The 72,089-nt window shown below is 35.0% G+C and overlaps 3 protein-coding genes and 1 long non-coding RNA gene across 6 annotated transcripts; 1 reads left to right on the top strand and 3 right to left on the bottom strand.

The window, feature by feature from the left end:
- Positions 1–6,437: 6,437 nt before the first annotated feature.
- LOC133781938 (transcription factor bHLH143-like) lies at positions 6,438–10,638 on the top strand. The gene is made up of 4 exons (XM_062221047.1): positions 6,438–6,592; positions 7,427–8,118; positions 8,226–8,376; positions 8,458–10,638. Exon 4 carries the CDS (start codon positions 8,474–8,476, stop codon positions 9,545–9,547), a length of 1,074 nt encoding a protein of 357 aa, XP_062077031.1. The 5' UTR covers positions 6,438–6,592; positions 7,427–8,118; positions 8,226–8,376; positions 8,458–8,473; the 3' UTR covers positions 9,548–10,638.
- Positions 10,639–17,715: 7,077 nt separating this feature from the next.
- Positions 17,716–19,410, bottom strand: LOC133781937 (uncharacterized). Of its 2 annotated transcripts, none has more exons than XM_062221045.1 (5): positions 19,156–19,410; positions 18,958–19,039; positions 18,668–18,858; positions 18,413–18,485; positions 17,716–17,996 (listed from the first exon to the last, which is right to left on the bottom strand). In XM_062221045.1, the coding sequence occupies exons 1-5, from the start codon at positions 19,291–19,293 to the stop codon at positions 17,842–17,844; spliced, it is 639 nt and encodes a 212-aa protein (XP_062077029.1). In that variant the 5' UTR covers positions 19,294–19,410; the 3' UTR covers positions 17,716–17,841. The 2 variants fall into 2 exon arrangements, with proteins under 2 accessions (XP_062077029.1, XP_062077030.1); XM_062221046.1 differs by having other exon boundaries at positions 18,958–19,036; positions 19,156–19,408.
- Positions 19,411–37,917: 18,507 nt separating this feature from the next.
- Positions 37,918–39,344, bottom strand: LOC133783914 (uncharacterized). Its single transcript, XR_009871019.1, has 2 exons — positions 39,125–39,344; positions 37,918–38,346 (listed from the first exon to the last, which is right to left on the bottom strand). It is a non-coding gene; the product is annotated as an uncharacterized LOC133783914 (long non-coding RNA).
- Positions 39,345–39,811: 467 nt separating this feature from the next.
- Positions 39,812–45,053, bottom strand: LOC133783913 (uncharacterized). 2 transcript variants are annotated; one of them, XM_062223506.1, is made up of 3 exons: positions 44,739–45,053; positions 43,107–44,238; positions 39,812–39,976 (listed from the first exon to the last, which is right to left on the bottom strand). In XM_062223506.1, exons 2-3 carry the CDS (start codon positions 44,192–44,194, stop codon positions 39,970–39,972), a joined length of 1,095 nt encoding a protein of 364 aa, XP_062079490.1. In that variant the 5' UTR covers positions 44,195–44,238; positions 44,739–45,053; the 3' UTR covers positions 39,812–39,969. The 2 variants fall into 2 exon arrangements, with proteins under 2 accessions (XP_062079490.1, XP_062079491.1); XM_062223507.1 differs by having other exon boundaries at positions 43,107–44,235.
- Positions 45,054–72,089: the final 27,036 nt, after the last annotated feature.

The raw sequence follows: 72,089 nt of genomic DNA, 5'->3' as shown, positions 1-72,089 counted from the left end.
AATTAAAAAGTTGACAAATAAATATAAAATTGTGTGTTGGTAACTCTATTTTTATTTATTATTTTTAAATATTCTAATTAAAATTAATTAAAATTTGAAACTATAATATTTTCACTTTCAATTTTTTTTAAACGGTTTTCAAATTTTTGTTTCTTCTCTTATTCAAATCAACACCACATTTAGTATTGTTAAACAAAAAATAAAAATAAAAGTTATCAAACACATTTATTATTTTTGTTTTTAAAAACAAAAAACAAAAATAATTACCAAACATATTTTTATTTTTAAAAAATAAAGAAACAAAAATAAAAATAATATTTCAATTTTTATGTTTAAAAAATTTAAAAACAAAATTTTTACCAAACACAACAAAAGTTACAAAAAATATAAAATTTTGAGAACAACAAAAGGTGGTTTATAGTTGTTCTCAATTTTTTTTGTCATTTTTTTTCACATAACATTTTTAATTATTATTATCTCACATTATTTTCTCTCTCATTAATTTATCTCTCCTTACTTTCTCTCTCATAATTTTTGATCTCCTTATTTTCTCCCTCATCACTTATTATTTCATTATTTTCTCCTTCATCATTTCTTATATCTTCATTTTCTCTCTCCTCATTTTTTCTAACTCGCTATTTTCTCTCTCTTTTTTTTTTCTCGGATCAATTTATCTCTTTTCAATTTTTCTTCATCAAAATTTATCAACTTACTTTCTCTCTTCTTATTTTTCATCACTTTTTCTTTCACAATACTTTATCTCATTATTTATTACAAACTTTTAAAATATTTTTCTCTTTGTAAATATATTAATTAATTTTTTATTTAATATTTTTTTAAAAAAAATAAAACTAAAAAATTATTTTTAGAAAACATTAACCAAACACCTGTTGATTTTTGAAAACTACAAAAACTATTTTCTGTTCTCATTTCTGAAAACAAAAAACAGAGAATAATGCCAAATATGCCCTTAGAAACTCAATAATCAAAATAACTTAGTTATCAATGAGAAGACTCCTCAAAAAGTTGTTACATATTTCAAACATATGGACTTGAGAGTTACAAACATAAAGAAAATAACATAAACCAAACATGTAAGATCACGGTTGAAAAAAAATCTCTATGGATAAGAGACATAAGAAAACTAATGCCTATACAACAAATGTAGGACTTGTTGAAAAAAATAACCTTAATTGAGTATAAATCACAAAAAGAAAAAAAAAACCACAATAGAATAAAGATAACCTCACCTAGGATGGGGAAAGCAAAGAAAAAGAGAAGGCTAGAGTTTATAGATTTGACAGTATTCCACAATCTCACTACAAGTTTTTAAAAAGAAATAATACGTATGATTAAATTTAATCTAATATGAAAAATATGATTATCTATAGATTTGATGCATTTTCTATATTGAAAGCGACTAATTCTATGTACACCCTATTAAAAAATATAAATTTATTATAAATATACATAAAAATTATTATTTTGAATATATATTTAATATTTATTAATCCTAGACTAAAGAATTAAGAAAAGATGTATGGTAGAATAAAAAAAATCAATTTTTTTACATAAAAAAACTTAAACATATAAATTAATCCAAAACCTAACTTAATATAACAAAATTATTACAAAGGAAATATCATATTAAAAGTGGGTGTTATAATTTATTTCATTATATGAGTGTTAAACTGATTTTGTTGCTAATATAAATAGTAACTGATCGATTTAATTTAAGGTTGATTATGTCATAAAATATGTGATATACTCAGTCTAACAAACATCATACAATCAAATATAAGAATAAGTTTAAACTTTTCAGTGAATTTTAGAAAGCACAAATTATTTATATGTGGAATTTTATATTATTATATTTACATTAATAAAATTAAACATTTTTTTTAATGTAAAGTGTAGGGTTGACGTTAAATTTTGACAAGAATATTTTTATCTTTCATGGTTTTAATTTTAACTCAAGGGTTAATTTACTTGCACACCATTTAATAAATTTGAGAGCATTTTTAATGAGTGTTGTACAATAGCTAAAACTTTAAAAATTTGAAGAAAGAAGGTGTTTCATCCTTCCATTAAATGAGCTAAATCAATGTTTTATTTTTCTTCAACACATTTCCATCTCTACATGGTTTACCTATACTTGAAACAATTTTATATATTTTTCTATTTTTTTTTTAAATTCATTACATATTACAAATGATGTATAATCAATCTACAATTCGTAACCTGACACAATCAACCAAGAACACCCATGGAGGGAAGGAGTGACAAATCGAAACACCCACAGAAGGAAGGAGTGACAAACCTCTTCGTGAGGGGGAGTAGACTCCACAGTGGCACCACCACTTTGGGAGACCAATACCACCACTTTGGGGGACAAATACCTCTATATATACATATTTACAAATTTTTGGCTTAGGTTCAGATTGGAACCCCCAACCTTTTAGTACAAAGCAAGAGGCTTCCACTGCTAGGTCAAACCAGATGATATATTTTTTTTATTCCTTGATTTTTGTTTCTTCTCTAAATCAATTGTTATTTACGTCGTTCAGTTTTTCTGATCACTGATCAAGATGAGTCGAGCTGGGAACTCGTTCAGTTTCTCTGATCACTTACGTCGTTTCATTTTTTTATATTATTTTAATTAATAAAAATATAATATTTAAATAATATATAGAAAATATAGAATAACAAATATATAGTATAATGTAAAATTTTTGAATAGTGGAGCACCCATTGCAAGTGGTTGAATGAATTTAGAATTAAAAAAAATGTATTATTGGATGGTTTCATTTAGCTAAATGGAATGGGAGGTTCTTGTTATCATAACGTCACTCTATTACATCACTGTATTAATTTTTTTGACCTTTTCATTATATAAAAAATGGACACGTAAAAGCAATTTATTATTATTATAATGAATTGATATGAATTATTGATGCTACTATTATGGTCTAAGTAACAAAACAATTATAAAATTTAAAGATTTTTTTTATTATATATATACAAATGAATAATAACAAATCCTTGAATTTAGTCTAAATGAAAGGGGTACTTTTGTTATTATTATTATTCTTATTTGCAACTACCACTATGATTTAACATATACTTTTTTTAAAGTAATGTTTAGTAGCATTCTTAAGATATCACACAACCATAATTGTACAACTAGAGGATTCAAATTTTCAAATGTCATGTCACCCTTGATAGTGCATGAATCTCCTGTATTTATTTGTAACAAATGTGATGCAGCATAATTAAGTAACAATGACATTTTATATTCACATACCATGATTTTTGTTCTAATGATTTTGAGCCTAAAAAAAATAATTGACAAAACTAATAAATATTAAATTGTTGGAAGTCTGAAAAAGGCTTTTGTTTTTTATTTGTCAAAATATTTACAAATAAAAGTGCGTATAAAAAAGTTTGAATTTTTTAATAGGAGAATGAGAGCCAATTTAAAAAAGTTTTAGATATAGATTAAAGTCTTTAACATGATCTCAAATAGGAATTGGAATTCATGAAAATAAATGTTGTTTCTTTTAAAGGGTGTCTCGAATATACATTTGGCAATTGATAACATTGAATTGAAAACTATCAAATTTTATTTTTATATAATTTTGGCTCTTTGTTTTTTTAAATGCTAGGTTGGACCTCATATTTCAAATAATTATAAATAGAATTTTCTATTTTGTAAATAGTAAAAATTGATTCATTTTTCAATTTGTATTGGAATTCAGTTAGGATAGTTTGTTATAATCAGTTAGTAAGTTAATTAGTTTAAACTCTATTTTGTTATGTATTAGAATGCATATTACTTAGTTGTAACTAGGGGTGTTCATAAAACCGCTCACATCGCATCACAATTTGCGGTTTAGAACCTTTCGCGGTGCGGTTGCGGTTTGTATTTTTGCCAAATCGCGTGGTGCAGTGTGGTTTGCAGTTTTAAATTTTATAAATGCGGTTCAAACCACACCGTACCGCATTATTATATATATTAACTTTTTTATATTATTTTTTTTCAATTTTACTACATTATGCATAAATATTTATATAATATAATATAATATACACAATATCTAGAAAGAAATATAATGTTTCATAGGATGCTAACACATATTCTACTTCAATCTAAAGATATTTCTCCTTAATTAAAATAATATTTACTTTTATATTACATTTTTTATTTGTTATTAGTTTGTTATATTTTTATTGTTTTACTTAAAGTTTATTAGCTTGTTGTATATTTAATTATTTTGTTAAACACTCTATGGTTATGAGATTTCTTATGAATCTTTCTTAATTATAATATTTAATTGTTAAATTATTTGGCGATAGATATAAACCGTCAAAACCGTACTGCACCACACCACATTTTTGTGGTGCAGTTTATGTGGTTTGAGGTCTATACGGTGCGAGTTGCGGTTTTAAAAATTATTCAAACCGCATATGCGGTGCGATCCAAAAAATTAAAGAAAAACCACACCAACCGTACCACGAACACCCATAGTTGTAACTACTAACCTAGTCTCTACTAGTAACTCAGCCTATATAAATGCACTCTCTGTATCATTTTTTGATTAAGTGAAATGATAATCTTTTCTTTCATTCACAAACACTAATAATTTGTTCTATCTTTCCCTTCACGAATTTAGTTCGTCGTGGAAGATTAGCAACAAAATTTTAGACTATTTTTTAGTTTATTGTTAACTATATATTTTTTTTCTGAGGATAAAAAATGATCAATAGTGTCCTCATGTTCCTAGTCTAACTCCATTTAAAAAATATATTGGAACCAAAGGTAAAATGAAAAAGAAAATGCTTCAATACTTTCCTAACAGTTATTTTGGGAGTCTACTAAGCACCATATGTCACTTCAACTTAAGAAAAGTAACACATACCACAAAGAAATATAATAATTTCAACCTTGTTGTAGTTAGTGGAAATCGTTTCCTAGATGATTCGCATGGGCGTTTTGGTAAGTTATCTTTTGTCATTATCTCACCACCATTAGTGGTTATTGTTAACCAAACTTGAGGTAAGAGTTCCATTTTTGTTCTACCAATAAAAAATATTTGGTTCTTTTTGTAATTGTTTGAAATTGAGTCTCTAATTTAGTATATAAACAACAATAGAGATACCCAAAACGATATAAATATGATTTTAATTTTATTTATGAAAATTATCATACATGTACAGAAAAATAACTTTATATATGAACATGACCATTTTTTATTTTCTAGAAATCATTGAAACCAATATAAACTATTAAAGAATTTAGTCATTTACTTAATTAAAGCTAAAAATTGGCCAATCCAACTTTCAAATTTTAGTTTATACCATAATATTAATTTAGTTATCTATAAATTTGATATTACATTTATAAAGATGTGACTATTGATAATTTTTTTACCTCACCTTTTTATTTTATTTATGTTTTTTCAATCTAATTTATGTTCTTTTTGAATATTAATAAATAATGGTGTGGATTGGAAAATAAAAGTACATAAAAGTACCCATTTGATATTAGCTCGATGTGTAAAATAATAATCATTGTAGGTCAGTAAGAGTACCAACTTGATCTAATGGAAGTTCTTATTCTCAAAAAAAAAAAAAAACTATATATAAATTCGATTAATTATCAAATAATATTACAAGTTATACTTTGATCCAAGCTATAGTTTCTAGATATTACATTTTTGAGAGATAATTTTGTCAAAAAATAAAATAATAAAGATGAGGAGAGAGAGAGAGAGAGAGACATGCATTTTATATATCTTTGAGTGAGATATTTAAAAAAAAAAAAATCAATGTTCGGTATCTTTAGGCATATACGGTATAGTTTCTTATTACAAAAAAGTTAAATTTTTTATAAAATGAAAATAGAATAATAAGTGTATTTTTTATGTTTAATTTTGACTAAAAAAATAGAATAACTTAAGATTGAAAAAACAAAATAGATTTTGTTGTAATAAAATAAAAATACAATTTCGATGAATAATATACAAAATTGAACACGCCCCTCTTGTCGGTATTACCAAAAATGTAACCATGGTTTATATATATGCCTAACTCCAGTTCCAGTTCTGATTAAATTGCAATTGTTTTGTTGGTCGTCTCATCACTCATCAAAACCACAGTCAAAAAGTCAAAATTCATATTTAAATACTTTCACCGTAATTTTTATTTTTTTGGGGATTAAATTGAAAAAATAAATAAAAAACTTTCCAAATTCCAACGACACAGTTGACTAAAAGATTTAATTAAAAAAAAAATATATTTATTCACGTTTCACATAAGAGTGTTAAAAATCTAATAAAATAATTTGTTACCAGACGCATGCTCAAGGGCAAAATGGTCATATAAAAAAAAGTCTATATAGCCTTGTCTGCCCCTATCGAACTCATTTCTTTACATATCTTCTTCTTTACACACTCAATATCTCTCTCTCTCTCTCTCTCTCTCTCTCTCTCTCATCTCAACTCTCATACTGTTCATATCTCTGCTGCGCCTGATCTCTCTCTCTCTCTCTCTATCTCTCTCATTTGATCCGTTCCAGCTTTTGTATTGTCCTGTAAGTCTTTCATCTTATGTATTTTCTTTTCATTTTTGTGGATTTTTTTGAGTAATATTGTGTTTGGTTCTTGTGAAAGGAGGAGAAAGTTTAATGGAAAAATTGGGTCTTTTACTTTGACTGTTTTTGGATCTGATGTTCTTGGAGTTTTTTTATTATTCATGCTCTTGGTATATGAATTTGATTTGTTTGTTTCTTGAGAAAATTGTGCTGCTGGTTTATTTTATTAGTGGTTAAAATAATTACGAGGTTTAGCTTAAGTAGTGTGGTGGTGGTCCTAGTTTTCTCTATTCGTACAAACCAAAAACGAGAAATTTAATCTGAGTGAGATCTTTTTTTTATATATATATAAGTTAAAAATTTATTTTCTTTCCTTTTCACCTAAAAGCAAACTTACTATAAAGCAGGAAATATATTCACTTTCTTCTTCTTTGAAAAGAGAAGAAAATGAATTTTGTTCTTGGTTTTGGTTTATTGATGTATATTGCTTTGTGGGTTCAGTTTTTTCAAGAGCAAAACTGTTTAAAATGAACAAAGTAGAGCCTAAAGATGTTTTCAGGAATATTTACCCGACAAGATTGTTCTCTATGTATAAATTTCTGAATTAGAGAACAAAAAGCTGGCTTTTTCAGTTTAATGTTTTAAGACTGAAATAAGCTTAAGTCAGATGTAGTGTACGATATAATACTTTTGTTATATATTTGCTTATTCCATGTTCTTGCAAGAATGGAGCATTGCTGTCCTTGTCGCGGTTTTCAGTTGTTGAGTTTGCATTACCTTTTTTCATTTGGTCTTTTAATGTTCTAAATGTGATCTTTTTTAAATCATTTGCAGGATATTAGTTAAATATAAATAGAAGATCAGTCATTGGTGGTGGCATATCAAATATTGCAGTGAAGTAGAACAACATGCTTTGGTTGAGTTTGTCAGTTGATGTGTATCGTAAAGTTGTGCGCCTGAACTTATATTGCAGAGTTATTCTGTAATTTAATCCTTTAACAGGACCTTCATTTTCACATTAGTCGGGCTGTCCCTTATTCTACCTTCCATGGGATCGGAACACGTTTTTGTATTTGCTCCTGATATTTATAGGATTATCTAAATATCTGATAGTTCAAACCTTCCTTTTTATAAAAGCTTTCTGTTAGTTTTGCTCTCCTTTGATTTTAGTCCAGTCATTAGTGCAAGTCCTATCTGTGTTTAATCTTAGTATCCCGCTCTCTAGCTTGGTCTGATAAATCTTTGTTCGTTGTTTGACACTTGCTTCCAATCGTTCCTCATACTCAATTAAGCATTTTCTGCTCCTTTTCAAACTTTTTGTAGCTGTTCGTTATCCTCCTTCCTTAGATTTGGCCAATTAAATCGCCTAGATTTAGTGGTTTTCGTAAGGTTCAAGAGTAGTTATGGTGTGCCAAGCAGCAAGCCAAACAAGATTTCGGGCATTGAAACATTTGAATGGAATTGCAGGAAGACCAACGATTATAGTTAGAGTAATTGCATGCTTTCAACCTTTGCAGGATTGCCAGGTTTGTACAACACACCTGTTTCAAGTTGATTTCTCTGTTAATATTGCCTATTTGATGTATATTTGAGAAGTTTTTGTTAACTTCATCTGTTTGCTGCTATTCTCCAGGCCGAATACTTTCGTCATTTACTTAAACCTGTTACGTAAATTGGTTCCAAATTTAAGTCATTGTACCAAGCTGGAAGTTAGAGTTTTTAATTTTCATTTCTTTGTTTCGTAAAGACACAATTTCATACTGAAAGAAAATCCATATCAATAGGTATTCTTCTAACTTGATCCTTTAAACATCTATTTGATTTAGTTCATGTATAAATGATTAGCTTTCTCTTTATCTCTATAGGTGATTGTTTGGTTGGATGGTTAAGGCCAAAGGTTCGTGGCCTTCTTCACATAACTCATCTCAGCAACTGCCTGATTTGATTTGTATGAGCACGTTGCTGGAACCTAGGCAACAGGAATGTTTGCCGTCACGTACAAATCAATGCACGTGCAACTTCTCCACACCGGTGGCATTGCCAGGGTCTGCAGATCCTCATTTGCAGAATTCGAAGACTGAGCAGAAAGATGAAGGTCACGGCCATGGGTCACGTCAATGTTTGCCCTTGGACTTTCCTGCCTTACTTCCTACCCCAAATCTGTGTACCAATTATGGTCTCAGTAGAATGGTTATGCCCAATGCAAAATATTCAGGGCCATGTCAAAAGGGGTTTCTTATTTTCGATCAGTCTGAGAATCAAACAAGGCTCTTTTATAACTACGGTTGCCCTCCTATCCATAATCCAAGTCTTGGCACTGCAAGACTCACGTCTAACTATGACGATTTGGACAAGTTGGGACATGCTGCCCAAATGGATAGAAATGATCCTGCTAAGAACATCTTACATGAAGCTTCTGGCGAAAACGAAGAGAGTGAGATGCATGAAGACACAGAAGAAATCAATGCTTTACTCTACTCTGATGACTATGAGGAGGATGAGAGTGACACAGGTGAATGTGGTGAGGATGATGATGAAGTGACTAGTCCTGATCACTCTCCTATGCAACTTAAAAAGGATTATGTGAAGCGAGGACCAATTGAGGAAGATGTTGCTAGTTCTGATGGTTCAAGGAAAAGGCAGAAAGTCCTTGATGGTGGTTATAATAAATCATCTCCATCGTACACTGCCAGTTCAATAAACTTGGATGGATCTCATGGATATGACAATGATGCAAAATCAAGCTATGCTGATGGCCAGACTGGAGTAGAGGGATCCGAGTGTACTTTGGGAAACATGAGGTCCAAAAAGGATAAGGTTCGTGAAGTGTTGAGAGTTCTTGAGAGCATAATTCCTGGAGTAAAAGGCAAGGACCCATTGTTGGTCATTGATGAAGCTATAGACTACTTGAGGATAGCCAAGCTTAAAGCCGAAACTCTAGGAGTGAGATTCTAATAAGTTATGTGTGTTGGTTCCCTCCTTCCATTTTAGTAATACTTGATAATATTAAAGAGTAGAAGAAAGCAAAGGTGAATTGAAAAAGGTGGGTAGCCCAAGAATTCTTTGCTTGAATGATTGATGAATTTGAAACGACTTGGAGTAGCTTTGTTCCCCTGGTGGGGTCCTCCCTATCTTTTCCTTTCTCTATTTATCTCTACAGAGCTGTATATAATGGGCCAATAAAGGAGGCAAGTATTGGGATTATATTGCACGCTGAGGGTGATACAAAAAATGGGGTTTTGCTTGTTGACCAGAAATGATTATCTTTTAGCTTTTGGGCGTATTAAAGATAAACAAAAAGTCACACAAAGGTTTAAACGCATGGGAATGGTAGTGGTGGGCTGCTGTGCTGTAAAATAAGGCTTCCCTTTTTTCTCTTAATTGTTGAGAACCCCTATGGATGAAGTGCATGCGCGTTAGGTAACTCTGGTCCCACCTTCACTTCTTTCCCTTTCCTTTTTTTCCCTCTTTGAATTTATGTTCTTGTCCTTTCTCTCTCTTTGCCCCTCCACGCCTGTAATGTTGGTAGAGAAAAAAAAAAAAGATCTTTAAAAGTATTCAGAAAGTTTCTGGTGCGTGGGATTGAAAGGAGGGTCCTAGGACGGTGAGAGCTTAAGTGTTTGATGATGAATCTTGTGGGGTCCTCTTCTCTTTGATTAAAATAATGATAACAATGTAATAAAGTCTAGTTTGTTTGTACTTTTACACGTGTGGGAGGGAAGGGTTAAAAAGGTCTTTTGCAGGTGTACAGTAACTTATAGTGTGGTTTGCTTCACTGGAAGACTGTTGAGCTTGTGACCAGTGAGTGAAGAAGACTTTTGTATTTGTTTTTGTGCTGAAATGCTATTATAGATGTGTCAGTTTTCTATGTGTGCAAATAATTGGGGTTGTGAAAATGGGTTGCTGTTGTGGTTCTTGGGTGTTGAGTAGAGTAATGTGAATGTGATATTTGTTTGGCTCTTCTGTTGTTTTGATCTTTGTTTCGATTGTATCCATTGTATGTTTGTATGTGTTTATTTCATGGGATGAAAACTTTTCATGCTTGAGATTCTCTGTTTTTATTTTTATTTTTTTTAGCTGTCTCGTGACTTTGATGTATGGTGTGTACAGTGTTGGTGGGTACTGATGAATCTGGTCTATGACACTATAAACACACCTGATTTTATTTTTTATTTTTTTTTATTTAGTACCAATAATTGAGAAAAAGAAAGGAAAAATAATATGGCAATGGATTAGTCAAATCATAGAAGACTAAAACATGAATAACGCGTCTATGTAGCTTGGTTGCCGTCTTTGAAAAATATAACTACAATAAAATATACTACACTGACTCCTTCAAAAGTCCCAAGTTTCATTCGGTTTTGCCATACTATAATATGTGAAAATATGTATATAGTGTATGTAGAATGCCCAAATTATTCATAAAAAAATTAAAAATTTGTAATTTAAAGGACTTTATTTTTTGGGAAAAGAACTAAAAGCACTTAATTGCCAATTTTTTTAGGGACTAAATTGCAACTCAAGGGACTTGTATGCTAAAAGTTAAAAGTATTATAATTATATGTATATTTGCAATATGATATTTACAATGGTTAGAAAGCTCGAAGTAATTATATTGTGATAATTTTCATGATGTCTTTGAATAAGGAAATTGTTTTATTAATTCAACTGTTTCACAATATTATTTGTAATCAAGTTGGGATATTAATTAAATAACTACGTAATGCTTAAATAGTTGAATTGAGGAGGTGTAGTTGTAGAGTTAAAAGAAGTGAATGAGCACTACTCAACAGCGTTAACAAGGAAGGATTTTGCTTTAAAAGTAATAATTATGTTTGTTTGTAGCAGAGTAGTAGCTGTGGTTGTGGATTCGATTTATGATTTTGATGGGCCTTTGTGTTACCTAATTGGGGTTCATTATCATTAGCTTTTAGCCTTTTCAGCACTAGTTGCAGTGTATTAAATCTCAAATCTTATTATGCACAACAATTTTCTTTTCCATTAAACTCCATTTCAACATTCAAGTTGCATGTGCATTTTTTTTAAAATTATTATTATCAAAGATTCTACTAACTAAATAATCATGTAAGAAAAATACTGCAATTGGGTTTCTATGCAAGGAAAACTATTTCAACTAGTGAAAAATTGGAAAATTAAATTAAAATAGATAGTGGGATGTACACTTTTAACAACGCACTGCACTAATTTGGTTACTTAAAATGTCATTGCATAACTATCATTAGTAGTAATTCACTACACTAGTTCGGTTGCTAAAATAAGATTACAAAATCTCTAATAACCTATAAGTTTTGTTTTTGTTGCTAAATGACATTTTAAAAAAAATCATTAATTACTCATTGCAATGCTTCCGTTACTAAAGTGACACTAATATGTAGCACTCCCACAACTTTTTTTTTCCCTCAAAATAATCCATTTACATTGTAATTACATTTACATTTTTTTTTGGATTGCATAAGTTTCTCTCAAACTAATTAAACTACCAAAAATAGACTCTTTTATTATTTTGCGTTAAATATATTGAACCAAGGAAATGATAATGCATGCTGAGGAATAAATAAAAATTTTGCCCCCTAATTATTACCCTCATAGAGTTGTGCCACTCAAATTATTTAACAGTGCAAAAATCTCCTCAAACAAATCAAACTGCCAAAAATGGATCCTAATTTTATTTAATTTTCATCCTCCCTTCCTTATATTTCTCTTTAAAAATCATATCTTCCATTCTTCCTTCCTTTTAATTCTTCTAAGAGCTCATGATTCCAATGCCATTCCCCAACAATTAAATAGTGGAAGAAGATATGAAAATATGTTGAAGGCATCAATAATATAGAGGATGACTTCAATGTGATCTCATATATTTAAGTGACCAAACAAATTATGAGATTTTTTTTCATTCCTTTCCATCCAAAGAAAGCCCTGCCTTAGAATAAATACTAAAAATTTATGTAAACTGCTAATAATTCTAACATAATAATAATAATCTATCATATACAAAATGATAATTGCGACAAAACTACATAAATAGTTACAAGTTATGCAGTCAAATATCTATATAAAAAATTTGACAGCAAAACTACTTAACTAGTGGATTTTCTTATACTTAACTCCTTGCTGTTAAGTCAATTGTTAAAACTAACGCAACAGCCTCTAATTCATCCAAAATATTTTTAATTTTTAAATATTTTAAAATTAATTAAAAATTCATGAAGAAAATAAAAAAATAACATATTTAAATTCATAAAAAATCAAAACAAGTATTTTAAAAACTAAAAAAATAGCAATAATTTAATGAAAAATCTAAATAAAAATCATAAAAATTTCATTTTTAATCAACATGACAAATTTAGATTGTATTTAGATTTTAATCAAAATCAAAATGAAACTTTTATGACTTTATTTAGATTTTTTATTAAATTAATATTTTTTTTAGTTTTTAAAATATTTGTGTTAATTTTTTGGAATTTAAAATATTTTATTTATTTTTCTTAATTTTTAAATATTTAAAAACTAAACTTTTAGGAATTAAAATATATATTTTTTAATTTATTTTTCCTAAATTTCAATTAATTTTAAAATATTTAAAAATTAAATTTATTTTGGAGGAATTGGAGGCTGCCACATGTCTCATAGGAGTTAGCTTTAACAGTTAACTTAATGGTAATGAGTTAATTGCAAGAAAATCCACGCTTAAGTAGTTTTGCTGTCAAAATTTTTATATAGGTATTAAAGTGCAAGATTTGTAACTACTTGAGTAGTTTTGCCGTTTTTCCCCTTCTTATATCATAGATTAGTATTATGTTAGAATTATTAACAACTTATAGTTAGGGTGTCACTTTAACCCTTATTGATAGGGTATTTTTTTATTTTCGGCCCTTGGAGAAATTATAACTTTAATTTTTTTTATATGACGATGTACATTATAGTTATAACAGAGATTCCACTAGTTTTCAAGGCATCTCGAATAATATACTGTACCAAAATCAGGGTTCAAATAGTCTATTTTATATGCATATAAAAAGGAAATGCACAAGTGCAACTGACTATTTCAACTCTGATTTTGGTACCGTAAATTATTTAGAATTTTCTGAAAACTATTGAAATGTCTACTATAACTACATTGTACACCATTATATACAAAATAATTTGGGTTATAGTTTTTCTACGTATAAATTATAGCTGGTTGGGGTTAAAGTGACACCCTTATTCTAGAGTTCCTAAAAATGTGTATGTGCTTGCTTATTATTTAGAGGAAATTACATGCAATACTTAGTTTTAGTTAGTTCCTTCTATTTTAATTCAAAATTTTAAAATTGTTAATTAATACTCATTTTTTTAATAACAATACTTATTTTACCATTTCTAGATTTTGAAATGTAAACCACAATCATTTAAAATATAAAACAACAATCCTTTGAAATATAAATCACCAAGCTTTGATGTAGAAAAAAAATTGAATATGACAACACAGTTGTTAGACAGAATAATTTTAGTTTTGTTCTAAATAATTAGTTTGGTAAAAACTATGACAAAAAAAATTGATTAAGGGGTATTTGAACCATTTTACAAAATACAGATCGAAATAGATAATAAGACAAAACACAACCTAAAAAATGTATGAATAGTTTTTGCAACTACAAGATACTCAATTAGTCACAAATAGGTTTGTAACTATGAGTTACATAAAAAGTGGGTGATGGTTATCAATCGTGATACAGAACAAAACAAAATTGCATAATGTTTTCAACATTTTTTTTTCAATTCACTTAAAAAGTCTTAGTAGTTTTGAAATAAAATTAAATTCACAATAGATTATGATTATTTTTTTTAGATTTTTCTAATGTTGAATGAGAATTCTGCTGCTATAACTCTTCCATTATTTAATTCTGAAATAAAATTCATTATATTTTATTTCTAAAAATTTACACATATATCTAAAACTATAAAAAAAAGTAATGGAAGAATTATATCTATAAATTTTTAAAAATAAAATGGAATGGACTAATAATACATATATATATATACTAAATACAAGTAACATGCAATATGCACGTTTGCTTAGTTTTATTTATAGAATTTATTAATTATTTTTATGAAATATATATTAATATCATATAAATTTTAAAATAAATACCATATTTTAATTAAATAATTTATTTATTTTTGTTTAAGCTTATGTTTGTTCTAGTTTTTAAATTTGGAACTGACAACAAGAGATTATATATTATATGTTTAATGTAATATTAAATATTATACGTGGATTGTAAATTTAAGTTTCTTGCTAGTTTAAAAAAAATAATTTGTTCTAATTCATAGTAGATTATATGTTTAATATGATATTATTTTAATAAGTGAGTTTAAGTTTAATTAAATTTTATTTAAGTTATAAAACGTATGATTTTATTATTTTTAAATAATAATTATTGTAAAATATCTAAAAATATCATATTTTAATTTGTTTAATTATTTATTATTTTTAAATAATTATCATTGTAAAACATCTAAAAAATATCCTATTTTGATTTGTTTAATTATTTATTATTTTTAAATAATTATTTGTTTAATTATTTTTAAATAATTATTATTTTAAATAATAATAATTATTATTTATTATTTTTAAATATCTCAAAAATATCATATATATATTTTTAATTATTTATTTTATTTTATTTAAGTTTAAGGGTTTACAAACTACCGTTAAATATAAGAATATTCCGTTAAAGTTAACATTAAAAAAATAAAAAACCGTTAAAACCAAGAATTTTCGTTATCTACGCACTTATTATATAGAAGAGATATATTTTAAGAATCGAGTGCTATTTTTGTAATTTATTTTGTAAGAAAAAATATGAGATTTTTACAGAAAATACTTAATTTTGCTTAAAAATAACATTTTTACGGTCAATTTTTTTTCTTTTCAATTTTACGATTTTAAGGAAAATTTTACATTATTATGGTTTTACCTTTTTTTTTTGTATTGTTTTCAAGTTGTTTTTATGTGTATTTTGAGTTGATGTTTAGTTGCTCTAATACATATTGTTTTTTAGTTTATTTTGAGTTGATGCAGTGTGTTGTTTTTAAGTTGCTTTCAAGTTGTTTTTTGGTTGCTTTTCAACAGTTTTTCTGAAATTGTATTTTTGCAATTATGGAACTTTGAAAGTTGTATATTTTAAAACTTGAGTAGGTATTTTTTTGATAAAAGATAGGAAGAATAAAAAGTAAAAAAAAAACAAAAAAATATGTATTTAAGAAAAAATTCCAAAAAACATGATAAAATAGGTAGAAATTTGTAGTTCGGCCCATTTAAATCATTGGGCTTTTTCTTTGGGATAATTACATATACTACGGTAATATAAAAAAAATTTGTTTTATACGGTACTTTTAATAAATTACAAAAATACGGTTTTCCCCACTCATAAATTACAAAAATACGGCTCTTCCCACCCACTTGTGTATATATATATTTACCTTTGTTTTATTTTTTTGTCTTAATTTTTAATAAGAATTTAAGCCTATCAATTAATATAATAATAAAAGTAATAATAATTGTAGTTACCACCTTCAATAAAATAAAGTAGATTAATTTATTTTTATTTAAAATAAATATATTTATTAATATTAAAGTTAATATTTATACAATTACTCAAAAAATAAATAAATACATATACAAATTACAATATGCTGTTAATTAAAATTAATATTAATAACTATATGTTATAATATATAGTTAAAAATAATCACAATATTATTATTCTTTATAAAAATATTATATATATATTTTAAATCATAGCTAGTCAAGTCTCAACACTCAATGTTAAACCAAAATCATAATCTAATCCAAGTTTCAAGTTTTGTTACAAAAATATATTTAAAGTTAAAAAATTAGTTTTGTAAATCTTTGTAATAATCTTGTTAAATAAATTTATAAATATTTATGTAAATGTGAGTTACAAAAATAAATTTTTTAGTTGTGAAATTAGTTTTGTAAATTGTTGTTACAAAAATGTAAAACTTGTTCTTAAAAAAATATTGTATTTCACCACTATATTTAATAAAGTGTTTTATAAATAATGAATATCTTAAATTTATATTTTTAAGTTGTATAGCATAAATATGATGGTTCATGTAATTTTTTGGTACAATATTGTAACAATATGAAAAAGTATAATAATTTTATGTATATTTTGTTTATGATTTCTTAACTATAAAATATTTTCGTAAATATTAGTTACAAAAATATCTTTCATAGTTGTAAAACTAGACTTGTAAACTATTGTTACAAAAATAAAAATTTTAGTTACGAATTTGTTTGTAAGTTTTATCTACAAAAAAAATAAATCTACAATTCTATAATTAATTTTGTAAATATTATTTACAAACACGTAACAGATATTTACAAGTTCGTAATATATATTTACTAGTTTGTAAATGTTGATCACAAGAAATTGTATTTTACAGCTTTTATTTATGATTTTGCCACTCCGTATTTACAATTTTGCCATTCCGTGTTTTTATCCAAAAATTCCGTATTTTTGTAATGTAACATATTTTTCAGATTTTTTTTAACTTTTAGTGCATTTTTGTAGATTTCCCTTTTTCTTTAAAACAATTTGGGGCATTTTACGTTTTTTTACTATACAAACATCTCACATTTATCAAAATTCATTGCATTCTTATAAAAATAAGTTCAACAATCAAATGTAAATATTAATAAATTGAAAAGATTTTTTTATCTCAAAATAATTAAAAACAAAAGTTCAATTATAAATCAAGTTTGGGGGAATAAAAGAAATTTTAAAATAAAAAATAGTTTTTTTTTTGTAATACTTTTCAACTAGAAACTATTAAAATGGTTACAGGATGTACTTTTCACTATATAATAGAAGATTAAAGAAAATTTATAGTTTGTTATAACAAGATATATATAAATGTATAATTATAGGATTTTGTTTTGATGCCTTAAGATATACACGATTTTTGTCAAAATATAACAAAATGCATGGTGTATAGTTCTATGAATATTACCCTTTTTTTCCTTCTTTTTTTTTTTTTTTTGAAGAGTAAAAAAAAAACACTTATTTTGTAGTATATTTGGTCCTCAAACATTTACAGAAAGAGGTGAGATTTTGTCATCTTTATTATATGAAAAAATAAAATGTGACAAGGTGTAAATGTTAACCAAAATTTAGTTTTTGGTTGATCCAATTTACATATGAATATGGTTTAGTTGATCAATCATTCCAGACAGGAATGATTCCTTGTGCTGCCAAACGCTTTTCAACCCAGAAAACCACATGCCTTGCTGTTATCTTCTTCTCATCAATCAGAAATGGCTCAACTGTGCTCGCATCCCATCCATAAGAGGACAGAGAAAAGCCTTTTGGACCTGTGCCCCCCAATCCCCATTCCCCAAATTAACTAGACTGATTAGTGTTTTGGGTGTTTTTTTTTTAAATTATATAAAAATATAAATGTTTAAAGGGTTTGTACATTTTTATCCTATATTTTCTAAAATAGTTCAAATAAATCCCTAAATTTGATTTTGATCAAAAATTTTTGAACTAAAATCACAAAATAATTCATCAAACTAACAACTCAGAACAAAAATACAGTCATTTTGCCTAATAACTGTGATGTTATATTCAATTTTTTGTTTATTAAAATCAGGTTTAAGGGTCTATTTGAACCATTTTATAAAATACAAGGTCCAAAAAATAATTTGTCAAAACACGGAATCCAAACAAATAATGAAAAAAAACACGCTATCTGAAAAAAAGTATAAACCCATGATTAAATTGTTACCTGTTAGGACCCCATTAGGGAAAAATGCCCAAAACGAATAGGGATTGCCGTTCTTTGCAAAGGAGCCTTCCAACTGTGTAGATATTATGTACATTTGTTTTCAATTGAATTCATCAAACTCACACTTGTGAAATTTTACTTGTACAACAAGTTTATCATGATTAGTAGTAGTATAATATGATAAGATTAGGTAACATTTTTCTAATCGAACTAATTATGTGCATTATGTATATATATATATATATATATATGTACCTTATTGTCTTGGAAAGAAAGCTCAAGATCAGTAACATCATCTTGAGCCTCAAGAATGGATTTCAGTGAGGGGATTACTTCTTCTTCCATCATCTCCGGCAGCGCTTTTGCCGGAGCTTTAGCTTTCGGCTTGGCTGGAGCTGCTTTTTTAACTGGCTTAGCTTCCTTATTATCTTCTTCATTAGCAGTCACTGAAGATAAAAAGATGAAAGTGTATATATATTGAAAATTTACAGCTATATATGTTCATAATGTAATGGAAATTTATTAACAAAATGCTAATTAATCACCTGTGGAAGTAGAAGATTCTTGTACGGCAAAACAGGCAGTACTAGTACTTGTGCGAATTGTTAATTGTTTACATACCATCTGCTAAAAAAAACAGTAGTCAAAATTTATAAACTTGAACAAATTTAATTACACATAGTTAAGAATAGAGCATGTGATTCTGAAAAAATAAATAAAAAAGAAGATAAAGATGTACATACCAAGTGGATTGATGGTGAGGTTATTAGAGAAGAGGGTTTGGCATTTTGATTTAAATAAGAGGAAGATGAAGAAGATGATGATGGAAAGCTTGAAACTCCAATTGCAGAACCTCCATGGCCTCTAAGCATCATTGCCATGTTTAATTGTTTTTGTCCAAACTACAAATTACTAAACTGCTACTTCTACTTAATTATCAATTGTATGTTTCTTGAAGAAATAATGAAAAAAAACAGAGCAAGAAACACTGAAGCAATATGGACCAATTAGTGGGAAAACTATATATCTTTCTCATAGCCACAAGTTGTTTGAATTAATGTATGCCACTCGTTGCTTTTTTGTTATAATATTTACAAAAACTAGTTAGGGATAGATAGTACAAAATAAATGGGAAAAAAGATAACTTTGGAAGTGAATGTTTGTCATCATCGCTATAATACGGACCTTTAACATCCCAAGAATTAAGATATATGTGTTTGGCTTCATTTTTAATTTTAATTGAACAAAATTAAAAGAATAATTTTATTAGTTAGTTCTGTAGACAGATAGTTTACTTTAAAACATTTTTTATCACAAGAAAAAATAATGTTGTTGTGCCCTAAACTTCACACGAGTTCACTGCCCAACTCGTGTACAGCTGGCAGTTGAATACGTGGAAAGATACCCAAGTAAAATATAGTTATTTACCATGTGAACAGCTCGAGACTCATAATGGTCAGACCCAATATTAGGCGTCCTAGATTGACTGTGAGCTCAGAGTCAGATAGCTGTCAAGCACGAGCTCGGGTGAGATATTAAGCTCATGAAGACTTAGATATAACACATACTGAAGGATCCCAAGAGACTCGGGAATTCTTTATACGCTTATTAATGACCAGACTGTATCATATCTATATCATTTATTACCCGAGATAGCAGGAGCGTGTTTATTCTGTTACCAAATCATATCCCAATATAAATGGGAATAATCTGTATTAATTATATACCATATATAATTACGTGTTTTATTTACACGGTGACCCAAAAACCTGTCCATGGAATTCTCCTATAAATACTGGGAATATTGGACAGGGAAGGGGGACCATATTCTGAGATACCGAAACTCAGCCAAAATAGAGAGAGAAACAATAATAATATCGACTTGTGGACTAGGTGAATTTTAACCACGTAAAAATTCTGTGCTTTTGAGTGAGTTCTTATTATTTTCATTGCGGTTTACTATCAAGCACTAATCTACCCATTTTATTTCTTAATATACTGTTGGTGAAAAACGCGTCAACATTTTAGTGCTTGCATTGAGAGTAAATTAGTGCTTCACAAGTTCCAGTCAACTTTCATCATGGTGGTCACTCGCTCAATGCACGATAATGAGATGGAACAACCTGGTGGGCAGGAGGCCCATCATACTGCTGTTCACAATGAAAGGGGTCCGGATGTTTAGCAACGTCCAAGAAAACAATCGGCAGGTCAGGGTGATACTGGGAGTTCAGCGTCGTTACCACCAAATCCTAATCTAGGCTATCTTACTGCCGTCGAGATGGAAAACATGTAGCTGATGAGCCATCTCGCTAGGGCAAGCAGGCAGATTGATGAGATCTTAGCTCGGTTACCCCCTCTTGCAACCGACGTTAATGTTGGAAAGAGGTAAAGTGGGTCTCATAAGTCCCACATGAATAACCAGTCTAAACTGAGTGGATCTGTCAGGACCGCCACTCCGAGTTCTGTACCTTCAGGGCGAAATCACCAGAATGTTCGGGCCACTGACCATCACAGGGGTCATCAGCATGTCAGTCGATCAGTAAGGGCTTTGACCCCAAGGTCGATGCCTTCTTCACAGATTCCCAGGAATGCCCATGACAACCCATGAGGAGGGGCTGAGACAGGCTCACAAAGGCACAATGCTACAAAAAATCCCTCAGTGCCACGATCGGAGCGCCAGGCACAGAGAACTAGGGACACTGGAGTAGAACAAAGGCGGACTAACTTAGTCCGTCCTGATGGAACAAGGATAGCCTCGCCAATAAGACATCCTTCGTCACCTGTAAGACATCCAACACCACCTCATCCTCAACGAGATATTCCAGTTCATGGGGACAATAAGAGAAATCCTCCCCCATCCGCACATACTTCCGTCCCACGAACGCGTATTGAGAATCCAGGCCCTCGATCCCAACTGCGAGTTGTAAGCTTTGCAAATGGAAGTTATTGGACGGAGAGCCATCGTAGCGGCAGGTCCGAGAGCGACCTAAGAAATCATTTGAGTTTAGTGCAAAGTCCTCAGTATGACCCACAACCAAACTTGCGAGATCATCTGAACTCGCAAAGAAGGTATCCCGCTTGGGATGAAGATATTAGCTATACTCGACATGAGGGAGGTCCGTCCATACTACGCGACAACGGGAATCCCCCACCTAACCAAGCTCGAGCTTGGAGGGACAATAACCCGTCAAACGCGTATAATAGGATGGGAGCTGTTGAACAACCCCCAACTAACCTAGGGAATAGGGACCAAACCCTCGAGAGATTAGCTCTAATGGAAGAGCAAATGAAAAGACTCTTGTCTGAGAAGAAAAAAGACGATTGCGACTCAGATGAGGAGCTTGAACCTTTTGCTCCAAATATTGCAGCAGCAACATATCCTGTAGGTTTTAGGATGCTGCACATGTCGAAGTTTGATGGAGAGGGAGATCCGTCCAATCACATCGGAATGTTTAACACCATGATGATGACCCACAATGTCGGGCTTGACGTAAGGTGTATCTTGTTCCTTTCAACTCTGGTCAGCCCTGCCAAGAAGTGGTTTAAACAATATAAGAGGCATTCCATATGCTAGTGGAAGAAATTTTCCTCCAATTTCAAAAAAGCATTCTGAGCTTCACAGGCGGCTCAGGTTGAGGCTGATTCATTGACCAACATAAAGCAGCAACCTGGCGAGACACTGAAGGCATATTTGAGCAGATTTGCCAATGTTGCTGCACGAGCTAGGGATGCTGATGACAACTCCAAGCTCATGGCGATGAGGATGGGAATCCTCATCGGGGGCGACCTATGGCAGGAACTTCAAAGAAAAAGAGTTAAAAGCGTAGACAAATTCTTGGCCCGAGCTCAAGAATGGATAAACCTGGAGGAGACACGAGCTTCTGTCGCAGGAACCAGCCAGACCCCTATCCAACCTGTTGGAGCGGTAATGGATGTTGCAGCTACAGCTTAAACCGTTACCCAGAATAACCAAGGGGGGAACAACAAAAGGAAGGGGAATGGTGAGGGCGACCAGATCGGGACGAAGAAAAACAAGTCCAGTGAGAATTTCAAACCTATCTATGTGAAAGACTCAAAACATGTATGTTTTAAAAATTTATAACTCGCAAGCGCACGAATCGTATATGAAATATAGTGTTCGTGCAAGCACGAGATCGAACCCAAATGAGTTGTCTAAAATAAAAAAGAAAACTATTTTAAATCAAAATTAATAAATTCTAACCTAGTTCCAAAGTGTTATCCAAAAAACAGGCATGGATAACATGGCAGACATTTAATACATGTGGCTGACATCTGGCAGAATTCTTGCTCAACCATCGACTAGAAAGATATCTATGGCGCAACGCTCAATCTTTATATACGACCAGCCTGGTCGTATACTCGCTATATTTGGAGAAAATCTTAGGCAGTTATAACCATACCCGAAATTATCTCCCATGATTTCCTGAGTATCTGATTATTTAGGAAAGAATATCTGTAATAAATTGATGTAATCTTCCTTGAGCCTATAAATAGAGAAAGATAGCTCAGGGAAGAGGACTTTTTTTGCTTTCTGATTATCTGAGATTAGAGTTTTACAAGTGTATTAGAGCTATCACTTTCGATATATTCTTTTGTTCTTTAGAGGTTTGTGAATCTCATTGAACCCTAGTTCTTTGATCACTCCTTTGAATCCTATATCAATAATAGTTTAAGTGGACGTAGGTCATTACCGGACTTTGGGGCCGAACCACTATAAATTCCTGTGTATTTTATTATTTTTGTCATCATATTCATTTCAACGTATTTGTCCACATCAAGCATATTTGACTCCGTGTCAGTTGACCAAATTCTTGGTCAACATTCTGGTGCTTTCATTGAGAGCTTGATACAGTATCGTTGAAATATCAATGACAAAAACTACCAAGAAGACTGGACAGGCGGCTAGCGCTGCACCATCTCACCCGCCTCCTCCTCCTCCAAACGTGACTGAGGATGAGCCACATTTGGAATTCGATGAGGAAGAAATGGATTCCGAGACGCTGAGGAATACCCTGGGGGTATTGCAGGATGAACTGGCCAATCTGAGGGCCAGCTAGGAAAGTGCTGCCGAGACTATGGCACGGTAGCAACAAGAAATTGAACGACAGCGCCTGGAACTGAGTGAGAGGCAGGCAGAGATGGACCACCGTCAGAGGGAGGCCATGGCAGCCCTCGAAGCAGCCTTACAGCTGGCTAGGAATCAGGCTGCACCTGCATCGCAGCCTAATCAACCTACAAATGGGCCACCCCAAAGGGGTCCTAATCCTAGCCCGCCTATCCAGCCCTTAAGCCCCCAAAGGCCCGAGCAGCCACCGATGCCTCAAGACGATGTCCCGCTGAGGGACCCTGAGGCACAATCTCAATCCCAGGCTGTTCGCGGTAATCCCCCGTAACCAAGGCAGAATAGGGCCGGGCAGCCACCCCGCAGTCCTAGACGCCATAGGGGCGACGAGCCAAACCCTCCGAGCAGAGGACAACGTCCTCCTGGCAACAGAAGGAACTCAGAGACAGGCTCTGCGGTCCGGGCCCCCCCACGGCATGATAATGCACGAGGACCTACCGACCAACGTAGGCCACCCTCTAACGCTCGGGAGGTTCCAGCCCGGGAAGGCAATCGAGGGAACAGCCGATCCCATCATAGCCAATCAAGGTTCAGAGATGGCCATGATTATAACAAGGCCGACTCAGGCAGAGGAAACGCCGGTCGGAGAAATGAGGAAAGAGGTGGGGGCAGAAGCCTACCACCTAGGGATGACCAACCCGAAAGACAGGATGCTGGAGGGCAGCCCAGAAAAAATAACGTCTTTAACCGGCTCGGATCTAGCGAGCAGCGGAGGAGAGACGAGGATTTAAGAGACGTACTCAACGATCGCCGGGAACGACACGACGAGTACGTTCCCCCAGCACCAGAGGACCCGACGATTCCTGGCGCCGTGCAGGCCCAGATAGATGCTCTCAACCAGGCAGTGCAGCAGCTGGTCGGGGGAAGAACATCTTATATCGACCATGATAGGAGAAAGGGCACTCTTTTCGTCTAGAGGATAGCTATGGCAGAAATTCCTAGCAAGTTTAAGATGCCTACGCTTCCGAACTTTGATGGGTATGGTGACCCGGTATCTCACGTCAACAAGTTTGAGATACAAATGGACATTAAGAAAGTGTCCGAAGATGCTCGGTGCAGGATCTTCCCTGCAACACTTTCTGATGCCGCACAAGAGTTGTTTTTCAAATTCCCTCCTGCAAGTATAGTTTCCTGGGAAATTTTCGTGAAGGCATTTTACGGACAGTTCTATGCAGGTCGTGTGCACCCGACTGAGGCAAATCAACTGGTCGAAATATGCCAGCAGGATGGAGAGCCACTGAAAGATTACGTCCAGCGTTTTATGCGAGCAGCTGCTGGAGCGAAAACAGTGGGAGATGAGGTCAAGATGATGGCCATAACTGCAGGAGTTAAGCGCTGCATGCCCCTCTGGGACAGCCTCAGAAAGCATGGGGTCAGGACTACCCAGGAATTTTTGGATCGAGCTGATCGATATATCAAGCTCGAGGATGCCATCGCCAATGAAGGAAAGCCCCCAGGCAAAGATAAGGGGACTGCCGAGCCCGCCAAGGCTGCCAATGGGTCGAAACCCAACGGAAATGGCAAAGGCAACGGGAACGGAAATGGCAATGGCAAAAAGTGGGGGAAACGGCCGCACAATGAGCCTTCCACCTCCGACAATAAACGAGCCAAGGGTAATCGTTATGAACCTCGGTTCACTAACTACACTGCCCTTATCGAGTCTCGGGGAGAGGTGTATCAGGCCACGAGTTCCAGTGTGCCTTATAAGAAACCTGCCCCCATTCGAAAGGATATTTCGAGAAGAGACACTACCAAGTTCTGTCGTTATCATAATGACTATGGACATGATACAGATGAATGCAACCAACTGAAGGACGAAATCAAGTTCCTTATTACACAAGGACACTTGACAAGATAAATACGGGCCTTGGGAAATTCCCAACGAGAAGCTCTTGGTGGCAACGAGCATGCGCCCACACGCGTTGATGCGCCCACACACTAACGCTCGCCACCTTTGCAGCCTGACCCCATAGCTGACACTTTACTCACCATCTGTGGAGGCCCGCACCTCGCGGGAAGCAGTGGAAAGGCGAGGGAACGATATGCTTGGACCCTACGTCATGACCAGGACATCGAGATGATGACTGTGGAGGATAGGGCATCGAAGAAGGCTCGGTCAGAGGAGGGTGAGATAACCTTCTCTGATAGCGATGCCCAGCATGTCCGGTTCCCACATTCCGATCCGCTGGTCATGGACGTTCAAATCACCAACATGATGGTGAAAAGGGTACTAGTTGATACAGGAAGTTCAGTGAACATCCTGTACAAATCTTCGCTGGAACGCATGAAGTTGTTCGTTAAGGACTTGGAGCCCTGCAACCAGACGATTTACGGCTTCTCTGGCGAGGGACTCGCCCCAGCAGGGTCAATCAGACTTCCAGTGACAACAGGTACAACGCCTACTTCCAGGACATTACTCGCTACTTTTATAGTAGTCGATTATCCTTCGGCGTACAATGCAGTCATTAGAAGGCCCATACTGGTTGATCTTCGGGCCGTCACCTCAGTATGGCACTTGGCCATGAAATTCCCGACAGACGCAGGGGTAGGACGTGTGTTGGGAAATCAGAGGGAAGCCAGGGAGTGCTACAGCGCCTCAGTCACAAAGGCGAAGAAGGGAACGTCAAAGAGCACTCCCCCAGATAGGTTGCAGATGGCTATTGATACACAAGCCCAATCCGGTGATGGAGTCACCAAATAGGGTGTTGCCCAAAGTGAGGACGGGGATTTAGATCCTCGCTTTGGGGATTTTGAGGAAAATGTTGGACCCGTTGAGGACTTGGAAGAGGTCCAACTTGACGAAAAAGACCCGACCAGAGTTGTGAAGGTCAGGAAAAACCTAGAAGTATCCACGAAGTATGCACTGGTGGAATTTTTGAGAAAGAACCAGGAAGTCTTTGCCTGGTCGCACAAAGACATAGCTGGGAGAGATCCTGCAGTTATCAGCCATGTCCTGAACGTAGACAAGAAATTTCCACCCGTGCAACAAAAAAGAAGGCTGCTCGATAAGGATACGTCGAAGGCCTTAAAAGAGGAAGTTGAAAGACTGAAGGAGAATGGGTTTATTCGGGTGGCGTTTTATCCATCGTGGGTCTCTAATCCAGTACTGGTTCCCAAGCCTACCGGCAAATGGCGAACCTATGTGGATTTCACAGACCTCAATAAAGCCTGCCCAAAGGATTGCTTCCCACTCCCAAGAATCGACCAGCTGGTCGATGCAACTGCAGGACATGAGATCCTCTCCTTCATGGATGCATACTCAGGATACAATCAGATTAGTATGCATCCCCCTGACGAGGATCACACCAGCTTTCGGACCGATACGAGGTTATACTGCTATAAAGTAATGCCCTTCGGACTGAAAAATGCAGGTGCGACTTACCAGCAATTGGTTAACAACATGTTTAAGGAGTTGATCGGAGTAAACATGGAGGTGTACGTGGACGACATGCTGGTAAAGTCGAAAAAAGAAGAAAGACATGTGAAGGATTTACAAGAGTGTTTCGATGTGTTGAACAAGTACCAGATGAAACTAAATCCTCTCAAATGCTCCTTCGGAGTTGGATCAGGGAAATTTTTGGGGTTCATCGTTAATTCAAGAGGAATCGAGGCCAACCCCGACAAGATAAAATCCCTGATCAACATGAAATCTCCAGAGAAGATCAAGGATGTACAAAGTTTAACTGGAAGAATTGCCGCCCTAAGTAGATTCATTTCCAAGTCGACGGATAAATGCGTCCCTTTCTTCAATCTACTTAGAGGTAACAAGAAGTTCGAGTGGACAGGAGACTGCGAGCAAGCTTTCCAGGCCTTAAAAGCCCATATGGCACAACCTCCTATTTTATCAAAGCCTATCGAAGGAGAAACTTTGTTCGACTACCTGGCGATTACTGAAGTTGCTGTTAGTGCGGTACTAGTACGAGAGGAAGAAGGCGTACAAAAAGCGGTTTATTATATAAGCAAGAGGCTAATCGGAGCAGACCTGAGGTATCCTCCCATCGAGAGGTTAGCCTATTGTTTAATATTGGCCTCAAGAAAACTACGTCCTTACTTCCAAGCCCATCCCATTGTAGTCTTAACTGACCAACCCCTTCGGCAAGTCCTCCAAAAACCAGAGGCGGCTGGGCGTTTATTAAAATGGGCAGTCGAACTAGGGCAGTTCGATATTACATAGTCACTGCGAGAAGCAGTAAAAGAACAAGTCTTGGCTGATCTTATTGCAGAGTTCACTGAGCTCCCAGACAACGAGCAGTGCGAAAAGCCTAGTGCGCCTGAGCCCCAAGATGAAGCTACTTCGTGGAAGTTATGCACGGATGGATCTTCTAACGAATCTCACGCAAGAGTGGGGGTGATTTTGATAACGCCAGAAGGGCATCGATTTCACTGCGCCATTAGGTTCGACTTCACAGCGTCAAATAATGAAGCCGAATACGAAGCACTCCTCGCTGGATTAAGATTGGCAAAAGACATGAGTATAAAGGTGCTGGATATTTACAGTGATTCACAGCTGGTAGTGAATCAAGTTCTAGGGGAATATCAATCACGATGCCTCAAAATGGTGGCCTACTTGAATAAAACTAGAGATCTGTTGGCTCAGTTCAAGAAGTATACCCTCCAGAAAATACCTCAGGATCAGAATTCGAACGCAGATGCCTTAGCCAAACTCGCAAGCGCGAAAGATGCTGACACTTTGAATATTGTGCTAGCAGATAGATTGTGCGAGCCAAGCATACGGGCAGATGGAACCAATATGGAAATCCGGATGGGGGACACATGGATGGCGCCTTACTTGGAATATCTTAAAAATGGTGTACTACCGGCAGATAGAAATAAAGCCAGAACCCTCCAGAGGCAGGCTGCTAGGTACATACTGGTCGATGGTGTTCATAACAGAAAAGGATATTCCATGCCACTGCTCAGATGTAATACACCAGAAAAAGCTAAAGAGCTGATGAGGGAAGTGCATGAAGGCTTCTGCGGGGATCACGCTGGGGGGCAAATTTTGGCGAAAAAGATTCTAAGGCAGGGCTATTTCTGGCCAACTATGAACATAGACTCAATGGAGTTTGTGCAAAAATGCGATAAGTGTCAAAGATTTTCCAAGATCTCGCGCGCAGCTCCCAACGAGTTAAAGCAAATGCAGAGTCCTTGGCCTTTTGCTGTATGGGGAATAGACTTGATTGGATCCCTGCCAACGGGAAAAGGTGGAGTAAAGTACGCAGTCGTGGCGGTCGACTACTTCACCAAATGGGCCGAAGCTGAGCCGCTCGCTACCCTAACGACCAAGAAAGTTCTTGACTTCCTCATCAAAAACATTGTTTGCCGATATGGTTTGCCTCAAAAAATTGTCTCAGACAACGGCACCCAGGCTGAGCCGACCACGAAGCTGGGCAGGGAGCCTTCGGGCGGGTTGTCCAAGGCCTCCTTGTTAGCAGCCCTAGAAGAGGGCTGTGGATTAACAAGTGTGGGAGTCGTCTGCTTGGTGGGGGGCGGAGGTGGTGAGTTCTCCTTGGAGAGGGCGGTGGCTGGAGCATCGTCTGTTCGAGCCTTCTTCGAGGGGGTCTTGATCCTTTCCCCTCGAGCCCTCTTGCTATCCTTCTTTGGGACAGAAGACGCGGCGACAGCCTGATAGTGCTCAAAGACGTCCTCAGAATCCATACCTGCACAGAAGGAAACAACTCAAGCAGTAAGAATAAATGGTCATGCAAGATACAAGGATAAATGTAAAAGGATTATAAGTAAAGTACCCGCGCTACAACTATTGGTCGTAACATTATTTACTGAACTACCTAGTTCCTGGAAGAAATCTGAATTTAAGGAGGGAGCATTCCTAAAGTTGCCATCCCCATCAAATAGATGAGAGGGAATTGGAAAATGATTTAAAAGCGAGATTGTTATACCATTTTCATCCGACGAATCGTCAGAAAGTTCGGTAGGCTTGGCAACCTTTTGTTTTCCTTTGCCCTCGGGGGCCAAGGGTTTCTCTACACGATGAGGGACGACAGGTTCCATGATCTTAACCTCAGTTGGTCTCCTCCGCGGAGGAGACGCTTGGGGTTGCTGCTCGGGTTCCACTTCGGCTTGGGCATCCCCCGCCGGAGGTTCGCTCGTCGCTGGTTGAGGATTCCAGAGGCCGACCAGCCTAAGGTTAGCCTCAGTAACTAAATTTTTGACATTCTTCAGCATTCAGCATGTTGGCTAAGAGTGCCGCCCTTGACTCCATCCCTGGAGTTGGGGTTGGGCGTAACCATGGGCCTGGAACACAGTGGAATGTCAAGACATTGTGACAGAAAAACACTAAGCGAAGAAGCTACTGTTGTGAGAATCTTTACCTCCTCGGGTGAAAGCCAGATTGTCTGCAGCTAAGTCAGGAGTAAGGAAATATTCCTGATGATACCTCCCCACATTAGAGATATGAGTAATGTCGGACAAGAAAGTGCGCCCAGTTTCTTTGTGGCAAAAATGGAAAAACCCCGTGCCATCTTGGTTGGGGTTGGACTTAAGGTCAAAGAGAAAGTTGACCTCGTGGGGAGTAGGCTCTAGCCATTTCTTGAGTTTGTAAAGGATATAGAGTGCGACCAGTATTCTATACCCATTCGGGGTGATTTGAAAGGGGGCAACTCCAAAGTAATTTGCCACCCCCTGAAAGAAGGGATGAAGAGGCAAGGTGGCACGTGCCTCGATGTGAAACCGTGACCAGGCGCTGTAGGCTCCGCTTGGCAGGTTGGCCCGCTGGTCAATAGAAGGTCTGACTAAGGTCACCCCCATCAGGTTGTATTTGCTTAAGTAGTTGGTGATCATCCGCAGTGTCACCTTACTCTGGGGAACAACGTGCCACTCAACATCCGGCTGATCAACATGTCGAGGACGGGCACGCCTTTGAACATTGGTGTCAGGAGCATACTCACCTCGACCACTGGTCGAGGGGGCATCAGCAGTAGGCTGGCCTAAGGAATTAGGGGTTTTCCTTTTTTGAGCTTTTGTTTTTGTTCGAGCCATTCTCTGGGTTGGGACTGGAGGAAGGTTTGGGCTAGGGCGAGAAAAAGGGATATCCGGCATCAGAGTAGATGGGTTTTCTTCACCTTCAAGCAGTTGAGCTAGGAGGTCGTCTTCAATGGGTCTTTCTCCCCCCCCCCCCCCCCCCCCCCAAGGGTCTTGCATATGAATTGCAAACAGACAATGGAGGAGATAAGACACATAGTCTGCGAAGTAACGTGGGAGATTGGGATAACGTTGCTTGCGTCTATTGACCAGCAACATCCTACCCCTACACTAAGTTTGGTGCTAGTAGTTTGAAAAACGGATCAAAAAGGAAATAAGATGTTTTCTGAAAGGGAACTTTCTCAACTCCTAAAGGGAGGGAAAAAACCCAGTTTTTTCAACTAGCTTAAAAGATTGAATTTTTACGTCGATCTTATGCCCTAAGCCTATGATCCTTACTATCAAACTAGTTCCTGACTTATATAAAGAAGAAATACACTCTCTTACCAAGCATCAGATGGTTTATACAAAAATCCTCATAATTTCTACTCAAGAATGCTGAAAATCACAGAGTATAGTAACAACATGCAAAGCATAACAAAAAGTTTGAAAGACGAAGTGAATACCTGGGAAAAGCGTGGAGATTCAGAAAAAAGTAGAAATTTAGAGTCGGAAAGACCTTCGGCTGGACGTCTGAACAGTTCCGAAAATATGGGCTCTGAAGCAAAAGTTCTTGAAGTTCTTGATAAGAATGGTGAGTAAAAAATTACAAGGAAGAAAAAGAGGTTACTTATAGAGGCTGAGGTATGGAAAAAAGTGGCAATCATTACTTTCCCATTTTCGAAACGTGGGGGAGTGTATAAGCCGTCAAATTGTTTTCTTGAAAACTGAAAAGGCTTGATTAGACATAATTATGTCACAGTTTTAAAAAACGCATGAGGATCCTGACAGATTTCGTGGGGCATATGAACGGTTGTTTCCCTAAAGTTTCTTTATTGCTGGTCGCACTAAACAAACTTGGGGGGCAAATGTTATCCAAAAAACAGGCATGGATGACATGGCAGACATTTAATACACGTGGCGGAAATTTGGCAAAATTCTTGCTCGACCATCGACCAGAAAGATATCTATGGCGCAACGCTCAATCTTTATATACAACCAGCCTGGTCGTATACTCGCTATATTTGGAGAAAATCTTAGGCAGTTATAACCATACCCGAAATTATCTCCCATGATTTCCTGAGTATCCGATTATTTAGGAAAGAATATCTGTAACAAATTGATGTAATCTTCCTTGAGCCTTTAAATAGAGAAAGATAGCTCAAGGAAGGGGACTTTTTTTGCTTTCTGATTATCCGAGATTTGAGTTTTACAAGTGTATTAGAGCTATCACTTTCGATATATTCTTTTGTTCTTAAGAGGTTTGTGAATCTCATTGAACCATAGTTCTTTGATCACTCCTTTGAATCCTATATCAATAATAGTTTAAGTGGATGTAGGTCATTACCGGACTTTGGGGCCGAACCACTATAAATTCCTGTGTATTTTATTATTTTTGTCATCACATTCATTTCAACGTATTTGTCCACATCAAGCATATTTGACTCCGTGTCAGTTGGCCAAATTCTTGGTCAACACAAAGATTGATGAGATTTTTGTATAATAAAAATAAAATAAAAGATAATAATAAAGAAATTAAAGATAATATATAAAAATAAATTAAAAATAGAAATCAAGATGGTAAAAGAAAGATTATTAAGATAATAGAATCCACAAAATATAAGTTCAATAATATTTAAAAGTACATTAATTCCCAAGTTCTAGTAATAGTATAAATTAATCAAACCATCACTTATTCAAATTAGATTCTATTTAAGCACAAGCTTTTATAAAAATATAGGATCTATCTTCACTTTTTAAAATTATAATTTCAAAGCATTTAGTGTAAATCAATCTAATGAAATAATAAATAAATCAATGAACATTATGTATAAGGCAAAACATAATATTTTTGTTCTAAGCATTGGATGCGTACAATTTAATGACACATCTTACACAAATAATATTATGTTTTTGCACTAATGAAGAACAAAGTGTAAATATGTGTGCTAACAATAAAAAATATATGATATTTAAGATGAAATAAGATATTTAAAAAAGAAAAATCCATAAACTTTGTTGTACAAAATGGGAAATCAACATACCAAATAAACACTATCTAGTTACATATTGTTTCATCATCATCTTAATAATATTAAAAAGATTAGAAACTCATAACTAGAATAGAAAATACAAACAAAAAAATTACAAACATAACTTAGGAAAATTTGGAGGAAAACCCCCAAATTAACCAAAAAGAAGAAGAAGATGAAGATAATAGAGTGGTCTTGAAAGTGTAGAAATTGTAGTATAACCACTCCTAAAAATAAGCACTCCCTAATGGTCTTGAAAATTCCCTATTTATAGCCAAAATGAGAGTATTAAAATAATCAATTTAAATTAATAAAATTAATAATAATATGAAAAATATGGGTAAATTATAGGGTGTAATGTGATTTTGGGGTAAAATGTGTAGAAAAGTTTGGATAAAAAAATGACATTTTTAGACAAGGGGACAAAGTGACAATGAGACATTTTTTGGGGCTCAAGGGAACTGTGGGGTAGCTGGGCCAGGTGAGTCAGGCGGCTGGTTGGTGTTGGGTTGCTGGCTTGAGCCTAAGGAGTGGAGCAGGCGGGTTGAAGAGTGCTTGGTGGTGCAGCTGGAGGAAGGGTGGAGCATCATGTGGGCCGAGTGTTGCACAGGCCCGTGGGGGCTGGAGATGCTGGTTAGGTTCGTTTTTGGGCTGGTGAGGAGGGCAGGAGGTGAGTTGTGATGGGCCAAATGTTGTGGGCAGGCCCATGCGTGGGCAACTGGTGCTTCAGACCTGGCTGGGGTGAATGAGCTGCTGCAACTTCCTTTTTGATTTTTCAAATATACCACTTTTCATTCTTTTTCTGAATTTTCAAACATCAAATTGCCACACAATTTCTGCAAAATTATCATAAATTAAATTAAAACTAATATTTTCATTAATAAAATATACAACATAAATATCATGAAAATATTTATTAAAACTTAATTTACTTTGACATTTAATTTCAATAAAACAATATTTTTGACCTCAAATTAAATAATAATAATTCAAATAATTAACTACAACATTTTACAATAAAATAACTATAAAAACACACAAAAATCTATAAAATCAAAATAAACCCCATAAATTCACAATTACTTTAAAACTTAATAAATCAATTAAAAACGCAATAACTAAGCAACAATTAGTATAAAAAATGTGGTAAAATAACTCTATTTTGTAGAGTTATCACTACGCTACATATATCGACCTAACGGACAGCCGAGAGCATATTTTTCTAGCAAATTTTAATTTCCTTCCATGGAAGAAGCCAGAACCTTTGAGAAACCAGAGGGCGAAGAGAGATCCTTCAAAATTCTGTTGATTCCATAACGATATCGGTCATAACACCGATGATTGTTGGCAGCTAAAGGATGAAATTGAAACTCTCATCAGAGCTGGGTTGTTGGCTTAGTACGCCCGAAATCGGGTAGTTCGTAATCAGCCCGCCGAGTAGAACCCTCAATCAGTCCCAGAGGCTCCGATGGGACAATCCAGAGCTCAGGCAAACCAGGTCGAACCTCTTCCGATAGTAGGAGGAGATATAGCCACTATTGCAGGAGGACCTCATTTGGCGGACACAAGCAGCGGGGCACAAAAAAGGTACATTAATGAACTAAAGGCTCATAATGGGGTGGAGTGTTAGGAGTGTGTCCTAAAAGCGTGTAAAGACATTTGTTTTTTCTGTGAATAAATAAATACAATGGTTTAATCATTATTGTTATATTTAGATTGTTAAATTATTGTTTGAATAATTTTATAAATATCAGAAAAATTCCATATTCATTATTGAGGATGTGATCTTGTATTAGTACGAGAGAATTAAGATCACAAGAATGAATAAAAATAGTCAACAACAACAAATTAAAGTTATGAGATTCTTTAATTGGAGTTGTAAGTACGGTTTACTAAGTATCATAATGATACAAATAATCTAGATTCAGATTATTGATGTGGTAAGACATCTCGGTAAATGTGCTTTATATAATATGATTATATATGACATGGACCGATATGAATTAAAGTCTTTATCCAAAAACCATTTAATAATAAAGACTTGTAATTTATATCATAACTGATGATCATTTATAGATCAACCTAAATCCTGAGTGTTCATGAACTCCTGTTCATGTTTATTAAATCTTTTGATTCATTCGTTAAGGCCTCTTCAAAGAATGAGGCTAATGACTTTTGTTTTGGAGATTTAATATCATGGATGGCTGTGACACATGTATCTACAATACAGAATCTAATCTTTCCTAACAAATCGTATATTAGTTCCCTTAAGGGTTAATTCTGGAACTGAATGATTTTGAGCTCAAATCTATAATTAGATTATAGATTAATTATTCACTAGTGAATTAATGGTAATTCTCTCATTCTAATTTATGAACTAATTAATTAGAGGGTTGAACTATTGTAAGATGGTTATATCAATGGACGACTTAAGAAAAAGATTTCTGTAAAAGTATATCTATAACATAAAGAGTGCAATTCTGAATTTATAATGGAGTAATATAAGAATTAATAAATTAACTATTATAATTAAAGAGTTTAATTATTTAGTTTCAATTTATTGGAGCTTAATGTTATAGGTCCATGGTCCCCGAAATGGCTCAAACAATCACTGTCAAAGGCAAATACAAAAAATGGGCAAAAATGACTTATGTGATAAATAAAATATTTTTCTATGTATCAACCATAATTATTGTTTAATTATGTGTAATTAATTAATTAATTATTTGATTTAACAAAAATATAATTAATTTTGAATTAATTTATTTTTGGGATTTTTGGTATTTAAATAATAATAAAAATTGGGAAAAATCACATGCCTGCACAGACATGTGATACATGTGTGGCACATTGCACATGCACTGCGCTACACGCATAAGAGATGGACTGAGTCTCTTGATTCCACAATTTTAGTTATTTAAATATTAAATAAATAATGAGATATTTTAATATAATTGAAATATTATTATTTAAACAAAAATCTGATAACTGATCAGTTATTTTGAATTTGTTTAAAATAGCAAATATTTTAATATATTAGATATTATTAAATATTGGATATCAGTTTTCACAGAACGTAATTTTTCAGGGATAGAAAAATATCTAGGAATCTCTCTCAGAGAAAAGAGAACAATGACAAAAATAAAAGTCATTGTTCTTCACAAAACCTAAGTCCGAACTTTATCAGATCTCATGTGTTGAGAACATCTGATAAATAGTTTATTGCCTATTATTTGTATAGCGAGCCCACACTCGTTCTTTGTGTGACTGAGAATATTTTGGAAGGTCTTGGTGTGAGATCTCAAGGATTCGGCCATACGAAAAGATAGCAGCTAGGAAGGACCTGAGGTAATTTTTCTATTCTTGTCCTTGATTCAATATATATATGAGTGTGAAGAAGTAGATCTAGAAATCTTATGGGATTAATCTGACAATATGATTGTTGTTCCGCTACACATAATCTCTGATTTGATCAATAAAAACCAACATGGAGTTCGTCCCGGAGCAACGGTTATCAAAACAATAGCAATTGGAGACACATAACTTGAATGTTTAGAAGACAATTTGCTTTTAATGATTTAAAAGACAATTAACTTTACATATTTTAGGAAACACATAACTTGAATGTTTAGATTTTCTATTTATAATCATGTCACTTAATTTTAGTTTTTTTTTTATTTATAATCATGTCAAATGATTTTTAATTTTTCATCAAAGTTTCATATAAAATTGAAATTATATTAAATAAATAAAAAATAAATATGAGTTAAATAAAAATAAGCAAGTTATCATATTATTACATATACAAATAAATTAAATAAATAATACATAAATAAAAAAACATAAAAGCATTAGCAAGGATATAATCATCGCAAATAAGTACCGCCAAAATATTTGCGACATAATATTTTAATTGCGAGAATAAATATCCTCGCTGTTGTCTTGTATTAGCGAGGATTTCAAAATTCCTCACTACTACTTTACATTATCGATAATATTTAGCGTGGAACAAATATTCTCGCTAAGACCAATAAGCGAGAAAATTAATTATCGAAAATAACATACTTTGTTGTAGTGTAGCTAATTTTTTCAAAATTGAAACAAAATATAATTAATTTTATCAATATATATAATTAGGGCGTTTAAAGGCTAGAAAAAGTACAAGGAGTAACTGATTTAATGTAGACCAAAATATACATATATAGATAAGAATAAATAATATTTTTTGTCCCTGAATTTTTAACACTATTAGATTGTGTCCCTTAAAATATACGATCTGTTAAAATTTTTCTTTGAAATATTGATACTGTCAGATTATACCCCCTATTACAATAAGAATAAAATAATTAGCATTTTTGCTTCCCGAACTTTGAAAACTACCAAATTGTGTCTCATTTAATTATAAGAATTTAAAAATTATTTTTTTATTAGTTGTTAAAAAATTACACAAAAATTATTTAAAAAAATTCAATAAAGACTAAAATTATTTAAAATTCCTTTTAATTACAAGTAAGTTTAAAAATATTTTTTAAAAGAAAAATTAAATTGTTATAAATAGAAAACATATTCCCTTTCTTTTTCTTTATTCTTTTTTGAGAAATTATTAGTGACAGAAATATTCAATGTTTAACAAAACTTGCAATTTAGTATCTAATCTTTTTTTTTTCGCCCAATATCATGTTCCGTTTGTATCTGTTGCTAACTGAGTATATACATGTCAAACCTAGATTGATCCAACTAATAATAATTTTAAAATTTAATTTTAATTGAATTTTAAATATAAAAAAATAATTTAAAATCTATTTTAAAGATATTTAAAACAATTAAAAACAACAAAATATTATAAAAATAACTTTTAATTAATTATTATTTTTCCTGAGGAATCAATTATAAAATAAAAAAGTAATTAAATAAGTTATAAAAATAAACTTAAACTAATCGGCTTAAAAAATTGATATAAACTAATCTAAGCTGATATTTTAATATGAATAAATGAAAATTAAACTAAAGATCTGGGTATTAGTTATGGTGAAATTTTGTATGTAATGTTCATATTGTGGGTATATTCTCCCTTGTTCATCAAAATAAAAGATCTGGGTATTTTTTTGTAGGAAAACAATAACTGGGTGTTCTTCCTTTATCAAACAAAACCATAAAATTACAAGATAAAATTCCATAGAAATACAAACTAAACCAATGAGAATCTTCCAACTGAAAATTAGATCATCATTCAACCCAAATACAATAAAATCAAATCAAACCAAACCCAATATAAAAACAAACCAAAATAGATCAAAAACTCACACAACAACAACAACGAATCACAAATCAAGAACCCAACCCAGATCTAGCAGAGATAAGGCCACCGTGAACGTCAGAACACCATTTCCCCAATCCAAACCCACCATCGTTAATGGTTGTATTGCTCCTTGCCGCTTGATGTCGCTCCTCGCACAGATCTCCTCGCCCAATGTAGCCAAGCCAGCCTTAAAGCTCGCGAAGCCCCTCACTCACCTACGTTCGTTGCCTGCCTATCTGACCGACGAGAACTTCCAGCACACCGCCATCACCCAACTCGACGAAGCCCCCGGAGTGCCTGCCTTCCATCGCCCAAGTTTCTGAAGAAGAAGAAGAACGAGAGATTAGGGGATTTGATTTATTTTCTTTATTTAGCTTTAATTATTTAATTATTTTTAAATTAATTAATATTGTTTTGAATTATTTTTCTATTTTTTTTACTTTAAAATAAATTTTTTTAAAAATTTATGAGGTAGATCAATTATAACACGACAGGTGCAAACTCAATCAACACTTAACGGAACGGATACGTGACATTGAGTATTTTTCCCGTGAAAAAAAAAAGATTGGGTATTAAACCACAAGTTTTGTTAAACATTTGATACTTTTGCCGCTAATTTTCTTTCTTTTTTAATATATATTTCTAATTATTTCTTATTCTTTCATTTTTTTCCAATATTTTTAATTAATTAAGTTTTATACATTTTATTTTAAATTAGCATCTTTTGAATTTATACTATTTTTTATATATATTTAATTTTTATAATAATTTTAGGGGTAAATTGTAATGGAGAACAGTCCGATAGTATCAATAGTTCAAATTTTTTTTTTCACAGACTATATATTTTAAAAGCACAATATAACAATATAAAAATTATGGCCAAAAAATATTATTTATTCTATAGATAAATAAACTATTTGGTAAATATTAGATGACTAATAATAATAATACATAACAAATTACTCAACATTACGCACTGACATCCCATATATAATGGGACAACATGGATGTGAAATGCTGAAAACTTATTGTTTTGTATATACAAAGAGAGTGAAGAGTTTACTTACATCGAATCAAATCAAGTGAAAATTACCCACTTTGCCTGCGGTCCTCCACTTCAGTTGCATCACCTTGTTCAAGCCTTCCTTCATTTTCTCCTTTTTCGAAGTAGACTCACAGAATTTCTCATAATTTGCCATCTTCGTTTGTAGCTCTATCATCCTTTTATTCATTATTGTTGGGATATCAACTTCAAGTATTTGACTTAGTTGGAGATAGAAGAAATCTCTTGTGATCTCCTTTAGAGATGCCTTCAGAGAACCCAAGTTCCAGTAGAATTCTGCAAATGTGATGTAGTGATACCAATGTTGAAGAAGATCTTTAGTTATGTCTATCACCAAAGTAGTATGCATCTCTTTCACCACTTTACATATAAAAAAACTGCGAATGCTATTGAATTCCGGTGAACCTGCACTACTCCTAACACTATCTCCATATTTGTGAAGTAATGTTTTGAAAACAGAAACCAAATTCAAAGGTACGAAATAGTCTTTAAATTTTACAAGCTTCAATGATAGATCACTTGATTCAATTTTCAACTTCTTTCCGTAATAGTTGTTATCAAACTCATTGAAAATGAATGATATGAACTCAGTTTCTGAAAAAGTGGAAAATTGTAGAGCCTCATCAATTGTTTTATCTTCATGTTCAACTTGAGTGGTCCCTGTACTCATTTCTTTTTGGTCTTCATCCCAGTAAAAACAAGCCCCGAGCCACCTTCGTTCATCGTCAGGTAATTTAAGTATTAAATCTCTTAAAGTCAATGATATACCCTGCTCTGTCTCTTCTACTCTTACATTATCATTTATTTCTTCGGAGAATTTCCAAAGATCATTTCCTACTGTCTTCAGCTTCATATCTTTAAGATCTCCTCTTAATGCCTTTATAATCTGATCATAACATTCAAACAAAATGAAATTAACCACATCAAGATATATACTACATCATAACATTGTAAGTATGGTGTTATATTAACAAAATTTTGAAGATGACATGGAGTTGAACCACTAAATTATCCAATTACTTATTTATCATCATTGAATTCTTACCATTAATAGAATAACAAAACTCATTTCCACGAGTAGTAAGTATTATATGAGGAGTGATATGGGAAGATGAAGTTTCAACCTCATATAATTTTTATTTTCTACTGACACGTGGAGAGGCTTTTGTTTTAATTATTTTTTTAGTGCTTATTATTTAGCACTTTAAGATATCCAGCACTCTATGATTGGTAAGTTATATCCTATAATAATTATTAAATTCAAATATGTGGAATGATATTGAATTGTACCAATAGTGATATGTCACTTCTTTGTGGTGGGACATCACTGATGCCCCTTAGCAATTTTTTTTATTAAATGATTTGTTTTAAGAGTAATGATATATCAATATCAAATTAAACATTATAATATATAATGTAATTGTGTAAATTAAGAGTGTATCTATAGTTACTCTTGTTTTAATAGCTGCGATGAATCTTATTTAAAGTGTTGGTGTAAAAGCTTTCAACTCGGTAATGTGTAAAGTCAAAGTTGTGATAAGAATTGATCCTCTTTTGCTCAAATTCACACATATCCAAAACATTAAAACAAAACAAAATCTAGGCAATGCCAAAGTTTTTTTTTTTTACAAGTAGGCAATTTCAATGTTTACCAACGAAAATATGGGTTTTTTTTTAGTAAGTCATTTTTAAGCTAAATATTTTAATTTTATTATAATTAAAAAAAAATATAAAACCTGTAAAATTGAAAATTAAAAAAAAAACTGTAATTTTTTAAAACAAAAACCATAAATTGTATAAAATAAATTTTTTTAACAAAACGAAAAAAAATAAAAATTAACATAATTAATAAACTTAAAAATGACTATATATAAAAATTTATATACGCACTCCTTTTTCTACGAACTCCTAAATAAAATATTAGTTTAATAATTAAATTATTTCTAAATAATTAAAAAATAATAATTATAGTATGGATTAAATAAAACTAAATTGGAATAAGTTGTATTTCATAAATATATATGTAATTATATATTAACATTTAATATTAAACATTTTACACTAATATTAAAATGTGTAACATCATAGTTTGAGCAAATCATAAGACTTTATAAGACATCATAAAATGTGTTGAAAAAATATATAATTTTTGTTGTTTTTCTTTTTGGTGATACAATTTTATGACCAAAGATAGGATAGAAGGGTTATAAATTGTCGCGTAATGATAATGTTTATTTAATTATTTTTATTAACCTTGGATCCGTTCGGAGTGGCCGAGCATAAGGTTATATAACTTATAAACATTATCACTACGTGACAATTTATAACCCTTCTATCCTATCTTTTAATTAAATTATAAGTTATGCAACCTTATGCTTATATTATTTTAGACGAACCCGGACCTTATTGAGGATTTGAAGGATCATTACTGGAAGAAAGAGACAAAACAGTTTGCCAACGAAGCTGCTCTCAGATTATGTAAGTTTATCTAATTATATTTGTGTTATTCTTAGAATTATGTTTTTGTATTCCTACTAGCACTTTCTTTAAAATAGGAAAAATTGAAGACCGATTTTATAGCACAAAGTTAGCAGACATCTGCTTTTGCCTCGAATGAGGATGGTTCAACCACAATTGACGAAGTGGAGGTGCTAAAAAAGTACTTGGATGGAGGCGCGGTCACGAGCGAGGATTGGGCCGCAAATTGAGGGGGACGGGGCGATCCTCTAATAATCCCTCTCAAAACACCCAGCATCTCGCAGCTCCTCAACAATCGACTGGTGAATAAAGTGATTTGGTGGAGGCGGTAAAGAAATTGACTTATTCATGTCTCAATTTCTTCCAGGTGGACCTAATGTGCAGTTTCAGCCTCCATAAAATTCTTCGTCTCAACCCTCAGTCTCTACAGACACGTCTGAAACTTCATCTTCCTATCAACCCCTATCAATCCCTACCTGTACGGAGCACCACCACCGCCCTTATCACAACCCATGCGATCTCCTTAAATGTTTGGAGCAGTAACGTCACCACCTCCACCAACTTATCCTTACATTTTTGTAGCATCATCAACGCAGCTTCTGCCATATCCTTACTACCCGTTTGGAGCACGATCCTCAACATTACCTCCACAATATCCATGGCCACAACCACTGCAGCCACCTCGGGGTAACAAATTGGACGATGCTACTGATTTAGGAGATGATGAGTAATATATTATTGTACTTATCTATAATGGCTAGATTTTATTAATAGATAATTATGGATATTATAGTTACATTTTATAATTATGGATGTAATGAACACATTTTATAATTATGGATATTATGTTATGGATACATTTTTTATAATTATGGATGTCATGAAATATTTTAATTTTTAATTATAAAAAAATATTATTTTTTATTTTTTTGAAAGAAAATATATATTAGGGGAGACAAATTTGATTCCTATTATTAATAGAGTCGCCGCAAATGTTTTTCTGTCACAAGCCACATTGACACAATTTTGCAGCGATCTTGGGAGTATGAGTTGCAGCTAATACTGAGTATTAGTGTCGACGCCACCTGTCGCCGTTAATAATGACTTTTAGGCACCAATTTGCGGCGACATGTCGCCATTGATAAACATTTTACTTGTAGGTTTAATTGTTATATTTTTTTATTTATAGTACATGCTGAACAAGAGAAAACAATTTTAGCTTTAACTATGGACATGGTTGTCTATAATGACCACATCGTATAGTGACAATTAATTAGCTAACACTAAATAATGATATTGCTACGAATATAATTTTATGATGATGATATTATTTTATCAATCATTTTCTTCATCATATAAATTAGGCATTTTTAAAAGCACAAAACAAACCCAACTAGTTGCAAACAATCCTATATCATGAGAAAAATCATAAACAATCTATATATGAAAGTGATATAGTATATTTGCTAAAAAAAGTAAAACAACTAGATTAAGAATAAATTAATTAATTATTGTAATGAGTGATTGAGCATATATACCTCTGAAGATAGACAGTGCACATGAGCAACAAACTTGCAATGTTCACAAAAGTAAGCACAAAGTCGTGGATCCCTTTCCTTTTCACAAATATCACAGCAGTATTCTCCATAGTCATTTTCCACAATTGATCAACCAGAAGAAGAGAATGTATGTGATATTCATATTTGATAGTGCTGGGTAGTGGACCACAGAGCAAGTGCAGTTTGAAATTGCATTGGACACAGCCTAACATGGATGATTTGGTATGATTGAGTTCTTCAGTACCCCTCGTAATAGGATTCTTACAATAAGAATCATAGCTGTCACACTGGTCGACGAGATCAGAGTGTAGCCTCTCATGAAAGTAAAGAGGATGCTCATGATACTCAAACATTACGGCTTGCGTCATAGTAGAACAATTCACACAAAAATGAATGCTACACTGACCACATTCGAAAGAGAAGAAATGACTCTTTTTGCATAAGGTGCAAGTAAGAAATTCACGATTTGCAATATGAAGAGTTAGAGGGTGTTCTTTATGAACAGAAGCACCATGGATTTGCTGTGGCAACTGAGCACATGATTTATGCAAAAAATACTCACATCTTTCGCAACCATAATAAGGTTCACTACCTGAGCATGGAAAGCGACATGCACAGCACTCGTTTTCTTTGTTAAATCCATCCCTTGTAATCGGATTAATAAGTGGCATGGGATGTTGGTGAGTAAAATGTTGTATGTGCTCTTGATCCAAATCATCACATGTTACCAAAGGCATTCTCGCACATTTGACGTCCATATAGAAATCACATTCAGCACATTCATAGTAACCATTATCAAAGGCTCGCTTGTGACAAGAGTTGCATATGAAGAAGTCTGTATCAGTATGCAATATAAGTGGGTGGGAAGGATGAAAGGGATGGTCGATTTGATGGCATCTTTCGTGGACTGCGTAACGATAGATGCAGGAGTCGCACTTGTAGAAACAATAAGGTTCGGAAATATCACCCTTGCATACACCACATTTGGCATTCCCCAGAATTGGCTCATGTTGTATCATAAATCGATGCACGTGGTTTGACGACAAATTTTTTTTCAAAATTTCCATATTGCTTGATTAAATTATAAATGTGGCCAAGCGTAGTTGCACTGCTGTAATATAAATTACAAAACTTTAATTAAAGTGATTTGATAGAAGAAAAATAGGGTTTATATTTTTTTGGACTATTTGTTTTGTCCAATTACTTGTTTGAATTTTGTATTTTGATAAATTCATTTTTGGACCTTATGTTTGGTAAAATGATTCAAATAGACCGCTAAATCCAATTTTGATGAATAAAAAATTGAATATAACAACACAACTGTTAGGTAAAATGATTTTGTTTTTATTTTAAATTGATAGTTTGGTGAATATTGTAATTTTAGCTCAGAATACTTTGACAAAAATTAAATTTAGGGTTCTATTTGAACCATTTTATAAAACATAAGTACAAAAAGTCATTTGTCAAAACACATGATTAAAACAGTTAATTGAGCAAAACACAGGTCCAAAATGATATAAACCCAAGAAAAATATAAAGGAATTAAAAAAAATGCACATGATGATCATTGCATCATCTTCTCAAAACATAATAAATAAAGCAATAACGTACCTATATAAGTTATGCAATCTGAACCGCAATCTGGACTATGCAAAGGTTGATGATAAATTAAGAATACTTCAAGGGATAGAGTAGCTAGCTGGAAGTTTGGGGGTTAAAGAATTGAAGCTAAATAATATATTTTTCTTATATAGGCAGAAAAAGTGAAAGGAGGATTTTATACAATAGTAATAATGAAAAAAGAAAATAAAATAGTATATTTTAATATATATGACTACAAGAAATTGTGCTTAGAAGAAAGGTAGCAATGTATAGTTGAACATAGAATATAATATTACAAAGACATGAGAAGGGGGTTATGGCTCTATAAACAGCGAAAGGAATAAACAAAATTCTTTAGAAAAAAGATTTTAGTGGTTATATTATATAGATGTGGATTTCTGGTCTTTTTATTTAGCAAAACTTGAACGAAGAGGAGCATTTATTCTTTTCTTTTTCTTTTTCTTTTCCCTGTTTATATTGTACTACTTTTTCTTTAATGACCGAGGAATAAAGTAACATAAGAAAAAAGACTAAGAAAATTCTCTGTTTTATAAATAATGATATCCAAGCTAGAGTTAAAAGAAAGATATATTACGACGGAAACACTACATTTTAAAAAAAAAAAACTAAAAAAAGATCTTATATATATCTAAACATATGGCCCAAAATTATATTGCTTTCCAAAATAATCCAAAAGATTCCGCATTTAACAATTTTGATCATCATTAAAATGACAATAATAAAAAAAGTTTATGTTGACGCCGTTTTTCGTCAAACAGTGAAAGAAGAGCACGTAAACTATAACTGAAAATGGCCAATTGAAATGAAACAATGTAAACACACAATTTTTACGTGGTTCAGCAGTTAAATCTGCCTAGTCCACGAGTCTTTGTTATTAATCTCAAGATTATCTCTAGGAATTCTTCAAGAATGAATTCTCCAAAGTTTTCTCTCAAGGATCAGATTTTCGGTCCTTTACAATGGTGCATGGTTTCTCTATTTATAGAGAAGGCTAAAGAATACTATCCCACATATTTTGGGTAGTTACTCTTTTTGTATAAATAACATTTATGGCTTTAAATGCCTATAATCAGATATAAAAGGAAATGTCCCCTGAAGACCAAGAGACGTATAACTGACCAAATAATATCCCACGATTCTAGGGGATTTACAATAATAAATGAGAATTACATCTCATATTAATAACATTTGTAGATATTCTAGGTGGTTATCGCGTATCTCTAAGGCTTTAGCTTCCCAGGTTTCCCGTCATCTATCGAGCTAGAAACATCTCCCAAGGCCACATGGTTTTCGAGATCGTACGTGCGTCGAGCTCGGGACCCCTGATCCGAAGTCGTCCCTGAAGATGAGTGTGTTCCCGGAACTATCTTCCGAGATCATGAATACTTCGAGGTCACCATACTCGAGGTCGTCTATATCCTGCAAGTTCGACATACAATCCTGGAGCATGTTTCCAACCTTATGAGTCCACTGATTTGCGAATCCAACTTTCGAGGTCATAATTAACATAGCTCGAAATCCGGGTGTAACATCTTGCCCCCTCAAAAGTATTTGTTCGAATCCTAAGAGAAGGAAACTTTTGAACTACTTTTTCTTGAGAACTGTACCATCACACTTTTGGAAAATGGACACGCGTCAATTGGTCATTGCTCATTTTTAGTACTTGAGTACCCTGGAAACACGCCCACGATCGTCCGTCTGACACATTTTCGGCGCTATCTTGTCATTGATCCCTGACCATTGGATTTTGCCAGGATTTTGTTCAACGTTCCAGATTAATCCTTTTTTCCCACCTATATATATAAGACCTTACTCTTCGTCTTCATTTTTACCTTCGTTTACCAAGAGCAAGAAAAAAGGAAAAAAGAAACCAGAGACCTCCTCACAAAAAGTTTCCATTCTGCGCATGTTTTCTCGGCCAAAGAAGCAAAGAAATCCTGGTCTGTTCGAGTCAGTGAGTTCCTATTTGCAACCTCTTCTTCAATCAACAATCTCCCTGCAGTCGCCATTATTGTGTAAGTAAGCAATCTCTATTTCCCATTTTGTCAGTTTTTATTCAAACTGTTCTTGCTGTGTATGTTTATATACTAGTTTACATCCTTATCATAATGTGATATGAGGTTTTGATCTGAAAGGCTCAGATGCTTTTTAGACTCCCGTACCGGATTTACATCACTGGCTTATACCCAGTTTTCATATTTGAGTGAGGTTCCAATTTTTCTGGGTTTTGAAATTTTTAGGCAACGTTTCTTGTACGCTAAGTTTTCGGATAAAAACATGGGCCTTGATAAATGCACGAAACCCAAAGACGCCTTTTCTGGTTAACCGCCACTCTTCTTTCCCTTGAATTTCGGGATTTTCAAAAAATTATCCACGCTCCTTTTCTTTTTCGTGGAATACACGCCCCTGACTCCTCAATAAGGGTCTTAATATTTAGTTTGTTTCGTTCCTAAATCTCCGAGCTCATTCCTTCGAGCTCGTGATTCTTGTATGCATGGACCTCAACATTTTTTCTTTCTCGTTAGATGTCACAGAATCTGGAAAGACGGTGGGGGTCATCGCAGGAAATCCCTTACGAGCCAAAATCTCCGAGCCTAGAATCGCTGTTCGCCCGGAATCAATGTCGGATAAGAGAATACGAGCTTGCGTGCGAGCAAGAGGACATTCGAGCTCATTACCGCCGTCAGATAGACGAAGTCATCAAGTGGAAGAGGAGAGTTCTTCGGGAAGCCATCTATCCGGAATCTAATTCAGGCCCTAGGCCGATTCCTCTCGATCCTGCTTTAAAGGTTACTGTCGCATACCCCCCCAGAGAGCATAAATTTTCATTAATGGGGGAACCTTCCTCCTCACAGCCGAGGAGAGAGATGTTCGAGGCCGAGCTCTACTGGAGCACGGTTACCACAACCAGTCAAATAACTGAAATTCTGGCTTTCCATGGCCTTGGTTTGTCAGGCACCTTGAAGTGTCGAGCTTCGACAGGTCAAGAACGGAGCTGCTTCGCCCCTGGCGGCCGTGACGCCACAGTGAAATATGCGGCATGGAGCCAGGAACATATGAGGGCAGGAGCACTGCTGCCCTTGAAGTCTTTTTTCAAAGACTTTACTGATTTCGTTGGGTTGGCTCCGTTCCAACTCAACACCAATTCGTACAGGGTGCTGTCTGCCTTGAGGTCCTTGTACCACGAGTGATAACTCTACAAAATAGAGTTATTTTACCACTTTTTATGTGCTAATTGTTGCTTAATTCTTGAGTTTTTAATTGATTTATTAAGTTTTTAAGTAATTTTTAAGTTATTAGTCTTGTTTTGATTTTATATATTTTTGTGTGTTTTTATAGTTATTTTGTTGTAAAATGTTGTAGTTAATTATTTGAATTATTATTGTTAAGTTAGTGAAAAAAATGTTGTATTATTGAACTCAAATATAAAATATAAATTAAGTTATAATTAATATTTTCAAAGAATTAAATTGATTTATTTTATAGTTGAAAATATTGTATTATGATTTATTTTATATTTATTTTGTAGGGAATTTTTGCTCTTGAAAAAGCAAGAAAAATAAAGGAAAATTTGACATTTTTAAGGAAAAGAAAGAAGGAAAATGGCATTTTTAAATGCCATGGATCAAGTTGCAAAGGCCCACCTGCCCAGGCCCAAGTAGGAAGCCCATGCCCATTCCTTCATCAACTTGGCCCATGAAGCACTTCCTTCAATCAACCTCCTCCTGCCTCACGTTCAAGCTTCCTGATGCACCAGCCAAATGCCAGCATCAACTCTTTCCAGCCATGCACCTTGAGCAATCAAACCACCAAGGCCCATGAAGGCCCAGCCCGCCTGCCTCCTGCTCCCACCGTTTCAACACCAGTCCAAGACTGCCAGCAGCCTCCAATAGCCACCTCCCCATGCATGCCTCAAATTCTTGAGCCCATCAATGTTCCCTTGTCTCATTTTCTCTAAAAATACCACATTTTTACCCCACTTTCTACACTTTTTACCCCAAAACATAATTATTACACCCTATAATTTATCCCTATTTGCCATATTATAATTAATTCAATTAATTTAATCAATTTAATTAATTTGAATTGATTATTTTATTCATCATTTTTGGCTATAAATAAGGGATTTGATGTCATTTTTTGGGGGGGAGGTTACTCTACACAAAGTTTCTACACATTCAAAACCTCTCAACTCTCTTCATCTTCTTCTTCTTTTTAGTTATTTTCTATGTATTTTTAGATGAAATATTTGGGGGTTTCTCCTCCAAATTTTCCTATTTATGTTTGTAATTTTTAGTGTGTATTTGCTATTCTAGTTATGAGTTTCTAATCTTTTTAAGATTATTAAGGTGATGATGAAATAATTTGTAACTAGATAGTGTTTATTTTGTATATTGATTTCTCATTTTGTGCAACAAAGTTTATAGATTTTTCTTGTTCAAATATATTCTTTCATCTTAAATATCATGTATTTTGGATTGTTAGCACATCTTTACACTTTGTTCTTCATTAGTGCAAAACCATAATATTCTTTGTGTAAGATGTGTCATTAAATTGTACACATCCATGCTTAGAACAAAAATATTATGTTTTGCCTTATACATAATGTTCATTGATTTATTTGTTATTTCATTAGATTGATTTACACTAAATGCTTTGAAATTATAATTTTGAAAAGTGAAGAAAAATCTTATCTTTTTAAGAAGTAATTTGTGCTTAAAATTATAAATCTATTTGGAAAATGATAGCTTGATTTATTTTAACTATCACTAAAACTTGAGAATCAATATACTTATAAATATTATTGAACTTATATTTTGTGGATTCTATTATCTTAATAATCTTATTTTACTATCTTAATTTTTACTTTTAATTTATATTTATATATATTGCATTTCATTTTTATATTATTGTATTTTATTGTATTTTCATTATTAAAAAATCTCATCAATCTTTGGAACTAGGTTAGAATTTATTAATTTTGGTTTAAAATAGTTTTCTTTTCGATTTTAGACAACTCCTTTGGGTTCGATCTCGTGCTTACACGAACACTATATTCCATATACGATTCGTGCGCTTGCGATATATAAATTTTTAAACATACCCGTTTTGGGTCCATCAAGTTTTTGGCGCCGTTGCCGGGGAGTTGCAAGAAAAGAAACGAAAATTATCTCAAGGTTAGTAAATTCTTCTACTAGTTATTTTAATTTTTACACTTAAAAAAAAAAGTAAAAAAATATATATCTATAAAAACTAAAAAAAAAAAAGATAAAAAGAAAATTTGGGACGGTTCAACCACCCATAAAAAAAATATACTTATATTTCTATATTTATTGTTTTTTTTAGTGTGCCTCCTATCTATCTTTTTATATTTTTTTAGTCGATGGCACTTGTGCCTCCTAATTTTGTTATAATTTTTGTTGTAATTTTATTTCTTTTATATCTTTGTTAGTTGACGGCACTTGTGCCTCCTAACCTTTGTTGTAATTTTCCTTATTTATCTTGTTGTAATTTTTATTTTATTTAATTTCTGCAAGTTACTAGTTGATGGCAATTTTTGCCTCCTAGTCTTCTATCTTATGTTTTAGTTGATGGCACTTGTGCCTCCTAATTTTTACCTTATTTTTGTTATGGTTGATGGCATGCTATGCCTCCCTACTCTTGCTTAAATTTGGATAGTCCTAATTAATTTTGCCTTATTTCTCTTTATCCTTTATCATATTTTTTGTGAAGAAAAAAAATATTTGAAAAGAAAACTTGAAAAAATATATATATATACTTGAAAAAAAAAAAAAAACTTAAATCTTGTCCTAGCTCTTGTTTTTATTTCTTAACATTGTTTTTATTCTCTTAATTTTAGTTTCTTGTTGTTTTTTCCTTAATTGTCATCTTAAAAAAAAAAATTAGTTTGTCATTTAGTTTCTTCCATATGGATCATTTTAATTATAGTTGGAATTCTGAGTACAACTATTATGAGCATTCAAATTTAATTTATGGAAAAACTAATAATATGTATGATATGCATGAATCATTTGATATCCCATTTGCCTCCACCTATAATCCAAATTTTTCATGGAGCCATACCCAATCTCCAATGAGTCAAGAGCATGAATTCAACATACCCATTCAAAATCATGCCCAACCCGACCTATCATATCCCAATGAACAAGAAACGAGTCCATCTTTAGAGGATACCCTACAACAGTTTATGCAATCAACCTACCAAATCTTACTAGCGCAGTCTCAGTCAATCTCAAAAATTGAAACAATAGTAGGACATCTTGCAACTGTTATAGAGTCGGAAAAACAAGTTTATCTCAACCAACCCATTCTCAATCCAAATAGTCAAATTCAAAGTGAAAAAGAGAATGATGTAGTTGAAGAACTTGTAATATGCATCCAACCCCCTAATGAAACAAAAGAGTTGGATGAAATAATTTTCGAGGCTCATGAGGAAAATGAAAAAGATATAATTATATTTCAAGAGCCCATAATTGAACAAATTTGTTTATTTACTCAAAATAAAAAGGAGTCTAATATAGATATGCAATTTTCTTATTTTATTGATATTCCATTAAAATTGCATATTTCTAATTTTCTTGTAGGTGTGATGTTATCAATTATTATTTATGGCATTTGCACCAAAGTCATAACTCACCCTACTAATGAAATTTTACACCATCGATTGGGTGTAGGTTAAACGAAAAAAAAAATTATAGTCGAGCTAAAGACTATAAACTAAAGCGCTTTGTGGGAGGCAACCCATACTTTTAATGTTTCATTTTATATTTCACTTTTTGTTGTGTGTTTTTTGTTTCATGTTTTTCAAAAAGCTTGAAGGAAACTTCTTGCCCAAAAAGAAAAAAGAAGAGAAGAAAACAAAGGAGCCAAATCAATGAAGCATTCATCAAAGGGAGTAATTCTTAATTTTTTCCATTTTATTAAACATTGAGGACAATGTTTCATTTAAGTTTGGGGGTAGTGTGTATGTGTTTTTCTTAGTGTTTATGTGTGTTTATGCATGTTTTTCATTTGTTGTAAAATTAAAAAAAAATAAAATTATTTTCTTTGTTTTGTTTGAAAAAAATATTGGTGATTTTTCATTTTTTTAAATGATAAGAATTATGATTGAAATTGTTCTTAGTTTTTAGAAAAATATAAATAATTATTAAGCTTTATTTTTAATTTTTAAGTTAGTTTTGTTTAAATTTATATTTTTTATTATATGACGCTTTTCTATTCCATTTGAATTATTGTGACATTTTGATAAAGTTTATTTAAACATTAAATTCTTTAAATCTCTAAAAAAAAAAAAAAAAAAAAATTGAAAAATATTAGAATTTGCTTGATTATCTCTTGAGATTTAATTTATTTTTGTTTGCATAAGCTTGTTTAAATGTTCACATGATGATTTGATGTGTTTTGTTAAATGTTTATTTTGAAAACAATTTTAACTTTTCAAATTAATTACATAAGCTTTACTTTTATTTGTGATTTTCTTTGAACTATTTCCATTATATAATTTTTGACTAAATCATTAGATATCACCAATTAAAAAAAAAATGTGTGTTTTTAATTTTTCTTTTGCTCGAGGACTAGCAAAATATTAAGTTTGGGGGTGTGATAACTCTACAAAATAGAGTTATTTTACCACTTTTTATGTGCTAATTGTTGCTTAATTCTTGAGTTTTTAATTGATTTATTAAGTTTTTAAGTAATTTTTAAGTTATTAGTCTTGTTTTGATTTTATATATTTTTGTGTGTTTTTATAGTTATTTTGTTGTAAAATGTTGTAGTTAATTATTTGAATTATTATTGTTAAGTTAGTGAAAAAAATGTTGTATTATTGAACTCAAATATAAAATATAAATTAAGTTATAATTAATATTTTCAAAGAATTAAATTGATTTATTTTATAGTTGAAAATATTGTATTATGATTTATTTTATATTTATTTTGTAGGGAATTTTTGCTCTTGAAAAAGCAAGAAAAATAAAGGAAAATTTGACATTTTTAAGGAAAAGAAAGAAGGAAAATGGCATTTTTAAATGCCATGGATCAAGTTGCAAAGGCCCACCTGCCCAGGCCCAAGTAGGAAGCCCATGCCCATTCCTTCATCAACTTGGCCCATGAAGCACTTCCTTCAATCAACCTCCTCCTGCCTCACGTTCAAGCTTCCTGATGCACCAGCCAAATGCCAGCATCAACTCTTTCCAGCCATGCACCTTGAGCAATCAAACCACCAAGGCCCATGAAGGCCCAGCCCGCCTGCCTCCTGCTCCCACCGTTTCAACACCAGTCCAAGACTGCCAGCAGCCTCCAATAGCCACCTCCCCATGCATGCCTCAAATTCTTGAGCCCATCAATGTTCCCTTGTCTCATTTTCTCTAAAAATACCACATTTTTACCCCACTTTCTACACTTTTTACCCCAAAACATAATTATTACACCCTATAATTTATCCCTATTTGCCATATTATAATTAATTCAATTAATTTAATCAATTTAATTAATTTGAATTGATTATTTTATTCATCATTTTTGGCTATAAATAAGGGATTTGATGTCATTTTTTGGGGGGGAGGTTACTCTACACAAAGTTTCTACACATTCAAAACCTCTCAACTCTCTTCATCTTCTTCTTCTTTTTAGTTATTTTCTATGTATTTTTAGATGAAATATTTGGGGGTTTCTCCTCCAAATTTTCCTATTTATGTTTGTAATTTTTAGTGTGTATTTGCTATTCTAGTTATGAGTTTCTAATCTTTTTAAGATTATTAAGGTGATGATGAAATAATTTGTAACTAGATAGTGTTTATTTTGTATATTGATTTCTCATTTTGTGCAACAAAGTTTATAGATTTTTCTTGTTCAAATATATTCTTTCATCTTAAATATCATGTATTTTGGATTGTTAGCACATCTTTACACTTTGTTCTTCATTAGTGCAAAACCATAATATTCTTTGTGTAAGATGTGTCATTAAATTGTACACATCCATGCTTAGAACAAAAATATTATGTTTTGCCTTATACATAATGTTCGTTGATTTATTTGTTATTTCATTAGATTGATTTACACTAAATGCTTTGAAATTATAATTTTGAAAAGTGAAGAAAAATCTTATCTTTTTAAGAAGTAATTTGTGCTTAAAATTATAAATCTATTTGGAAAATGATAGCTTGATTTATTTTAACTATCACTAAAACTTGAGAATCAATATACTTATAAATATTATTGAACTTATATTTTGTGGATTCTATTATCTTAATAATCTTATTTTACTATCTTAATTTTTACTTTTAATTTATATTTATATATATTGCATTTCATTTTTATATTATTGTATTTTATTGTATTTTCATTATTAAAAAATCTCATCAATCTTTGGAACTAGGTTAGAATTTATTAATTTTGGTTTAAAATAGTTTTCTTTTCGATTTTAGACAACTCCTTTGGGTTCGATCTCGTGCTTACACGAACACTATATTCCATATACGATTCGTGCGCTTGCGATATATAAATTTTTAAACATACCCGTTTTGGGTCCATCAACGAGCTGGGGTGGAAAGGACCTTCACCTCAAGAGATTTTATATCTCTTTTGTTTAAAAAGTAACCTCTCCCGAGCTCGGGGAGGGGATGGCTTTTACTACCTCTCGAGCTACCCCAAGGAGACGTAGGTTTTTGGGGATCTTCCCAACCACCCGCCTGATTTCAAAAGAGCCTTATTCTGGACAGATGGTCTGTCCCCGTCTCGACATTATTCGTTCAGGCGGATTCGTAAGTATTCTCGTTACCTTTATTTCTGTGCTCGAGACTTTAGTTCTTAAATCCATATTTAGTTGAAATGTGTTTCGCCTTTCAGCTAATTTTCAGCGTCCCACCCCTGATGAAGCAATGAAGGGGCATAGAGAGGCCTTGCTTCAACTCCCTTATGGCAGGAGGTCTCTCTCGTACCTATTACATGAGGGCAAGCTCCGAGCTTGTGGGCTGTTGGGAGAGGGCCAGTCAACCTCTGACTGGTCCAATAAAAAATATGAACACTGGGAGGAGGTGCCACTGCCCACAGGCACCCTTCCTCCGAGGAGAGAAACGAGGCCATCACTCCTAGTTCGCCTGAGGAGTCCTCGATCTGGGAATGAGGCCAATGATGAGGCTTCGAGCTCGGATTCAGATGAAGGTAAAGTCCTCCCTACTTCGAGAATGTGGTCCCCCACTTTACTAAAACACCGGCCCAATAGGTTAGTCTCGTGCCCACAGGATAGATACCACTTCTACATATGGAGTTGGGTAGATGACTGTGTCCATAGGTTTGATAGTGGGCTCAGGAAATACGACACCATGTACACCACGGACGAGGTGTGGAATGGGATAGCTGTGCAGTACGGGACCAATGATTATAGGGACCTCTCGAGGTTATCACCTACTTATAGGGAAGGCACTCCCCCCGCCTCCTCTGAAGACGGGGGAATTTCATGGTCCCCAAGCTCGAGCTCGGGGGAGAGTTCCAGTTAGGTTTCTTCTATCACCACTTCATATCTGTGATACTGAAACAACTTATGTTCTTCACTTTACTCACCGTGTTGTGGCTTGTGCATGCAAGATGGACTCCGACCTTGACACCCTCGTCGACACTGCTGGCGCCAAGAGGAGCAAACGCCCTAGGGCGGGGTCGCTGAAGACCGGCCAGCCGGGCAAAGGCTCTAAGAGGTCCAAGAAAACACCTCCCCTTGCTCCGCCGGTTCCGAGCTCTGTTGCTGAGTCGACTACTCAGGCCGGCACTTCCACGACGGCGCCATCCTTGCAGGCCGTCGCCTCTGCGGTGGCACTGACTACGCTGGTTGGTGCCTCCATCATGGTTGGGCCCCAACCTCTTGTGGCGGGTCAATCATCCTCTACTCCGCTTTCCAAAAAGCCTTCTACTTCCCGAGTTCAGAAGCTGTCAATCTCCACCCATATGGATGCATATGTGGTGGACAATGCTGCTAGGTCCCATGGATCCATGCTGATCTCGGATGTCATGTCCCGGATCGGCCAGAGCTATGGCAGCCTCGAAGCTCCCCAGTGGCAGTGCTTAAATGATACCCGAGACTGCACTGCTCTTTATGAGAAGAGTATCGAGCACACCGCCGCGGTAAGTATTCTTCTATACTCCTTCATTTTCTACTTGTAATCATACTGACCTGGAGCCAATGATGGTTTATTTCCTTTTCAGGCTCTTGCATTCACTGCTCAGCTCAATTACCAGTTAAACCATCAGATCCATTCGAGTAAGACTCATGCTCAAGAGGCGAAAGATCTTCACCTCAAGGCGAGTGATGATCTGAAGGCAGCGAATCTGAAACTCGAGGCGGGAGCTAAGGAGCGTGAGGGTATGAAGGCCGAGCTTGAGGAGCATAAAAAAGAGATCGCCCAGCTTCGGGAGACCAATAAGAAGCTTGAGGAGGATAAGGTCGCCACCTTCGACATCATGGAGGATGCAAAAGCTCGTCTCCTTGCCGAGTACAAAGAGAAGAAAGATAAGGCGGTCGACTCGGCCATGTACCGGATGTGGGCCTACAATGAAGATCTGGACACCAGCTTCTTAGGCCCTCACGAGGTGAATTTTCTTGAGAGGTGGAATGCTCGGCTCGAGGAGGAAGAAGCTGCCCAGCTCGAGAAGGAAAAAACTACTCAGGAGGCCACTTCGGAGGGGGCCCAGGAGGATAGTCATGCTATTCATCCTGATAACTCTGGTGCTGCTGAGGCTGAGAAGGCCAAGGAGACTCCTCTTCCTTGAATCTGACCCCGGGGAGATCATTTATTGGGGCTGCGTCCCCCTATTTTGTAATTATTTTAATTTATGCCCACGGGGCTGATACAATTTCTTTAACTATTCTTTTACATGCTTTACATTTCTTGGCTCGAAATATTTTGCACATTTTTTGTTGATGAATCAGTTATGTTTATTTATTCATACAAACATAGTTTGGATTTTATGCTCGAAACTCGATGCTTTCATACATAGTTTGTTCGAATTATCCGCTTCCGACCTCGTTATTTATCAAGGTCGGATATTACTTTAACCATGAACCCGAAAGTACTTATATGGTATGTAACGTATATGATTTGGTTATATCTTTTTTGTTTAGTCACTTTTCCTCATCCTCAGTTTTTGCTCCGAGGTTAAGAGTTCGAAACTATTTTTCTTTAAGATATTCCTGCCTCGATCTCGACTTATCTCGAAGTAGGTTTAGGTTCCTACTTATCATCGATCAATTTTTTGGCCGGTTTGTTCCAAACCTGTTAAGTTTGCACATCTGGTTAACTCCAAATGTTTTAGGTTTTTGATGGTTCGGTTATGTCCGAACTATCCAAACTTGCGTATTTAGTTACATCCAAATACTTGATGTTTTTGATAATTCGGTTATGTCCGAACTATCTAAGCTCGCGTACTTGGTTATATCAAAATACTTTTTGATAATTCGGTTATGTTCGAACAATCTAGGCTCGCGTACTTGGTTACATCCAAATACTTTATGTTTTTGATAATTTGGTTATGTCCGAACTATCTAAACTCGCGTACTTGGTTACATCCAAATACTTTGTATATATTTTTTATTTTTTAAGCTAGTGGTATATATACCAATGATGCCCCCTTAATATCCTATGAGTGTGACCATAGGTTATTAAATTAAGAGAGATTGCAAAAATAAAAAAAAACAAAAAGAGATCACATATTGAACAAAATAGACCTTTTATTTGATGGAATTAAAAAACAGACAAGCTAATACATATAGAAAATCATGGTTACAGGCAGCACACTTCCTATACTACTGATAGTAAGGTCTAAGGTGTTCGCCATTCCATGCTCGCGGTACTAGGCTCCCGTCCAATCTCGCAAGTTTGTATACGCCAGGTCGGATTACTGACTCTATCTGGTATGGTCTTTCCCAGTTCGGCCCGAGCACTCCAGCTGCTGGATCTCGGGTTGCTAAGAATACGCGCCTCAACACCAGATCTCCCATTCCGAATTTTCGATCTCGAACCCTCTTGTTGAAATATCTGATAGTGCGTTGCTGGTAATCGACATTTCTCAGCTGTGCCTCTTCTCTTTTTTCTTCGATCAAGTCTAGGGTTTCTTCGAGCTGAGTGTGATTTGAATTTTGATCGTAAATTTGAGTTCGGATCGTTGGGATTTCGACCTCGATAGGCATCATTGCCTCGCAACCGTATGCTAGAGAGAACGGGGTATGTCCTGTTGATGTCCGAGTTGTGGTCCTATACCCCCAAAGGACTTGAGGCAATTCCTCGGGCCATCGTCCCTTTGCTTCCTCCAACTTTTTCTTTAGTGAACTCTTGAGATTTTTGTTAACGGCTTCGACTTGACCATTCGCTTGAGGGTGAGCCACTGATGAAAAACTCTTTATTATGCCGTTCTTTTCACAAAAGTTGGTGAACAAATCGCAATCGAACTGGGTTCCGTTATCGGATACGATCTTCCTCGGTACTCCGTATCGGCATACGATGTTTTTTACCACGAAATCAAGGATATTTTTTGAAGTTATGGTCTCCAATGGTTCAGCCTCCGTCCATTTTGTGAAGTAATCTACGGCGACTACAACATATTTTACTTCGCCTTTGCCAGTTGGGAGTGAGCCTATGAGGTCGATGCCCCATACCGCGAAAGGCCATGGGGATGTCAACATGGTCAGCTCGGATGGTGGGGCTCGGGGTATCGTGGTGAATCTCTGGCATTTGTCGCATTTCTTCACATAATCGAAAGAATCCGTTTTAATGGTTGGCCAGAAATATCCCTGGCGTATTATCTTCTTGGATAGGCTATGCCCCCCGGTGTGATCTCCGCAGAATCCTTCATGGATCTTTTTAATGATTTTCTTAGCTTTGGGAGGGGTTACACACCTGAGTAACGGCATGGAATATCCCCTTCGGTATAGCCTTCCATCCATAATTGTGTAACGGGGAAGTTGATACATCAACTTTCGAGCTCGGCTCTGATCTTTTGGAAGATCTCCGTTTTCGAGATAATCAACTATGGGGGTCATCCAGGTCGGCTCTGTTTCAATCATACACACATATTTCTCTTCTGGCTCGTTGATGCTAGGTGCTGATAAATGTTCTACGGGCACAACATTCAGCTCTTCGTTTTCGAGGGACGCGGCGAGTCGAGCTAAGGCATCTGCATTCGAGTTCTGCTCGCGACGAACTTGTTCGATTGTATAGAATTCGAAACACTCTAACGTGGATTTTGCCTTTTCCAAATAAGCTTCCATTCTCGTGCCACGGGCCTGATATTCTCCCAAGATTTGATTAACCACGAGCTGGGAGTCACTGTAGCAATGTATAGCTTTAGCTTTGAGTTCGTTAGCTATACGAAGTCCCGCGAGTAAAGCCTCGTATTCGGCCTCGTTATTCGATGCTTTAAAATCAAATCTTAGGGCGGAATGAAATCTGCTTCCTGCGGGGGTAACCAAAATGACCCCTGCCCCTGCTCCAATTTCATTTGACGAACCGTCGACGTAGAGTTTCCACAGCTCGTGGACCGTGGTTATTACCTCGTCGTCGGCTATACCCGTACATTCCACTATAAAGTCTGCTAATGCCTGTGCTTTAATGGTCGTTCTCGGGTGGTAGGTGATCTCGAACTGTCCGAGCTCAACAACCCATTTAAGAAGTCGACCTGAAGCTTCTGGTTTAGATAGGACTTGTCTAAGTGGTTGATCAGTCAGCACATGGATGGGATGTGCCTGAAAGTAGGGGCGGAGCTTCCGAGATGAATAAATTAGACTGAGCGCGAGTTTTTCCATCAATGGATATCTTGACTCTGCCCCCAGTACTCTTTTACTGATGTAGTAAACGGGTCTCTGCACCCTCTCTTCTTCTCGGACGAGCACTGCGCTTATTGCGTGTTCGATAGTTGAAAGGTATAGGTACAGTATTTCCCCCGTTTCAGGTTTTGACAGGATGGGTGGTTCCGCAAGGTGCTTTTTGAGCTCCTGAAAAGCCAGCTCGCATTCCTCCGTCCATTCAAACTTCTTGCCTCCTCTCAATAAGTTGAAAAATGGAAGACCACGATCTGTAGATTTTGAGATCAATCTGCTTAGGGCCGCCATCCTGCCAGTCAGACTTTGGACATCCTTATGCCTTCGAGGTGAGGGCATATCAATTAGGGCCTTGATTTTGTCGGGGTTAGCCTCGATTCCACGAGAGTTTACAATAAAGCCCAGAAACTTTCCCGAAGATACCCCAAAAGTGCACTTCTGAGGATTTAGCTTCATGTTATACTTCTTGAGCACGCCGAAGCACTCTTTGAGGTCATCAACATGGTTCTTGTTAAGTTGAGACTTGACAAGCATGTCATCAACATAAACCTCCATGTTGTTCCCAATTTGTTCCGAAAACATCATGTTTACGAGCCGCTGGTATGTGGCTCCAACATTCTTAAGCCCGAATGGCATGACATTATAACAATATAGCCCTTTATCTGTGATGAAGCTCGTATGTTCATGGTCTAGGGCGTGCATGGGAATCTGGTTGTATCCAGAATAGGCATCCATGAACGACATCAGACCATGCCCCGCTGTGGCATCCACGAGCTAGTGAATCCTTGGTAACGGAAAACAATCTTTTGGGCAAGCTTTGTTGAGATCTGAGTAGTCAATACAGGTTCTCCACGTCCCATTGGGCTTTGGGACCAACACCGGATTGGCTACCCAGTCAGGGTAAAAGGCGTCCCTAATGAAATGGTTTGCCTTTAACCTGTCAACCTCCTCCTTCAATGCTTTCTTCCTGTTTTCGTCCAGCTGCCTTTGCTTTTGTTGCTTTGGGGGAAAGCTTTTGCTATGTTTAGAGCATGGCTTGCTACATTCGGACTTATCCCCACCATGTCGGAATGCGACCATGCGAAGACATCCTGGTTTTTCTTCAGGAAGCAAATTAATTGCTATTTTGTCTCATCTGGGAGGTGTTTCCCGACCTTCACTTTTCTCAAGGGTTCAGCTTCCTCGAGCTGAATTTCTTCGAGCTCCTCTAGAGGTTTGAGGTCAACTTTCTCCTCAATTCTCGGATCAATCTCCTCGTCGATTTCTAAGACCGTTCCATCTTTATTGTGTATGATAACGAGTGCCTGAGCGCTCGTTTGCTTCTTTCTCAAAGAGATGCTATAGCACTCTCTCCTTGCCAGCTGGTCTCCTTTTAATGTCCCGACTCCGCTAGGAGTCGGGAACTTAAGGGCCAGATGCCTTACTGATGAAACTGCCCCCAGCCCGACCAGGGCGGGTCTCCCGAGCAGCACATTGTAGGCAGATGGCAAGTCTACCACCACGAATTCCATTATCTTGGTCACCGAGATTGGATAGTCTCCCAGGGTCACGGGGAGCTCAATGGATCCCATGCAGGCAGTTCCTTCTCCTGAAAAGCCGTACAAAGTAGTTGCACATGCCTTCAGGTCGCGAAGGGAGAGTCCCATTTTCTCGAGGGTCGCTTTGTAAAGGATGTTGACTGAGCTCCCATTATCTATGAGAACTCGGTGGACTCTTTTGTTGGCGAGTTGAAGAGTAATAACCAGCGGATCATGATGTGGGAATTGAACATGGGAGGCGTCCTCCTCAGTGAAGGTTATGGGTTGTGATTCAATCCTCTGGCTTTTAGGTGCCCTAGGTTCGGGTTCATAAGGAGACCCGTCCCCTGTCTTAAGCTCGTTAACATATCTCTTTTGGGCATTCCTGCCTCCTCCTGCGAGATGAGGCCCTCCCGAGATGGTTATTATGTCCTCTCCATCTATCGGGGGGGGGGGGGGGGGCTGTCCTCTTCCTGAGATCGAGAGTTATTATTTTGTGTCGTCGGAGGCGCGGTTACTTTCTGGCTTGCGGCCGTCTGACCAGTATTTTGGTTTTTGACATACTGCCCGAAGTAACCTCTCGAGATCAACCCTTCGATCTCGTCCTTCAGTTGTCGACATTCATCAGTTGTGTGCCCGGTGTCTCTGTGGAACCGACAATACTTTTGATTTCTCATTGGGTCCGGACGCCTAAAGGGGACCTGGTTTTCATTAGCCAGGTATATGTTTTCCCGAGACTCGTTGAGCTCGGTGTGCACTTTATACACGGAGAAATACCTCTCTCCTTTCTTTTTCTTTCCTCCCTCAGCTTCGGGATTACTTCCTTCGTTCTTTTTCCTCTTGGATGGGTTCTCCGAGGCAGGCTTTGATGCCGCTGGGTCCGCTGAGGTTGAGGCAGAGTTGATGTTTATCATTGTAGTTTCGGACTGGGAGGTCGCTTTGAGCGTCGACCTCGCTTCCTCTACATTGACAAACCTCTGCGTTCGTCTGTTAAACTCGGTTATCGACCTTACCGGTTTCCCTTGCATATCTTCCCAAAGGGCACTTCCCGGTAATACGCCAGCTCGGATAGCCATGAGGTGTCCACTGTCATCCACATCCCGAGCTCGGGCTACTTCCAGATTAAATCTTGTCAAGTAACTCTTCAATGTTTCACCCGGTTGCTGCCGGACGTTAGTTAAGGTGGATGCTTCTGGTCTGACCCCTACCATTGCTCTGAACTGCTTCTTAAAGTCCTTGGACAACTGCTCCCATGAGGTTATCGAGTGTCTCTTGTACTTTTCGAACCAACTTTTGGCAGGACCTGCCAATGATGTTGGAAACAACATGCATCTGAGCTCGTAACCCACGTTACTGGCTTTCATGATCGTGTTGAACGTGCTCAGGTGACTACACGGGTCGGTCTTTCCTTCAAATGTAGGGACGTAAGGAATGCGAAACCCTTGAGGAAATTGAGTGTCAGAAATATGGGGAGCAAACGGCTCGAGCTCCTCATCAGAGTCCTCGCATCGACCATTTCCCCGTTCATTCTTCAAAAGCCTAAAGGCTCTTTCGAGCTGATCGATTCTTTCTTGGACTGGGTCAGTAGGAGGTGCTGTCTGGAATTGACTGTCATTGATCGTAATTCCAGGCTCGCGTCTCCGCGAGGGATCTCTACGCCTATTCAAGCGATCCATCAGGTCCGGATTTGTTTGATCTCCATTTCCCCGACTCTGATTCAGATGATTGCGCAGGTCGGGACGATTCTTGCGACTTCCAGTATTCTTACGATCTCGGTCATGCTTACTTACCGACCTGGTATCTCTGGAATCTTCACTGGTAAAAATCATTGCACGGTTATTTCGAGATGGATTCTTTCCACGTCGCCTCGTCTCCGCGGTGCGAGACCGAGACGTCTGACTTTTCTCAGATGGAACGCCTCTCCGTTCCTAGAAAGTCTCCCTGTTCCCTTGTCCATTCCCTGCACGCCCTTGATCCTGGTCTCGAGCAGGTTGAGCGTTTCTGCGGGGCGGCGAAGGATATCTTATGGGTGACGGAGGGAACCGTATAGGCGACGGTGGCTGCCACCCTTGTCGCGGCCTAGAGTGTCCTGAATTTTCCCGAGACGGGTCAGTCGCATTCGGTGCGCTACCAGGTACCTGAGTCCGAGCCTCTGCAGGGGTTCGGTTATTCTCAGTTCCTGCAGGCACTTCCACAGGCGGGTTAGGCGGGACCCGAGCTTGGGTACTCCTTTGAGGCCTAGGAGGAGCAGATGGTTCTGCTGGCGCCGAAGGTTGAGTTGGCCTCCTTGTGGCAGTATCCTTTCGTGGACGTCCACGGGGCCTCCGGGGAGGAACATGCACGTCCCTTGGAGGAGGGACTTGGTTTTCGCGCGGAGGCGGAGGCTGAGCCACCTGCGCCTCTGCGGCTATCCTAGTCAACTCATCATTCCGTTTGTTGGCCTCTGCCAACAGCTGTTTCAACTGCTGGTTTTCCAGTTCTACAATAGGAACGTAACGTTCGGGATTGTAGTACATATCCTCATCCCTTGGCGGAGGCGGTGGTCCCCGGGAATCAGAGGACCCACTCCTCTCCTCAGCATCCGGGTTCTCCATTGGTTGTTTTCCAGGACGCCTTGGGTAGTTTTCATCAGGGGTGTTCTGATTGTTTGCGGCCATGACTTTTTCAGGGATGAACGCTTAAGGCTCTCAATGAAAGCACCAAACTGTTGACACCGTTTTTCGTCAAACAGTGAAAGAAGAGCACGTAAACTATAACTGAAAATGGCCAATTGAAATGAAACAATATAAACACATGATTTTTACGTGGTTCAGCAGTTAAATCTGCCTAGTCCACGAGTCTTTGTTATTAATCTCAAGATTATCTCTAGGAATTCTTCAAGAATGAATTCTCCAAAGTTTTCTCTCAAGGATCAGATTTTCGGTCCTTTACAATGGTGCATGGCTTCTCTATTTATAGAGAAGGCTAAAGAATACTATCCCACATATTTTGGGTAGTTACTCTTTTTGTATAAATAACATTTATGGCTTTAAATGCCTATAATCAGATATAAAAGGAAACGTCCCCTGACGACCAGGAGACGTATAACTAACCAAATAATATCCCACGATTCTAGGGGATTTACAATAATAAATGAGGATTACATCTCATATTAATAACATTTGTAGATATTCTAGGTGGTTATCGCGTATCTCTAAGGCTTTAGCTTCCCAGGTTTCCCGTCATCTATCGAGCTAGAAACATCTCCCGAGGCCACATGGTTTTCGAGATCGTACGTGCGTCGAGCTCGGGACCCCTGATCCGAAGTCGTCCCTGAAGATGAGTGTGTTCCCGGAACTATCTTCTGAGATCATGAATACTTCGAGGTCACCATACTCGAGGTCGTCTATATCCTGCAAACTCGACATGCAATCCTGGAGCATGTTTCCAACCTTATGAGTCCACTGATTTGCGAATCCAACTTTCGAGGTCATAATTAACATAGCTCGAAATCCGGGTGTAACAGTTTATACTTTGCATTTTTATTGCGCCGACAAAAGTCGCGTTTTTGTATCGGCAAATGCCTGTCTGGGCTTGGCGTCGGCAAAAGCTGACGACGAAAGCCTATTAGTAATAGGACTTTTGCCGGCGTAAAACGAACTGCGCCGGCAAAAAAATGGACGGGTCGAGGAAAGAAGTTTGCATGGAATTGCCAAAAACACTTTTGTCGGCGCAAATTTCAGTGACGTAAACTTGCGCTGACAAAGGCTTGAACTTTTGGCGGTGCAATTTTGCGCCAGCAAAAATTTAATGTTTGCTGGCGTTAAAATGCGCTGACAAAAATTTATTTATTTTTACAGACAGAGCATTTTGTCGACGCAATCTTACGCTGAGAAAAGTAATATATATTTTATATGATTAAAATAAATTAAAAAATATTAAAATATTTTATATTTAATAATTTTAATTTATATTAAATTAAATAATTATTTTATTTTAATTCATTTAATAATTATATTAATTAAAAATAAAATAAAAAATTAATTTATACTAAATAAAAAAATAAATTAGATCTATTAATGTTAATTGTCTCCACAAAACATGAAAATATTAAAGTAGTTTATTAAATTAAAATAGACATTGTCTCTAATAATATAAACTAAAAATAAAGAAAAAAAGTTTTACAAATGGGTACAGGTGTCCTCATCATCCCCGCCCCTGTCAATTGCACCATTGTCATCGTCATCTTTAGGATCCTCTTCTGGCAAGTCCACAGTGAAATCAAGAGCCATAGTGCGCATCTGCTTCAATAAAACATTGAGCAAAAGATCCTGACGTCGTTGACGACTCTCAAATTTCTGATTATGCTTCTCAAGTTGCTGATTATGCTTGAGTATGATGTCCATTTGATGTGACACTTGGTCAACATCTGAGAAGATGATGATGAAGGTCCTGCCCTTTCCCTCCCAATTGCCTTTAGCCTAGGCAACGCCCCAAACTCTTTCTTATAGCGGGAGCATGGTCCAAGGACATCAGTGACAATGTCCATATCAGGCGGGGCCCAAGAATAATTTATTTAATAAATATTTATAAAAAACAATAATTATATAAAAAATTAAGGTATAATACAAAAAGACAATACAACATAATAATATTGTTATACCCAAATTTCGAGAATTAATAAATAGCCTCGAAATGTAGTCTCGAAAAGAGTAAGCTTGAAAATAACAAGTGTTGGCTATACACTTGTATAAATTGACATAATTCCAGATCTGCTATCAATTATTAGCACTCGAGCATGAGTTGCATTGTTCGAGCCTGATTTGCAGGCTCGAAGGAACTAACCTTCTCTGAGGAATGAGTTCGGCAAAATCACTAGAAAAGGAGGAGGTTATAACTGGAATAATGAGCTTGAAGTCTGGATCGGTCTCGAAAGCGCGTCAGCACTACGATCGAGCTCACCGACGCATTTTTCACATGGAAAGACTGTAATTAATGCATTATTTGTATTTATTTCAAATATAAAAGGCTTGATTGTAACTTCTCGAAATAAGGGGAAGATATTCTCTCAACCAAGTCTATAAATAGCCCGGGGGATTTCATTTGTATTCACACACAAATTGTACTGGAGAATACTCTGCCGAATTGCTTTCTCAAAAAGCTTTGAGAGAGTAGTAAGAGTAATAATAGTGAGTCATGGACTAGGCAGATTTTAATTGTTGAACCACATAATTTTTGTTTGAATCCTTCTATTTTTTTTGTATCGTTGTTTAATGCTCTTCATATCTAAGTTGACGAAAAACGGCGTCAATAAATATCATATATATATATATTTGAATAAACATATAAACCATTAAATGAAAAATACATATAATTACAAATTTAAATCTGTTTTTTTAGTTACAAATTTTTTTTAACAAATATTACAAACATATAATATAGAAATAAATTAACACACAAAATAAACAACAAAAAATATTACAGTGGGGGCTCGAGCTCGAAGGGAGGCGTCAACTTGGAGGAACGAGGCGGTCGTAGGGAGGCAACAGTTGGTGGTGGTGCTCGATTTAAAATATTACACAGAAAGAGAGAGAGAGAGAGGAATGCGATTAGAGTCGATGGTGGGGTGGGGGTGGTGGAGCCGATGCTGGGGGGAAGAAGAATGGAGAGAGAGAGAGAGTTAGGGAAATAGAGAGAATAAGAGAAATGGGGAAGAAGGGGATTCGGTGCTGTGCTAGAAAAAGTTGCACCTATTGCCCTAAGACAAAACGACGTTGTTTCATTTAAAGGAACTTTTGCCGGTGCATTTTTCATTTTTACCGATGCAACGAAACTCGCCAGAAAAAGTCAAGCCAACTACCACATTAATCACGTGGATTTTTGCCAGCACGTTTCACCTATTGCGCCGAAAAAAGTCTCAATAATAATTGAAACATGGGACTTTTGTCGGTGCGTTAAGTGAAACACGCCAACAAAAGTATTTCCCACGTGGGTTTCGAAATGATACAAGGTAGGAATTATCCCGCTTGACTAGAATGCCCTAAAATTCCTAATAAGGTTTAGGACCTTGATTAGGAGGCCGGGAGGGCCATAATTGATTTATTATGATATTAAATTATTATATGCATGTTTATGTGAATTATATTATAATATAATGGTAAATGCATGCATATGGGTTCATTTTTAATTATGAGGGCATTGTGGTAATTTGGCCCGTTGAGGGCATAATTGTGTATTTTGGTGCATATTTGTGATTAATTGATAAGGCCACATTGTATGTGGATTGGTTCGAGCTATTCGACATGAGACGATCATGAAATGAAAGTTTTCGGTCTGGTCATAACGGGATTAAATTTGGGGCTCGGGGTGAGTCTCAGGGTGATTTTAATGATTAGAGTGTTGCCAGGGATTAAAGGGTAACGGGAAATGAATTATTGGTGTTAGAGAATAATGAGAATAACGGGAATTGGAGGGTGTTAATTATGATTAACGAAATAGGTTCAAAATGAGGATTTTTCCCTTGGGAGTGTTTAGAAAACCTTAAATGACCTAGGGGCATTAAGGTAGCGCTACAGCGCCCACAAGGGGGCGCTACAGCGCTACCTGAAATGGCTCTGGGGCGGTTTGGTTCTGTCTTGAGCACTGGGGCGCTAGGGGAATAGCGCTACAGCGCTACCCTGTTTCTTCAGAACGCCGTTTTGAGTGTTTTTAAGGGTTTTTAGCTTGGGGTTTCAATTCCTAAGGCCCGGGATCGAATCTACTCACCGTGTGGGTACATTTCGGGGTCTCGGGAGCGAGGTTTAGATTAAGAGCCTATTTTTTTTTTATCTTCATTGATGGAGGTTATATTTGGTTATATCTAGGTGACTGCTATAGAATTAAAAGGTCGATCGTTCTCAAGGGTCGTTCAATTGTGATTTCTCGCTCGAACTAGAGGTCAGAAAACTGCACCCTGTGTATATGTTACATGCATGGTTATTCTTGATGCATGTTGGATGTTTAAATGTGATACATGTGATGCACGAGAAACATGTGATTAGGACATGCCTTGAATATTGAATATGAGATTGTTCAGAGCTTGAGCCTCTGTGTTTATGCATGATCCTAATTATGCTAGCAATTATTAAGTAAGCATGCTGAATGCCTTGTATTCAGATATTTGACATATGATATATGTTTGGTAGCATTGCTTACTTGTGTATGGCACTGATTAGTTAGGGTCGGCACTGGTCGCGTATTACTGACGTAAGAGCCGGAAACGGCATAAGCGTCATGAACGCAGGGCCGATAAAAGATTAGACCTAATCGATATCTGCATTAGATGACTCAACATGAGCATTAATGCCGGACCGACCTCAAGTTTGATGAAAACTAAAAGCGCTTGTCTAGTTATTCAGAGCTAGGGCCATAAGGCCCAGGTGACCCTATCGTCACATGGCTAAAGGGTACAGAACCCACAGTTGTGACTCTATGGTCATTCCCTTGGTTTACATTGGTGACTGGCTCATCGGTCACATATCTTGTTAACCCTAGTGACTCGATCACTCATTTGATAGGGTGCGGATCCCAAGTTAGTGACTTATATATCTGTCACATGTCAGTTTAGGACTATAAGTCCAGGATAATTATTATGATCATCGGTTGATGTTTTATATTCATCATTACGTGAACTTAATTTCCTGCTTGAATAAGGCTATATTTGCTAGGCGTGTGCCTTATGATTTGATGACATGTTATTACTGTTCATGAGAATATTGAGTTTTCTTGCTGGGCTTCGGCTCACGGGTGCTATGTGGTGCAGGTCAAGGCACAAGAAAGCTGGACCATTCTTGAGTTGGAGAGCTTAGGTGACGATGTGTACATATGCGGCTGCTCGACCGCCACGGTCGAGGGTTGAAAGAGGAACTAGGGTTACACCCTGTTTTGCCGCTTAGATCGGCCGGTTGTAAATATTTTCTTGTAATAGACCTCTAAATTATATTTTTGGGATCCCAATGTATATAGTAAGCGTTCTAATGAAACGTTATATCTTAACCAAAATTTTTAATCCCTAAACTGCTAATCATACTTAGTTACACGATTTTGGCCAAATGACTCGATTAGCGAGTTTAGTACTGTTTATAAGGCACACCGTAACAGTCCCTAGAGTTTAGGGCGTTACATTGACTTTTGTCGGTGCGTTTCATCATTGTGTCGGCAAATGTACTTTTGCCGACGTATAAATGTACTAAAAAAGTATTTTTATTTTTTATTTTTTTTCTCTTAAATTTTTAAAAATATTACAATTATTCGGGCATAATAATTGAAACATTTATTGTTTCTAAACAACAAAATAATAGTAAAAATGCTTAACATTCTAATATTTTCGGGTGTTATATCAAACGACAACAAAACATGCATTATCAACAAAATAGGTTAACTATCAATATTGTTTAACATTTTTAATATTTTAACACTTATGGTTCAATCAAACTATTTATAATGTCCATAATTAATAATAAATACTAAATATATCTAAAAATTATTGAAATTGGATGACATACAACAATATTTATATATGACAAGAGTTTTCTATACTTACACAATCAAAACAATTACTATTAATTACGATTAATTATAATAAAGCATCACTGTTATGTTCGACTATTTCTTTATTCCTAAAAAAATGAATAATTATTTAATGTTCCAACAAAACTATCAATACGATTTTATCTATCAATATTGAAACGTACATATATATTATCAAAAGAACAATACTCGATCATGAGTAACACTAATAATGCTGAGTAAGACCAAAATTGTATATATTTATAAACTTTATGTGTAATCAAATAGTTTTTTTAGACCTACGATAACAATTTTTTATTAAATAAATGATAATCATATGGTAAGATAAGTATAATCGACAATGATCACAAATAATTACAAAAGTTTATTAGTATTGTTGTTGATCTTAGAATAATATAACGACATTATATTCTTTGTTAGATGTTAAATAATCATTAATTTATGAATGATTCTATATAAAACTATAATCACTTAAAAAAATTAAAAATAAAAATTGTGTATTTCTATTTTGTAATACTTTACCAGTGCAATTTTATAGTTTTTCAGCGTGTTTATGACTTTTGCCGACGTGTTTAAAAGACTTTTTCCGACGCAATATCGTAATGCATCAGCAAAAGTACCACATTCAAAATTTGGTTCTGGTAAAAATCACATTTTTTGGTGCAATAATGCCTTGTGCGTTGGCAAAAATTATGCCGTAAAAAGTGCACAACTTTTTGCCAACGCAATTCGTAATGGCGCCAGCAAATGTATCTTTTCCCGGTGAAATTCGAAATTGCGCTAGCAAATACTACTTTTACTGGTGCAAATTAATGTGGCGAAAGTGCCATTTTTTGTCGGCATAACTTGTGAAAAGCGTTCTTAAATGAAGCTTTTGCCGGCGCAATTCCCAAAAGCGCTGGCAAAAACAAACTTTCTTGTAGTTGTAGTGATATAAAACCTGTTTAATTGCTAGACTTGGACACTGTCCTGGTACCATTCCATTCATGTACTTAAAATACTACAATTAATATATATGAAGTAACAATTAATGGATCTAAGATTACGATGAATATGTTTAACTTTCTACTCCATTAAAAGAAAATTATTATCACCATAAGATATTTTATATATAAAAAAAAAATTAAAGGTCCTGATAAGAAAATAAAAACTGTATACCCAAACGCAAACAGGATATTAATTATCGGTGTCCTTAGTTGCTTTGGTTAGTGCAACTAAGTCTTTCTTTACAAGGTTTATTATTTTGTTATATTTCAAAAGCACAGTTCTGGTCCATTTTTCTTCTTTTGCTTTATTCTATTTTTTCACTTTCTATTTTTCTTGTTTGTTTTATACTTTCCTTAATTAGCTTTAACTTACTTTCCCTTAACATAATAAACATTAATTTATTACTTTATTCTTTGCCCTACATCAAAGGAAGAGGATAAAGCAAAACAAGAATCTTGACAAGTTTACCCTCCCATGATGCCAACCAAAAAAAAAAAAAAAAGAAAAAAAAAGCAAAGAAATAAATAATAAATAATGAGGGACAACGAATGGATGGATCAATTAATCCCATGCATGCAATATGTATATATAGTAGGTACATACATATGAATTTATATTTCTATAAAATACAATTTATATCTGTAGCCGTAATATTAAAATTATCAAATCAATCATCTTATTATATTTTTATTGCTACGTACCTGTTGTTAATTTATCATCTTCTAACCTTCAAATATTTCCAATATATCCGTTTGAATTTTGTAGTAATTAATTTACAAATGCATGCGAATCGATGAATACCTTCATATTTCTTTCAATTTTAATCATCAGATCAAATTCATCTAATCATATACAATATATATTTTCCATGCCGGGTGGAATCTTAATTTTATAATTAAAAATACGTATTCTTATTTATTTATTACGGATCTTCTCCAAGTTAATTTATATTATTATTGTAAAAATTACATAGGGTTTCTATTTTAAGTAACTTACTCTCATCTGTATTTATATTTTGAAACTTTTTATTTTTATACTATTTTTCTGCTCAAACACTTGCAACTAAATTGTACTTTTCAAGTTGTATTATGAAAAAAATGATTATAAAAATGAGTAATATTGAACAAAAATATATTTAGTGATTAATTTTAGTTAATTAATCTTAAAACAATTGCTTCTCATAATATTCCTAACTTGAAAAAGTTGTTCTTATATTTGGTTTGCAGACAAGAAAAGTAGAAAATATAGGGTATCTATTTGAAGTGACTCACTCTCATTTGTATTTATATTTTGAAACATTTTATTTTTATACTATTTTTCTGCTCAAACACTTACAACTAAATTGTACTTTTCAAGTTGTATTATGAAAAATGTGATTATAAAAATGAGTAATATTAAACAAAATATATTTAGTGATTAATTTTAGTTAATTAATCTTAAAACGAGTACTTCTCATATTATTCC

The sequence above is a fragment of the Humulus lupulus genome, chromosome 6, assembly GCF_963169125.1.
Source record: "Humulus lupulus chromosome 6, drHumLupu1.1, whole genome shotgun sequence".
NCBI lineage: Eukaryota > Viridiplantae > Streptophyta > Magnoliopsida > Rosales > Cannabaceae > Humulus > Humulus lupulus.
The sequence above is the reverse complement of the archived record's forward strand: the minus strand, read 5'-3'. Positions and strand labels throughout refer to the sequence as shown.

What these genes read in the sequence shown, in the direction of transcription:
- LOC133783913 (XM_062223506.1), bottom strand. Translation starts at nt 44,194, where the DNA reads ATGGAAATTTTGAAAAAAAATTTGTCGTCAAACCACGTGCATCGATTT.
- LOC133781938 (XM_062221047.1), top strand. Translation starts at nt 8,474, where the DNA reads ATGGTTAAGGCCAAAGGTTCGTGGCCTTCTTCACATAACTCATCTCAG.
- LOC133781937 (XM_062221045.1), bottom strand. Translation starts at nt 19,293, where the DNA reads ATGGCAATGATGCTTAGAGGCCATGGAGGTTCTGCAATTGGAGTTTCA. An exon ending in CCTCACCATCAATCCACTTG is followed by an intron (nt 19,040 to 19,155) that starts GTATGTACATCT and finishes TGTTTTTTTTAG; the next exon opens with CAGATGGTATGTAAACAATT. An exon ending in TTTCTTTCCAAGACAATAAG is followed by an intron (nt 18,486 to 18,667) that starts GTACATATATAT and finishes ATATCTACACAG; the next exon opens with TTGGAAGGCTCCTTTGCAAA.